Source organism: Schistocerca americana, chromosome 2, assembly GCF_021461395.2.
Source record: "Schistocerca americana isolate TAMUIC-IGC-003095 chromosome 2, iqSchAmer2.1, whole genome shotgun sequence".
Lineage (NCBI taxonomy): Eukaryota > Metazoa > Arthropoda > Insecta > Orthoptera > Acrididae > Schistocerca > Schistocerca americana.
In genome coordinates, this window is record NC_060120.1 from 819815424 (window position 1) to 819887512 (window position 72089).

A 72089-nucleotide genomic window follows, 5' to 3' on the forward strand; every position below is an offset into this window, starting at 1 on the left:
GCCATGCGGATAAGATGCCTGTCACCTCGACTGCTAGTGGCATGAGGCCGTTGCGATCCAGCACGGCGATCCGTATTACCCCCCTGAACCCACAGATTCCATATTCTGCTAACACTCCTTGTATCTCGACCAACACGAGCAGCTATGTCGCGATACAATAAACCGGAATCACGATAGGCTACAATCCGGCCTTTATCAAAGTCGGAAACGTGATGGTACGCATTTCTCCTCTTTACACGAGGCATCACTACAACGTTTTACCAGGCAACGCCGGTCGGTATCATAGTTATTTACACTTGAGCCGGTACTAGCCGGTAATGCCGGCTCTGATAACAATGTTGCTCAACTATCAAGTTCCGGTGCCGTATACAGGGCTAAGCACAACTATGACACTTTTAATGTGGACACCTCAGTTAACCACGTCCCCAAATAAAAGTACCTAATGGAAGGTGTTGCCGGCCGTTGTGACCGAGCGGTTCTAGGCACTTCAGTCCGGAATCGCGCTGCTGCTTCGGTAGCTGGTTCGAATCCTGCCTCGAGCATGGATGTGTGTGCTGTCCTTAGGTTAGTTAGGTTTAAGTAGTTGTAAGTCTAGGGGACTGATGTCCTCAAATGTTAAGTCCCATTGTGCTCAGAGACATGTGAACCATTTTTGGAAGGTGCTGCCCTCTCCCCACAGTCTTCTGGAACAGCCTACAGGTGACGCCTCCGACGAAAGCCAAAAGTCATAGGAATCAATCGGCACACGGTGTACTATAACATTTATTAATATTTTGTTGTCAAACTCTGATTGAGTGTTGATAATAGACATCATAAGGGAATTAGCCTACCCCCATGAACCATGGACCTTGCCGTTGGTGGGGAGGCTTGCGTGTCTCAGCGATACAGATAGCCGTACCGTAGGTGCAACCACAACGGAGGGGTATCTATTGAGAGGCCAGACAAACGTGTGGTTCCTGAAGAGGGGCAGCAGCCTTTTCAGTAGTTGCAGGGGCAACAGTCTGGATGATTGACTGATCTGGCCTTGCAACACTAACCAAAACGGTCTTGCTGGTCTGGTGCTGCGAACGCCTGAAAGCAAGGGGAAACTACAGCCGTATTTTTTCCCGAGGGCATGCAGCTTTACTGTATGGTTAAATGATGATGGCGTCCTCTTGGGTAAAATATTCCGGAGGTAAAATATTCCCCCATTCGGATCTCCGGGCGGGGACTACTCAAGAGAACGTCATTATCGGGAGAAAGAAAACTGGCGTTCTACGGATCGGAGCGTGGAATGTCAGATCCCTTAATCGGGCAGGTAGGTCAGAAAATTTAAAAAGGGAAATGGATAGGTTGAAAAAATGGTTCAAATGGCTCTGAGCACTATGGGACTTAACATCTATGGCCATCAGTCCCCTAGAACTTAGAACTACATAAACCTAACTAACCTAAGGACAGCACACAACACCCAGTCATCAAGAGGCGGATAGGTTGAAGTTAGATATAGTGGGAAATAGTGAAGTTCGGTGGCAGGAGGAACAAGACTTCTGGTCAGGTGAATACAGGGTTATAAATACAAAATCAAATAGGGGTCATGCAGTATTAGGTTTAATAATGAATAAAAAAAATAGGAGTGCGGGTAAGCTACTACTAACAGCATAGTGAACACATTATTGTGGCCAAGATAGACACGAAGCCCACGCCTACTACAGTAGTTCAAGTTTATATGCCAACTAGCTCTGCAGATGATGAAGAAATTGATGAAATGTGTGATGAGATAAAAGAAATTATTCAGGTAGTGAAGGGAGACGAAAATTTAATAGTCATGGGTGACTGGAATTCGAGAATAGGAAAAGAGAGAGAAGGAAACATAGTGGGTGAACATGGATTGGGGGAGAGAAATGAAGGAGGATGCCGTCTGGTAGAATTTTGCACAGAGCATAACTTAATCATAGCTAACACGTGGTTCAAGAATCATAAAAGAAGGTTGTATACATAAAAGAATCCTGGAGATACTAGAAGGTATCAGATAGATTATATAATGGTAAGACAGAGATTTAGGTATCAGGTTTTAAATTGTAAGACATTTCCAGTGGCAGATGTGGACTCTGACCACAATCTATTGGTCATGAACTGTAGATTAAAACAGAAGAAACTGCAAAAAGGTGGGAATTTAAGGAGATGGACCTGGACAAACTGACTAAACCAGAGTTTGTACAGAGTTTCAGGGAGAGCATAAGGGAACAATTGACAGGAATCGGGGAAAGAAATACAGTAGAAGAAGAGTGGGTAGCTCTGAGGGACGAAGTAGTGAAGGCAGCAGAGGATCAAGTAGGTGAAAAGACGAGGGCTAGTAGAAATCCCTCGGTAACACAAGAAATATTGAATTTAATTGATGAAAGAAGTAAATATAAAAACGCAGTAAATGAAGCAGGCAAAAGGGAACACAAACGTCTCACAAATGAAGTCGACAGGAAGTGCAAAATGGCTAAGCGGGGATGGCTAGAGGACAAACGTAAGGACGTAGAGGCTTATCTCACGAGGGGAAAGATAGATACTGCCTACAGGAAAATTAAAGAGACCTTTGGAGAAAAGAGGACCACTTGCATGAATATCATGAGCTCAGAAGGAAACCCAGCTCTAAGCAAAGAAGGGAAAGCAGAAAGGTGAAAGAAGTATATAGAGGGTCTATACAGGGGCGATGTTCTTGAGGACAATATTATGGAAATGGAAGAGGATATAGATGAAGATGAAATGGGAGATACGATACTGCGTGAAGAGTTCGACACAGCACTGAAAGACCTGAGTCGAAACAAGGACCCGGGAGTAGGCAACATTCCATTGGAACTACAGACGGCCTTGGGAGAGCCAGTCCTGACAAAACTCTACCATCTGGTGAGCAAGATGTATGAGGCAGGCGAAATACCCTCAGACTTCAAGAAGAATATAATAATTCCAATCCCAAAGAAAGCAGGTGTTGACAGATGTGAAAATTACCGAACTATCAGTTTAATAAGTCACAGCTACAAAATACTAACGCGGATTCTTTACAGACGAATGGAAAAACTGGTACAAGCCGACCTCGGCGAAGATCAGTTTGGATTCCGCAGAAATGTTGGAACACGTGAGGCAATACTGACCCTACGACTTATATTAGAAAATAGATTAAGGAAAGGCAAACCTACATTTCTAGCATTTGTAGACTTAGAGAAAGCTTTTAACAATGTTGACTGGAATACTCTCTTTCAAATTCTGAAGGTGGCAGGGGTAAAATACAGGGAGTGAAAGGCTATTTACAAATTGTACAGAAAGCAGATGGCAGTTATAAGAGTCGAGGGGCATGAAAGGGAAGCAGCGGTTGGGAAGGGAGTGAGACAGGGTTGTAGTCTGTCCCCGATGTTATTCAATCTGTATATTGAGCAAGCAGTAAAGGAAAGAAAAGAAAAATTCGGAGTAGGTATTAAAGTCCATGGAGAAGAAATAAAAACTGTGAGGTTCGCCGATGACATTGTAATTCTGTCAGAGACAGCAAAGGACTTGGAAGAGCAGTGGAACGGAATGTACAGTGTCTTGAAAGGAGGATATAAGATGAACATCAACAACAGCAAAACGAGGATAATGGAATGTAGTCGAATTAAGGCGGGCGATGCTAAGGGAATTAGATTAGGAAATGAGACCCTTAAAGTAGTAAAGGATTTTTGCTATTTGGGGAGCAAAATAACTGATGATGGTCGAAGTAGAGAGGATATAAAATGTAGACTGGCAATGGCAAGAAAAGCGTTTCTGAAGAAGAGAAATATGTTAACACCGAGTATAGATTTAAGTGTCAGGAAGTCGTTTCTGAAAGTATTTGTATGGAGTGTAGCCATGTATGGAAGTGAAACATGGATGATAAATAGTTTGGACAAGGAGAGAATAGAAGCTTTAGAAATGTGGTGCTACAGAAGAATGCTGAAGATTAGATGGATAGATCACATAACTAATGAGGAGGTATTGAATATATTTGGGGAGAAGAGGAGTTTGTGGCACAACCTGACAAGAAGAAGCGACCTGTTGGTAGGACATGTTCTGAGGCATCAAGGGATCACAAATTTAGTATTGGAGGGCAGCGTGGAGGGTAAAAATCGTAGCATGAGGCCAAGAGATGAATACACTAAACAGATTCAGAAGGATGTAGGTTGCAGTAATTACTGGGAGATGAAGAAGCTTGGCCGTCCGCGGTGGTCTAGCGGTTCTAGGCACTCAGTCTGGAACCGCGGGACAGCTACGGTCGCAGGTTCGAATCCTGCCTCGGGCATTGATGTGTGTGATGTCCATAGGTTAGATAGGTTTAATTAGTTCTAAGTTCTAGGCGACTGATGACCTCAGAAGTTAGGTCGTATAGTGCTCAGAGCCATTTGAACCATTTGAAGAAGCTTGCACAGGATAGAGTAGCATGGAGAGCTGCATAAAAGCAGTCTCAGGACTGAAGACAATAACAACAACAAGGGAATGAGTGTACTGTGTGGCTCTTGTTAGCACGCGGGTACAAAGAGCAGTCGACAAGAGCTTCTAGAATAGACACCACATACACTGACTAGTCACATTAACGTGACCACCTGTCTAAAGCTTGGGTAGTTGCGGTATGCAATGCGGACGCTGCGAAATGTGCAGGCGGAGAGTCAGTGAGGTTGTGGAGGGTACCGGCAGCGATGTGGAGCCATGCGTTGTGGTCACCTGGGCTAGGTTTCTTGGTGGAGGATCCGTGGCATTTAAATTCTTGGAGTTTGGTGGCCAGGGGACTACGGTAAACTTAGCCTGGTGCTCTTCGAACCACTCACGTACACTGCGAGCTATGTGACACGTTCCGTTGTCCTGCTGGTAGATGCCATTGTGCCGAAGAAAAACAAACTACATGCAGGGGTGGACATGCCCCCAAGAATAGATGCATACTTGTGTTGATCCATTGCGCCTCTTAGAATGACGAAGTCACCCAAGATATGCCACGAAAACATTCCCCACACCATAACGGTCCCTAGCCTGCACTCTTACGACGATTGTTGCAGGGCCGTTTACGCCAATGCCCATCTGATAGATGGAGCATAAAATGTGATTCACCTGAGAAGGCCACCTGTCGTCACTTAGTGGACGTCCTGTTGCGTTATTGGCGTGAGAATTGCAGCTTTCGTTGCCATTGAACAGCAGCCAGCATGGGCCGATGCATTAGCCTCCTGCTGAGTAGTCCCATACGCAACAACGTTCGCTGAACGATCGTTGAGGAGACGGTACTGGTAGCCCTTTGTTGATCTGGGCAGTCAGTGGCTAACAATTTCACGCCTGTTCGCTCCTACACATCTCCACGGCCTCTCTTCTATGACCCGTGGTCTACCACAGTTGTCTCGGAACCGGTTTGGCGTAGTGGTACTTCAACACACCATGGTATACTTTAACCACAGTTGTAAATGAACAGTTTACGAATTTAGCCGTTTCGAAACTGTTTCCATTCTTGACCCGAAAGCTAACGATCAAGCTCTTTTGGATGTCAGACATATCTCTCCATTTCCCCATTACGGAAACGACTGCACTGTTTCCCGTATCCCCTCGACACGCTTTATATTCTCTCCACTGCTACTTAGGCTACCTGCTGTTTGTGAGTGGTTATTGCATGTTGACGTCGAACATAGACTATGGTCACATTAATGTTGCTGGACTGTGTGTGATCATTATCACACGCCACTCTGCAATATCTCGACGATGACTTACACCGGAACGGATTTCATAAACCATTAGTTAATGACAGAATGGAGAGTATTTCAACTTCATGACATTTCCAACTACAATATTAAATACTATCCTTAACGGAAAGTTTGCTGTGTTTGGACTAACAATATTTGTAAAACGTGTAAAACGTGACTTCCATTTTAGGTTCTAGTTAAAATAAACACCTTAGAACATTTTATTTATTATTTAAACTTAAGCATTAGTAGTCAGGCTTTCCACAATACTGAAATTCAGGCATTGTGTATCACTTACATCCAGTGACACTCCATTTGCAGAGAACCGGTTCTTTTCAAAGAAAACATTCCATACATTTGAAATGTTGAAGTTAGTTCATAAGGCTTAATTATAACACCTGCATTGTCACCAAAGAGAGCTATTTCTCCTTCTTGGCTATATGAAGGAATATCATTGATATGCAATGGTAACAAGAATAGGCCCGATACTGATCCCTGTGGCACACCTGCAGTAATTATTCTCCGTTGTAAACTTGCTGTTTCACTACGTATACTCCTTGATTATCTTAAAGCAACACACTGTGTCATTTCAGTCAGAATGAAAACCAGTTATCGGCAAGATCTCAGATCGTTTAATATATTAGCATCTCTAGGAGAATACTGCGAACCACACAATCAAATGGCTTTGACAAGCCGCAGAACATACCATTCACGATTTGATAGATAGTTTGTTCTGTGGATAGACCCTTTCGTAACCCAAACTGAGACCGAGAGTAATGATTCTTGCACGCATAATGTTATCGGTAGTTTTGTGAAGGAAATACGTAGTGACATGGATTAACTCAGATGATTTTCTGAAACGTATGTTACGGGGTGGGATCTGTGGGACCCCTATGTTTTAACGAGAATTAAGACGCAAATCATTTGAAATTTTTAAGGTGTGTACCATTTAGTTTTACAATTATTTAAGTGTTGTTTAAATATTTCTTATTGATTTTATTGCACTAAATAAGGCCTGCAGGAATTTACTTTTTATCACGTAGAATCGCATTCTTCTGTGAGGTTTTTTAAATAGCACTCGTAAATGAACTCGTAGATAACAGAATTTTTCATTCTGAAAAATTATAGGTTCAATGTACCAAGTCAATTTTCACATAAAACTAAATATCGGGTTTTAAACTTGTGCATAAAAATTTCCCTTTACGGGTACGAAGGGAAAGTCTGAGAAATTGACTTTCAGTGTTGGGATCTACATTTTTCTTTATCACCACTCAAAACAGATTTGCTTGTAACTAACACTTCAAGTATTTTATTGGAGAAACAGAAATGTCCCACTTACAATATTGCCCTGAAGTTCTTCCTCTGGTTAATCTTACACTAGCAATTGCGATCACTGGCTATCGTAAGATATTCGTCTTTTGAGTCTATTTCTTAATCTGTACCACTGATGTCTTCCTCCCTCTATCGAGGAAAAATTTTATCAAATTTATATCGTTAAAACTCAAACGTTTCTGCGAATATATTGTGTACTATACCGAAGAAAATTGGAACGTAGTTTATGAGTAGGTGTCTGTGAGACACCAACACATTTCAGTAATACGTGACGACAAGAAACAAAGAAGGCGGTAACACAACTGATAGCCAAACATTGTAGAGTTTGATTCTGAAGGAGGGTGGGAAAGATGTTGTGGCATTCCGCTGGAACTGACCTTGGAGAGCAAGTTGAAATTTTCTAGCAGTCAGAGAGACCACAACTCTTGAGTTACGGCTGAAGCTGTATGTCTGAGACTGTACACAAATATTCCACCACGAGAACGGAAAAACCACGAATAAAAGTATTCTTGAACTCCACTGTCAAACCTGTTTCTAACAATTTGGATCAACAGTATAGACAACTATTAGAAACAAATTGCTAATGAACTGCTCTGTCAGACGTATTCTTCCCGTTTCTGTAAATTTCGTGAAATGTGGCGTATAGATTAGATTAGTACTTGTTCCATAGATCAGGAATACGACACTTCGTAATGATGTGGAACGTGTCAGGCTAATAAAAGGTGTCTGTACAAGATATTACATTACACAAAATATTACGGGACACTTAATATATTTGTGTGTGTGTCGGGGGGGGGGGGGGGGGGGCTGAGGAATTATCCACTTACTACACTCAAAAATTTATCTAATGAGTAGGAGTTGTCATTCAGAAAATCTTTTAATTTCCTTTTAAATGCTATATGGCTATCTGTCAGACTTTCGATGCTATTAGGTAAGTGACCAAAGACTTTTGTGGCAGCATAATATAGCCCTTTCTGAGCCACAGTTAGATTTAACCTTGAGTAGTGAAGAGCATTCTCTCTCCTAGTGTTGTAGCCATGTACACTGCTATTACTTTGAATTCGTTCGGATTGTTAATAACCAATATCATAAGTGAATATATATATTGTGAGGCTACAATGAGGACCCGTAGCTCTTTAAATAAGTGTCTGCTGGATGATCTTAGATGAGCTCCAGCAATTATTCTGATTACACGCTTTTGTGCAATGAACACTCTTTTACTCAATGATGTGTTACCCCAGAATATGATGCCATAAGAAAGCAGAGGCGTGGTAAGCTAATTTACTGAGATGTATATCGCCAAAACTTGCAGTGACCTTAATAGCAAGGGTAGCTGAACTCAAACGTTTCAGCATATCTTCAGTGTGTTTTTTCCATTTCAACCCCTCATCAATGTATGCACCCAGAAATTTTGAATATTCTACCTTAGCTACCGATTTCTGATCGAAGTCTATATTTATTAATGGTGTCATTCCATATACTGTGTGTAACTGTGTATACTGTGTTTTGTCAAAGTTTAATGAGAGCCCATTTGCAGAGAACCACTTAATGATTTTCCCAAAAACATCGTTTAAATTTCAGCAGTTAATTCTTGTCTGTTGGGTGTGATAGCTATACTTGTATCATCGGCAAAAAGTACCAGCTCTGCATCTTCGTGAATATAGAAGGGCAAGTCATTAATATATATTAAGAACAGCAGAGGACCCAAGAGCGAACCTTGCAGCACCCCATTCATGATTGTTTCCTAGTTTGAGCAAGCACCAGTTTTTTTTGCATATTATGTGAACTGCTTATTTCAAGTTTCTGAATTCTTCCAGTTAGGTATGGTTTAAACCATTTGAGCGCTGTCCCATTCATACCATAGTACTTGAGCTTATCTAGAAGTAATCCATTATTTACACAATCAAAAGCCTTTGCGAGATCACAAAAAATCCCAACGGGTGATTTCCGGTTACTCAGAGCATTTAATATTTCATTAGTGAAAGTACATATAGCATTTTTCGTTTCAAAATCTTAGTGGAAACCAAATTGACATTTTTTAAAACTTCATTTTTACAAAGGTGTGAAGCTAAAACCAAATTGACATTTTTTTAAAACTTCATTTTCACAAAGGTGTGAAGCTACTGTAGAATACATTACTTTTTCAAGAATTTTGGGTAAGGCAGTCAATCCGCAGCTCGTGGTCGTACGGTAGCGTTCTCGCTTCCCGCGCCCGGGTTCCCGGGTTCGATTCCAAGCGGGGTCAGTGATTTTCTCTGCCTCGTGATGACTGGGTGTTGTGTGATGTCCTTAGGTTAGTTAGGTTTAAGTAATTCTAAGTTCTAGGGTACTGATGACCATAGTTGTTAAGTCCCATAGTGCTCAGTCATTTTTTTTTTTTTTGGTAATGCAGTCAGAAGAGAGATTGGGCGGTAGTTGTTGACATCAGACGTATCGCCTTTTCTATGCAGTGGTTTAACAATGGCATACTTCAGTCTATCTGGGAAAATACCCTGCTTCAGAGAGCTATAACATATGCGGCTAAGAATCACACTTATCTCTTGGGAACAAGCTTTTATCATCCTGCTGGAAATGCCATCAATTCCATGTGAGCTTTTATTCTTGAGAGAGTTTATTATCTTCCTAATTTCAGAAGGAGAGGTGTGTGGAATTTCAGTTATATCAAATAGTGTGGGTAAGGCCTCTTCCATTAACTTCCTTGCTTCTTCTAATGAACATTTAGATCCTATTTTCTCTACAACATTTAAAAAATGATTCATTCATACCTGAATGTTGACACGCATGCATCATATCGTGAACCAAAACGCACAAAATTAACGTAGCTACACTGATGCTGTCGGCGTGTGCAGTGCAACCGGTTGGCGGGTACAGATTTCGCCGTGAGGAGTTCTCCACCTCGTTGAGGGCGCGTGTGCTTTGTCACAGGGCGTCCGAAGGAGGGCCACAGGGAACACGACAGGCAGGTAAAGGGTGATGGGAGGCTGGTGGGTTGGGGGGGTGGGAGGCGGGGGGGGGGGGGGGGGAGGAGGGAGGTGAACGACGGTCCGGCGCCACCAGAAGCGTAGAGAGCCGTCCGCTTGCGGGGGAGCTGGGGCGCTCGCCTGATTGAAGTGCGCCGTGCCGTGCTTCTATAGATAGCCGCCGCTTTGACCGCACCCGGCGTGTGAAGTTCCGTGCCCGTCACACAACAACAACAACACACACACACACACACACACACACACACACACACACACAAACACTTTTACTAACTAATCCGACTAGTACAGTTGGAAGAACAGAGACCAGTGCTCCCGTAGGGAAATCCTGTGTGCTAGTCATTATGTTTGATTTGGAAGGCACCACGCAAAATTATATTCAGCTGCAAAGGTGAATTTAATAATTTGTGTACTTTTCCCTATGTATAGGGAGCTGTGTGAGTAGTGATCCACTGCAGGGTCAGGGCCTCCTCAGCCAAAAATCGGGAGAGCTTCACGTAGAACTCTGTAATGCGGGCAGCCGTATACGTTAAACTTCATAACTTCACGAACTACAAGACAGCTGTAATTGGCGACTTCCTTGTCGTCACAACCGGTTTGGCTGCTTTAAAACAGCTTCCTCAGGTGAACGCAACAAGAATGAAAGGATCCCATGTAACACATATCATGAAAATTACTTTAGAGTTTTTCAAAAATTGTTGAAAAGGTTTTTCTAGAACATCCAACAACACTTTTAAAATATTTTTATAGATCTTATGTAAAACATTTTAACAGATGGAAAAAATCAAAACTGAACCTCACTTACAACAGCGTCACGTTAGCGTACGAAGACGCCCCTAACGTCCGTAGTGAAAAATCAGACTCCTGAAGAACGGCCATCTTTCCGTGTGACCGCCGTCTGCCATGTACCCTTGCAGTTTTCTTTTACTTCAAGTTTTCTGTTACTTCAAGTTACTTAACCATTCGCTATCTTATTATCTAACATTACTGTCATGGTTAGGTGTCTTTTCACTTAATACAGTCTGCCTGACAAAAATTAAATAAAAAAAATTAATTTGTCAGTATGTGTGTCAAATATGTTGCAATTTTCATTTATTTCTCTCTATTACAAGGATCCCACTTGGCTATGTTTATCGGCTTATTGTTCAACCAGCGTTACGGTCTCCTCATTTATTCATAATGGTGTGAGGGTGACTGAAGGTAAGAGGACGTAAGAAAGTGTCGGCCCGATTGTGGGGTATTGACCTCGCAGGAGTCCCCAATTTTGATCTTTGCTTATTTATGTCTTTCGTTTTCACTCATTGTGTTTATGTGTGGTTTCTTTCTCGTGGTGCGCCACCACACTATGTCGATGTCCCGTTTCATTTATTTTGACGACTTTACCTCTTCAGAGGTTTCATTTTTGACAGCGAACGTTGGAGGCGTCTTGATGCGCCAATTTGACGGTAATGTAAAAACGTCTGAATATTGATTTTTTTTCTATTTGTTTTAGTAATTTACATAAAATTCTGAATTTTTTTAAAAATGTAAAAAGATTCTTGCAGTATTTTTTTATCATATGTTTTAAGCGGGATGCTTTCCTTCTTCTGTAGTTCACCTGAGGTTGCTGCTTGAATCCAGCGAGACCGGTTGTGACAGTACAGAAATTGCCGATTACTACTGTCTTGCGGTCCATTTTACTTCCATTCATTATCAGGAGAGCTATTAATGGGGCAAGGAGATTTCCGATATCTATGTATGAAAAGAAATATCCTGACATATCCACCAATTCATCATCGCCAATCCAAAATCGCTGAGCATAGAAATTATGTGATGGTGTTGATCTTACACTACTGGCCATTAAAATTGCTACATCTAGAAGATGACGTGCTACGGACGCGAAACTTAACCGACAGGAAGAAGATGCTGTGATATGCAAATGATCAGCTTTTCATCACACACACACACACAAAACCGTTTCAGAGGCTGCCAACACTCACAACGCGGTGAACGAAAACAAACGAATAGGCATAAACACTGTGGGAGTGACGAATGAAAAACAGTGCAGCGCAGGAAATACTGCAGAATGCCAAAAACTGCCGACTGCAGATGTGAAATAAGGTCTGTCGACACCAAAGACTGCTAGAAAGAAGAGACGGAACAGATTACGTAAAGAAACATGCCAATTAGCTTGCGGGCCAAATTTATAAAGAAAACGCTGTTTTTAACCTAAAAAAATAAAAAATATATGTTCAAACGTGTATATCCAATTTAAAGAATAACCACAGAAGGTGCTTTGTAAATAAAAGCGAAACGCGTCTGGTGTAATTCTTTTTAACTAAATTACAGTTCAGCTCAAGACGGATAACCCATAGTAACAGATGTTAACGGCTGTAGCGGAAGATGGCCACGGAAACAAATGTATTATAAGACTCTCTATAAATTACACAATGAGGTTTTGTTCGAATTTCCATAGCCAAACAAAGAGAGAAAGCAGACAACCAGGGTATCAAAGTGAGCAGTATGAGGTCTAATTTTGCATGAAAATATTTAATCGCTTGAAAAAAATCAAGGTAATTAAGGGAAAATTAATTACTGAGCTGAGGAAAAACTGAAATATGTCACGAAAAGCTGCTGAAAGCTACGTAAATGGTCAAAAAGTTCTGTTCAAGGAGTAGCTATTTTTCACATAAAAAGGTACATTGGTGCGATATTTAAGTGTGAATCAAGTTCTAAAGTTGGAATTTTTTAGAACAGAAGACGTTAGGAAGACAAATGACATGTCAGTAAGAATATAACTGAGAAACATTTCAAGTGCCTTTGAATGACGCTCGAAATCATGAACAGAAAATGAGGTGCCTCAAATGTTTCTCTAATATTTTTTATTTCGTACCATTACATGAAACATTTCACAAAACTTTTGACAATCTTTTCAATAATTTTGTTTTCTTTACTTACACAGCCTATTTAGATTAACTGAAACGCTTGCCCTTAACATGACTGCTGATGAATTGCGTTCGCAACAATCAAATATCAGTAACATTTCATGGTTGTCCATTGTATTCATTAGGAATTTAATGTGTGTGATATACTTGGATAGATACATATACACTTATAGATCAAGTACTTTGGCGAGAACTTAAAAATATACTTAGCTATACAGTTACACTGTATACATGAAACGTAATACACAGGATTGTAGCTGAGTCAGTTAAAACGTAACAAGTAGACGGGCCCGAGAAGACGTCCTTTAACGAACCGCCGTTGGTATGCGAGCACGCTACCGTGGCCTCATTCTTTGTGTACAAGGTATTCAGACACTCTTCCGCATGTATCGGCTATTAAAAGTTCTTGATCATGTAAAAAGACATTCGTCTTTAATTTATTGATGAGATAAATGCTCCTCAGCTCATTCACGTGTATTCGAAGAATTTGTCTGGTGATCTTCGTAGTTGACAGTATAAATTATGGAAGTATCCATGAAGATTTCCACCTTTGTAAATTTCATGTACAGCATTCCTTTTCGTTTTATTTACCTAAGTAAAGCTAATTTTATTGCCTTACTCTCGAGCTTCACTATTCTACAGTTTATAAACGTCGTTTTATTGAAACATCTGGTCGGCTCTAAGTAGCCATCTTGTAGTGGGAGATCAGGACACCCGAGCTTCTCGCCCAACGCCACTGCTTCTTGCTGGATTGTCGCGTATCCTACGTCGCCCGCTCTCGGTCGCTTCTGACGCTTACGTGCGACGCAGCCTAACAGTACGACAGGAGCGAGCAGCCGAGGGGCGATCAAGGTGGACTTCGTTTACTGGACTCGCATTCGGGAGGACGACGATTCAAACCCGCGTTCGGCCGTCCTGAAGTAGGTTTGTCTTGATTTCCCTAAATCACATCGGGAAAATGCCGTGTTGGTTCTTCTGAAAGGCACGGCCGACTTCCTTCCCCAACCCTCACAAACCCGAGCTTATGCTCTGCCTCTAATCACCTAGATGTCGATGGGACTTAAAACGCTGATGATCTCCTCCTCCCCCGTTTACTAGATACTGGGGAAGGGCATAGACTTATTCGCTACGCATGGAAGTACATGGCTTGTCTCAGAATCCATTAGAAGTTGGTAACGTGTTCAAAGGGTATCTCAGGGTGTAGTCTTGATGTTTTAAAGAGAATTTCTTTTATCTCATACCATGCGTAATATATGCTGCTTATCATTCTTGTACAGATTGAAGATTTAATTGATCAATTTCGAGATACCTTCCCTTTTGTAACGAATCGCACCACTCGAGAATCAAGTAGATGTACTTCAGGTCGTAAAAGTGTCTTCAAAGCGTTTTCCTTTCTCTTTTAAGCTAAAAAAGGTTTTTAGCTTCTCATTTTAGTAAGGATTACTGATTTAACTGTATGATTTTTTAAAAATTTCTTTATGTGATGGACCACGTGTGATCTGACCCTTTAATGAGCAATCTAAATAGAATAAATTTTTGTCAAAGCGTCCATTTCTCCTCGCTCAACGGCGTGGGCTGATTTTACTTGCAATTCTAGTACAGATTCTGGGGTTAGTTAATCAATTTCGTGGTGCATCCTTCTCGAGAAAATCCATGTGAGAATCCAGGGTTGATGCCATGCATTACTGGAAATTCCTAGACACAGATACGCCATCTCTGTTTATGTTGAATCAGTAATGATTTTGTGTGTGCAGTATCTACTTTCCTAATCATGTGCTAATGTAACAGGTCCTATCTCCGATTTTTGTACCTCAACTATTCTTGCGCCTTGGGGCGAGGCTCTTACTTTACCACTAGTATGGGTTGTTTCCCTGCTGGTGAAGAACTGTAAGGCACGACTATTTTTGGCTGCGTATATTTTTTTTAACACAATTGCAGCAACTGTTCTCACTTAACAGAGGGTATGGGATGTTAGATACCTGTGCACCGAATGTCATTAAAATTTCCAGTATTTTACTTATGACCTTATTCCTACTTTATCATCTTGACAATAAATTCCGATGACTATATGTATCAAGTTTGCGCTCAAAAGCGCCATATTAGTTAACCACTCTGACCTGTTTGCCTTCGGCTAAGGCAGAATCATATATTTTGTGTAACTCTGATCTCTTCATGATACAGACTGGAGTACTCCAAGACGACAGATTATTACGATAATTCTTTACACTAATCCTGAACAAAATAATGATGGAATGGGAAAAAGATCTGAAAATCCAAGGACACTGGAAATCAACAGGACTAAGACGATCCCGGGACAACATAGAGATCTCAAAACCAGCTTCCACAGACGACCTGGCCTTACTCTCAGATAACGAAGCAGCGCAAACCAAACATATAGAAATTCTAAAAGAATGTTGTTCTGGAAATATCATTCCTGAAGTGCCGGCCGGGGTGGCCAAGCGGTTAAAGGCGCTACAGTCTGGAGCCGCGCTACTGCTACGGTCGCAGGTTCGAATCCTGCCTCGAGCATGGATGTGTGTGATGTCCTTAGGTTAGTTAGGTTTAAGTAGATCTAAGTTCTCGAGGACTGATGACCTTAGAAGTTAAGTCCCATAGTGCTCCGAGCCATTTGAACCATTTTTGAGCCATTCCTGAAGTCTGAATTTTTTTTGCTCAAAATTAAGCACGTAGAATTTAGATACAACATAAGGCAAGATAAACCGAACTGAACACTTAAAATATGTAGGTTAAATTCTCGAACATACAGGAGAATGAAAGGTTAGGAGGACAAAGGTCTCACAGAATACTACAAAAATAGAATGGAGTGTATGCCAGACACAGAACATACGTAATAACAAATGCATGTCCATTCACACAAAGATCAGGCACTACATCACAGTAATCAAGCCGTAACTACCGTATGCGAGTGAGACATTAACACTTCATACGAAAAACGACGTGGAAAGCATACTGGAGGAAGGATGCAAAATCATGTGAAAAATTCTCGGTTCAAAACTGACAGAAGCAGAAAGGAAATTACACTGCATGAAAACGACAGAAGCTTTCAAAGCTAGCGATAAGTGAGTGGACCACTCAACTAACACTGACATACAATAAACACAAATCGATGCAGTAGTAAATGAAGACAGAAGTATATACAGAAACAAAATATACAAGTTTGAAAGGCTTTTTGCTAGGCAACTCCTGCTTTATAGGTGAATATTTTAACAGGGACTATTAGACCAGCTTAAGTAAAAATGTTTGGTAGATTTCAGTTTTGACATCACTTGGTCACGACAGTCAAGAGTAGGTATTCTGTCTATGATGAATTTATTGAAAGTGCATTGCTATGTTCCATTTTGACACTGTATTAATTCTGTAAATACTATAGCAGTTCCAGTTTACTGTACTGCACTCGCATATTTTGTCAATCTCCTGACAAATTATCAGGAAAGCGTGTTTCATATTCAAATGTTCTTTGTTCTCTATGTTACACTTTTTGACATTTTCCACACCAGCGAGAATCACCTAGCCTAGGATTCTCGGTTGAGACCTGTAGCGTGAAGAGTCCACTTGCGGCGTTACTACAGGTTCTCGAGTGGGTTTTAATCCGGAGAGTTAAGTGGCCATGGTGGTACGGTAAACCCATCATGCTGCTCTTCGAACCACCCACGTACACTGGGAGCTGTGTAACATTTTGTATTGTCCTGCTGGCAGATACCATCGTTCCGAGAAAAACGAACTGCATAAATAGGGGTAGGCATGGTCCACAAGGATGTCTGCATCCACTGTGCCTTCCAGAATGACGAGATCACACAGGGAATGCAACGAAAACATTCCCCAGGTGGTAACGCTCCTAAGATATGGTGTCTGCTTTCAGACGTCTCACTATGTACACGCGAACAGCCATCTGTCCGATGGAGTATGTATGTTATTTCGACGATGGCATGCCAGTTATGCATGTCAGATGTTTTACGACATTTCAGCTTGCTCTTGAAAATGTCTACAAAGCTGAAACCATGACTATCTGAAATAAATGAACATTAATTTACAGACAAATAGCAAAAACTTCTTTAGAGGACGCTTGGAGTCAAGGCAGTAAATATAACGCTCGCAGCATCTGAGGTACACTACTCTTTCGGTAGCTGAAATTTAACGCACAAAAATGGAATCAACAATCTGGTTGAACACCCGAAAGGATACCATTCAGGAGTGGGAAATATTATTTCCCGGTAAAGAGACTTAGGTTTCCATGTTCCGTTGAATTCCAAGTCGTCCCAGCTGGATCAGACGCTCGTGTTGGGAAAAGATGCAGAAGGAAACCAGCCATGTCTTTTTGAAAGTAACCATACTGGAATTGCTCTTAGATCACTTAGGAAAAACATGGTAAACATAAATCTGGGAGACCGAATGGATATTTTAATCCCCGGTTTTCCGGATGTAACGTCTAATATCTTAACCAGATGATCACTCAGTGTATTTATTTGTGACATTTAGAAAAAACTGCGTCTCAAAATCGAGTGAATAGCGGAGGAGTTAGGTAACATGTAAAGCAACGGCACGCCTCGTAAGGAAAAAAGTTGTCTTACAGCGATCAATCAATGTTAGTGAATAAACCATCACACTGCTTCGTCGGCCCATTTCCAATATCTTGGAAAACTTCGGGTCCGCAAGGCGATATTCGAGAATGTTCGTTTACTCTTTTGACTCGAAACAAATGAACACCTGATTTCTCTGAAATGACTATGAGTTCACCAAAAATTACGGCTTTAACAAGTGAACGCTTTGTGACAAACGAACCAGAAATTATTGTTAAACGAATGGTGGTGGGATTGTTATTAGTTAAAATTCAAGCTAAGGAATCCACAGTTCCAACACTGGTTGTTAACCATGATGGGGACCTTCAGTGATCAATATTAATCAACAACAACAAAATACCATAAAGTGTGAAGGCGAAGGATCAGATGTTCCCTTAAGAATATCAGCAATTCACTTACAGATTTTCGAACCATCCTCAAACTTTCTCATGCATTTTGTTTCTTACTCATAACAAGATTTATGCATTTAACTGGAAAACTTCCGGAGTTTCTGTCAGCGAGCCACAATACCTTAAGCCCTCAATATTTTCAAAAATTATAAATGAAAATACAAAGACACAGTGAACATCGTCTGGCCAACGAAAAGAAAGCAATAATTGATTATTTATGAGCTATGAACACTATGAGTGATGCAATAATGGAAGTCAGATAAGCAAATCAGTCACATGTGGAAGTCAGTGGGAAAAATTGCGTATGTAGAATGTTGAATTTCATTCGAATGTCTTTTTTCTTTCCTTCTTTCGAGTTTTGATATGGTCGCCAGGAAAATCATAAATATGCATGGACTGGTAGCCATTTACGTTGGAATGTATGGAGCAAGTTAGGTCTCTTCCCCAACTTGCTGTACATACATGCGTTGCAGTATTGACAGGTCCTTGTTTCTCGTGTGCATTCTGCTGCGCATTTTAAGTAGCAGCTTGCTTTGCTGATTCTGGTTGCCGCATTTTCAAACCTAGAAGTAATCTCTGCATTGCGGTCATGACAACGTTCCATCCATTTAATTACTCCCATAAGCAGAATAGTAAAATACTGTAAATATAGCATTTAGTGAAGTGTGTGCATGTTAATTCCTGAGGGGCCGAACTGCTGACGTCATCGGTCGCTATACTTACACTCTACTTAAACTAACTTATGCTAAGAACAACACACATCCATGGCCGAGGGAGGACTCGAACCTCCGGCAGGAGGGCCGCGCAGTCCGTGACAAAGCGCCTCTAACCGCGCGGCCAATCCACACTGCTTTAGTGAAGTATGTATAAGTAATTCTCTATCTACTCTCGAGGCCATTAAAGAAAAACTACATTGCCAGGATAGAAGAATATAGAAGTAAGGAAGATCCTAAAGCTACGTTGAGGTTAGGTTTAAAGCATTGTTGTCTTTTTGGTTTTGGCAATAAAGAAGTGCTTCATTTAATTAGTAAAAGAATGCGATACATAGTTTCGTTTTAAGAATGGACACATTACCAATGGGAATAAGCAACACTGTAAATTTGTGTTTAATAATTTATCACAAGAAGTCCTCAACAAAGAAGTGGATACCTGGTAAGCCACCAGCTGTAGATGTTTTGGAAATATTCTGTCACTCTGTATCAGATTAATTCACTAATTAATAAAGTCGATACCCATTGTGTGTGGCCAGTTTCTCCTTGCATCCTATTGGTGGATGCTAGGAGAAATGTATTTAGTGGAATTATACCGTGAAACTGTCCGATTTTCAAACCCTACTGAATTTCTTTCCTCTTGCCTGCTATTGGTGGATACTGCTCAGTTAGGTAATTTGGTAGGAAGTCACTACGTCAGAGGTAGCTGAAAATTTCAAATTTCAGGTAAATTGCGTCGTATGTCCTTCAACGATTTTAAGGAGGGTCTGGACAGACGTATGTCCTCGCAGTATCACTATTGGAAATAATAAACTGACCAATCCGGTATTTGACGCTGCAGTTGGGTTTTGAAAGCACTTCAGAATTCCTAAATTGGTTCTCTCCACTACATTCAGAAGAGGGAGACGCAAGCGTCTACTGCATGATAGGATAGAGACAACAGTAGATATCAGTGTAAGACATAGTCCGTCCCAATGTATTGAGAAGCACTAAACACAACATTCTTTAACGACAATCCAGTCCCTAGAAATAGATGTCAGGCTAGACATCAGAGATCGTTGAAACACTCTACATCTCACGCACTCATATCTCAATGTCCACAAGTAGCATGCCAATCCCCGCATACACCACGAGCCCCAATGCTATCGGTGCGTTGAAGTCGCGCAATCTCCCATGTCAAATTGATATTGCCCTTATGATCGGACATAGTCATTTTCTTTACACATGATGGAATAACGAGCACAGTAACCTTACACTCCAAGACAAACTTCATAAGCCTACCAGTCACACAGAATCTATCACACATTCGCTACTAAGCATAATACTTCGTCAGTAACTGTATGCTGGTGGCACAAAACAATATTGAGCGAAAATCCGTGATGGATGGAGATGGCTCATCTGTTTTTCTTGCGAGGCTACCAGTGTCTATTGGGAAGAGACCAGATGTTCATAACACGATCTCAACGACCATGTTAATGTCACCTTTGTTCTACAGGCACACTCAAGTATGACAAAATATATCAATGCTAAAAACTATACGTTCTTCATAATTCGATGTATTATATAAGTTCCAAATGATGTAGGCTTCTACACAAATACCGCGACGTTGAATATAGAGAGAGATCACGAGATGTGTATTAACAGACTGAAAGCGCAGGTGCACGTTGCGAGCGGTGTAAGTTTGGGATAAAATCACCCTTATCACCTAATTTAGAAACCGATTCATCCGAGGAACATGGTATTAAGTTGATATATGGAACTCCCTCTTGCCACTGCTAGATATTTCCCACACTAACAAACAATATTTGTAACACATTCTATCTCCTCACCATGTAGACAGTGTAACAGAAGTTCTGTGATACATCCAGAGGGTTATAGGGAAGGGACGATGTTGGTTGATTGAGAATGATGACGTACACTAGATGGTGTGCTGTGTGAGGAATCACTTAAGAAATGCAATGCTAGGTTGACATCGTAAGAAATGTACAAAATCCTGACTTTACAGAGATATAGTGTTACTCTTTCTGGAGGAAACGTGGCCTGTGATTTGGCATCAGTTCTATCCATTTAGCCACATGTTTGGGTTGAAACCTATAGAAGTGCCGGCCGGCCGCGGTGGTCTCGCGGTTAAGGCGCTCAGTCCGGAACCGCGCGACTGCTACGGTCGCAGGTTCGAGTCCTGCCTCGGGCATGGATGGGTGTGATGTCCTTAGGTTAGTTAGGTTTAAGTAGTTCTAAGTTCTGGGGGACTGATGACCACAGTTGTTAAGTCCCATAGTGCTCAGAGCCATTTATAGAGGTGCCTTTTAATAATTTCAGCCACTGGCGAATCGTATTTGTGTCACTTCCATTTCTCGAAACAAGTCACATTTTACGAACATATCTGCTAGGAGCCCACACAGCAAAACTCCAATGTGGTTTTAGACAGTCACTCTGCATCTTGTAACTGTTCCTTAGTCTATTCCCCGCCCTCCTTGAAGCTTTCTCCATGTGCTCGTTCCAATTTACGTCGGAACTAAGTGGAAGTCAGAGACCGCTATATATAAGACTTTGCATCCCATAGAGAAACAGGTTGAGCTGTGTTAATGTGACAGGACCACAGGTTAAGCACTGTGAGTGAATGAGAACATGTTGCCATAGTTCCACCAACCATCTACACTATGTAAGACCAGCACAAATCGAAGCTTCCTCCTGCAACCCGGGATGCTTCAAAAGATCATATAAGCAGTTACTGTGGTGTTTCTTTCCGGAAAATTAGGAAGACTCTGTATTATATGGAAACTGGAAGAAGGATTATTTTGCTACTGCATTGCAGTGCATCTCCTAAATATGTACAGGTACTGCAGCCCAAAGGAGGCCTGCATCCCTCAGGACGCATTCAGGTCATCCAGACATTCTCTCTATCGTAGATATTTGGTACCATCCAACAGAGAAAAACTCTGCACTACAAAAACTCCGCTAATGTTATCCAGTATAGAACTATATAAGATGTATGGCATCCCTTTCTTCCAATATATTGCCAATAAATACTGTCTGCATGCTGACATCGAATATATTTAGCGATCCTGTTAAATGTACAGGTATTGGTCCATTGGAGCAGGTAGCCAGTGGTAAAATATACTATGGGAGGACCATGTACCACAGACTATCACAAGAGATGGTCTCTGTGCCGTTATTTTATAAGCAGTTCCATAAAAAAATTCCCTAGTGTAACACTTCCAAGCAGTGTATTACTATAGATTTGTACACTGCCATACATTTAGTTTATCCGCCATGACTTCGATGGCTGTACCAGGTGCTAAACTAGACTTAACAGCTTTTGATCCAATGGCTCTCACAGAAAGCTGGAAGTACATTTTATACATATTTTTCATCAATTTTCATAATTTTACTGATATTATATCACTTCTTCCCATGTGAACATGACATCATTTCTCGCTATGCATTTTAAAATTGCTTGTAAATGTCGAACAGTTCTCAACTCCTAGTTGTACTCTACTTCATCCAGTCACTTCCAATGACATATTCTACAGTTGCAATGGTTCACTCTGTTTTCTGCATGTCTGTGTCTGTGTCACGAGAAGTGATGACATGATGACATAGGCAGAAGTGGCATAAAATCGATAAAAGTGCGAAAATTGACCAAAACTATGTAGAAACTGAGGGAGAAAACGCCAAGAAGTGGGGAAATTGAGGAGAATGAGGGATACTTGCATGTCTTCTGCTTGGTGCAGGAAAATTCTCGTACATGGGTACGAGCACGCGATATCAAGACGAAATTAACAGAATGTTGTCATGGAACCACCGATAACCAAGGAATCATCCCTTTTTTTTTTTTTTTTTTTTTTTTTTTTTTTTTTTTTTTTTTTTTTTGACAGCGATAAGATAGCTTGAACAGATTAACATGGAAGGTCACCAAATGTAGAGTAATATATATATGTCAGATCACAAGCGCAGGTGTGACTCCAAAGTTATCGGCAACCACTTTTTAGATTAACAGGTGTACTGATGTACTTAGCTAAAGAACTTTGTACTACTAGCTGGGGACTGCAATATACAACTACAGAATGGATCACGTGTTTAATCTGGTGCAAGACTGTTTTAGTGTTTTAAACCTAACAAACAGTATTTACAACATGCTCCTCTGTATTTTCCACCAATCATAACAATGTGGTATCAGCGAACAATACCTTACAGAACAGTTGCTACATGTTTTTAACAACATAATACTATATATTTATTGAGGCAACGGTGATACATACAAGTTGACTGCTGTCTATGATGCTTTCCTGGAAAAGATAACTATCTGCCTCTAAATGCACAGAGATTGCTTTAAGGAATTATAGAAAGTAGATGGAGTGGTCACTTGCGAGGGGTTGTCACAATGCATAATTTAATGGTAAGCTGGTGATGGCTTCTAGAGAGAGGGAGATGTTGTTGCAGGTCATTTATCACACATTTACCCAATCTCTTTCCGTCGTTCTCTCGGTGTGCATCAGTTGCAGACCATGCAATTGATTTGTATACAATTGTGTGTTTTGTGTGTGACTTAGAGGGTTATCTGTCTGCAATCGTTAACAGCAAACGTCTCCATACTACAGTCAGCAGAGGACTTCCAACATATGTGGAATGAATCAAGTCCATCGATGGAAATCTATTTCAACACCCACCACTAGATGAACAAAGATGTATGTATTCCATTCCTCTGCCGCATCTTGGACATAAAACGAGTCATCAGTTTCATAACCATTCCGATTCTAAGTTAGTGCCAGATGTTTTTGAAGTACTGCAAAACCTATGTGTACATTTGCTTCAGAGTTGTCCAGTTTACAGAGTTAGCACAGCATGGCATGTAATTTCACATGTCAAACATCATTGGTAAGCATTTGCCTGTTTCCTTGTAACAGGCATTTTCATTTGCTGATGATCATTTTATAGGTCTGATGTGAGCGTTTTTGAACCATAATGAGATGTGAACATGGGTGCTGTACTCCTCTGTGTAGCTTTTTATGCATACATCACACAGAATCAACATTTTTCTTTGCTGTAGACGGAAGTAATTTCAATATCTTAAAGATCATCTCCTAGTGAGTGACGTAGAAAACTTCCAGGGTGGATGTATGCCAGATGTTGAACATCTATGTCCTGCATTAGGGTGTTGAGAGCGTTGCACTCAATATGACTAATATTGACGCAGTTTTTTTTTTTTTTGTCATCAGTCTACTGACTGGTTTGATGCGGCCCGCCACGAATTCCATTCTTGTGCTAACCTCTTCATCTCAGAGTAGCACTTGCCACCTACGTTCTCAATTATTTGCTTAACGTATTCCAATCTCTGTCTTCCTTTACAGTTTTTGCCCTCTACAGTTCCCTCTAGTACCATGGAAGTTATTCCCTCATGTCTTAGCAGATGTCCTATCATCCTGTCCCTTCTCCTTATCACTGTTTTCCACATATTCCTTTCCTCTCCGATTCTGCGTAGAACCTTCTCATTCCTTACCTCATCAGTCCACCTAACTTTCAAAATTAGTCTATAGCACCACATCTCAAATGCTTCGATTCTCTTCTGTTCCGGTTTTCCCACAGTCCATGTTTCACTACCATACAATGCTGTACTCCACACGTACATCCTCAGAAATTTCTTCCTCAAATTAAGGCCAGTATTTGATATTAGTAGACTTCTCTTGGCCAGAAATGCCTTTTTTGCCATAGCGAGTCTGCTTTTGATGTCCTCCTTGCTCCGTACGTCATTGGTTATTTTACTGCCTAGGTAACAGAATTCCTTAACTTCATTGACTTCGTGAACATCAATCCTGATGTTAAGTTTCTCGCTGTTCTCATTTCTACTGCTTCTCATTACCTTCGTCTTTCTCCGATTTACTCTCAAACCATATTGTGTATTCATTCTGTTCAGCAGATCATTTAATTCTTCTTCACTTTCACTCAGGATGGCAATGTCATCAGCGAATCGTATCATTGGTATCCTTTCACCTTGTATTTTAATTCCACTCCTGAACCTTTCTTTTATTTCCATCATTGCTTCCTCGATGTACAGCTTGAAGAGTAGGGGCGAAAGGCTACAGCCTTGTCTTACACCCTTCTTAATACGAGCACTTCGTTCTTGATCGTCCACTCTTATTATTCCCTCTTGGTTGTTGTACATATTGTATATGACCCGTCTCTCCCTATAGCTTACCCCTACTTGCACCATTTTATATTGTCCAACGCTTTTTCCAGGTCGACAAATCCTATGAAAGTGTCTTGATTTTTCTTTAGCCTTGCTTCCATTATTAGCCGTAACGTCAGAATTGCCTCTCTCGTCCCTTTACTTTTCCTAATGCCAAACTGATCGTCACCTAACGCATTCTCCATTTTCTTTTCCATTCTCCTGTATATTATTCTTGTAAGCAGCTTCGATGCATGAGATGAAGCTGATTCGGCCATAATTCTCGCACTTGTCAGCTCTTGCCGTCTTCGGAATTGTGTGGATGATGCTTTTCCGAAAGCCAGACTCATATATTCTACACACCAACGTGAATAGTCGTTTTGTTGCCACTTCCCCCAACGATTTTAGAAATTCTGATGGAGTGTTATCTATCCCTTCTGCCTTATTTGACCGTAAGTCCTCCAAAGCTCTTTTAAATTCCGATTCTAATACTGGATCCCCTATCTCTTCTAAATCGACTCCTGTTTCTTCTTCTATCACATCAGACAAATCTTCACCCTCATAGAGGCTTTCAATGTATTCTTTCCACCTATCTGCTCTCTCCTCTGGATTTAACAGTGGAATTCCCGTTGCCCTCTTAATGTTACTACCGTTGCTTTTAATGTCACCAAAAGTTGTTTTGACTTTCCTGTATGCTGAGTCTGTCCTTCCGACAGTCATTTTTTTTCGATGTCTTCACATTTTTCCTGCAGCCATTTCGTCTTAGCTTCCCTGCACTTCCTATTTATTTCATTCCTCAGCGACTTGTATTTCTGTATTCCTGATTTTCCCGCAACATGTTTGTACTTCCTCCTTTCATCAATCAACTGAAGTATTTCTTCTGTTACCCATGGTTTCTTCGCAGCTACCTTCTTTGTACCTATGTTTTCCTTCTCAATTTCTGTGATGGCCCTTTTTAGAGATGTCCATTCCTCTTCAACTGTACTGCCTACTGCGCTACTCCTTACTGCTGTATCTATAGCGTTAGAGAACTTCAAACGTATCTCGTCATTCCTTAGTACTTCCTTATCCCACTTCTTTGTGTATTGATTCTTCCTGACTAATGTCTTGAACTTCAGCCTACTCTTCATCACTACTATATTGTGATCTGAGTCTATATCTGCTCCTGGGTACGCCTTAAAATCCAGTATCTGATTTCGGAATTTCTGACTGACCATGATGTAATCTAATTGGAATCTTTCCGTATATCCCGGCCTTTTCGAAGTATACCTCCTCCTCTTGTGATTCTTGAACAGAGTATTCGCTATTACTAGCTGAAACTTGTTACAGAACTCAATTAGTCTTTGTCCTCCTTCATTCCTTGTCCCAAGCCCATATACTCCCGTAACCTTTTCTTCTACTCCTTCCCCTACAACGGCATTCCAGTCGCCCATGACTATTAGATTTTCGTCCCCCTTTACATACTGCATTACCATTTCAATATCCTCATACACTTTCTCTATCTGTTCATCTTCAGCTTGCGACGTCGGCATGAATACCTGAACTATCGTTGTCGGTGTTGGTCTGCTGTCGATTCTGATTAGAACAACCCGGTCACTGAATTGTTCACATTAACACACCCTCTGCCCTACCTTCCTATTCATAACGAATCCTACACCTGTTATACCATTTTCTGCTGCTGTTGATATTACCCGATACTCATCTGACTAGAAATCCTTGTCTTCCTTCCACTTCACTTCACTGACCCCTACTATATCTAGATTGAGCCTTTACAGTTCCGTTTACAGATTTTCTAGTTTCCCTACCACGTTCAAGCTTCTGACATTCCACGCCCCGACACGTAGAACGTTATCCTTTCGTAGATTATTCAATCTTTTTCTCATGGTAACCTCCCCCTTGGCAGTCCCCTCCCGGAGATACGAATGGGGGACTATTCCGGAATCTTTTGCCAATGGAGAGATCATCATGACATTTCTTCAATTACAGGCTACATGTCTTGTGGATACACGTTACGTGTCTTTAATGCAGTGGTTTCCATTGCCTTCTGCATCCTCATGTCGTTGATCATTGCTGATTCTTCCGCCTTGAGGGAAATTTCCCACCCCTAGGACAAGAGAGTGCCCTGAACCTCTATCCGCTCCTCCGCCCTCTTTGACAAGGCCGTTGGCAGAATGAGGCTGACTTCTTATGCCGGAAGTCTTCGGCCGCCAATGACTAATATAATATAGCCTTAACATTACCGTCTGTTAAGAGCAGAGCAGTGTAGCCTTAGGACTGCATGTGTTAATGTTCAATGATCATTTCTCCCTTGTCAATACCTTCTTGATACTGACACAGGCACTAGAACAATACTTTAGAATTGATAGCACAGCTGATTTATGTAAAATGTTTCAAACTACATCCGTCTGGAGCACCATCAGGCATAAACCACGTGCTTTCTGTTATATCATCACAATACTTTCATATCTACTATACACTGATAAGGGGTACTAACCTCACCTGTCACTGTGAAGGGTGAGATTAAATGTAGAGGTAATCACCTTCAGGCAGCTGTGTGGAAACACACCTAAATGCCACAACTCTTCCACTTTCCACATGCTGCGATGTCTTCCACATTTTTGTTAATAAGAAACACCACCTTTGTCTTCTATTTCAACCACCCGGTATGTAGTGGGAGCAACTTAACTTTCACCAGCTTTCTGTGAGAGCTGATTGATCGAAACACGTTAAGACCAGTTTAACACCTGGCACAGACCTTCAAGTCCTGGTGGGAAAACGAAATGTATGGCGGTGTGCAGCTATGTAATAATACACTTCTTGGACGTATTAAACTAGAAAAAACAGTTTATCAAACTGGTTGTGAAATAGCAGTACAGGGACCCTCCCTTGCAAATAACAGTCTGTGGGACATCGTCCTCCTACACTACAGGTGACGAAACTTTACACTGCTCTGTACAAGTGACTTCGATCACTGCAACCTGTCCCAATGGATCAATACCTGTTTATTTAATAGGATAGCTACATACGCTTGATGTCAGTACACACACAATATTTGTTTTCGATGTATTGAAAGAGAGGAATGCCATATATCTTATCTAGTTCTCTACCAGGTGACGTTAGCGAAATTTTTATAGTTCATAATTTTTCTCTGCTGCATGGTACAAAATATCAGCGATAGAGAGAATGTTTGGGTGACATAGATGAATGCACCCTAAAGGACACAGATCTCCTTTGGACTGCAGTATCTGTGTGTAGTTTAGAGATGCACTGCAATCCAGTAGCAAAATCTTCATCCTTCTTCCAGTTCCGATATGGCGTGGAGTCTTTCTAATTTTCCTGATAAAAGACACCACCATAACTGCTCACACTGTCTTTTGTACTACCCGGTACTGTTTCGATTGGCACTGGTCTCACACATTGCATGTAGACGGAGGAACAGTAAGAAGATGCACAGGGACTGTCAACAACCACACTGGAGTTTTGCTGTATGGGCTCCTTAGTAGATAGTTCCGAAAAAGTTGACATGTTTCGAGATATGAAAGTGCCACAAATGTGATTCAGCAGTGACTGTAATCATTAAACGACGTCTCCAAAGGAGGCAACTCAAGTATGTGTTTGAATCGATGTACTTGACTTGAAATCGTAGACAGCACTTCTACCAGAAAACGAAACTTTTTTTTTCTTTGGGTCATCATTCTTCTGACTGGTTTGATACACCCTGTCATGAATTCTTCTCCTGTGTCAAACTCTTCATCTCAGGGTAGAGCTTGCAACCTACATCCATAATTATTCCCTGCAAGTACTCCAATAGCGGTCTCGCTCTATACTTTCTGCACCCTATAGCTCCCCCTAGTACCATGGAAGTCATTCCTTGGTGTCCTGTGATCCTGTCCCTCCTTTTCGTCAGTATTTTCACACGTTCCTTTCCTCTCCAATTCTGCACAGAACCTCTTCATTAGTTACCTTATCAATCCACCAGATTTTTCAACATTCTTCTGCAACACCACATCTCAAATGCTTTGATTCTCTTCAGTTCCGGTTTTCCCACAGCGCATGTTTCACTACCATACAATTCCGTGCTCCAAACATACATTCTCAGAAATTTATTCCTTAAATTAAGGCCTATGTTTGATACTGGTAGACTTCTCTCAGCCAGGAATGCCCTTCTTGTCACTGCTAGTCTGCCTTTGATGACCTCCTTGTTCCATCCATCATTGGTTATTTTGCGCCTAGGTAGCAGAATTCCTGAACTTCAACTGCTTCATGGCCATCAATACTGATGTTAAGTTTCTTGATGTTCTCATTTCTCCTGCTTCTTATTACTTCTTTCTTCGATTTACTCTCAATCTCTATTCTCTTCTGATTAGACCACTATATTCAACAGATCATGTAATTCTTCTTCACTTTCTCTCAGTATAACAGTGTTGTCAGCAAATCTTGTCATTGATATATTTTCACCTTGAATTTTAATGTCACACCATCATTGTTTCTTTGAAGTACAGATTGAACACTAGGGGTGAAAGACTACATCCCTGTGGTACACCCTTTTTATTCTGAGCACTTTGTTGGTCCTCCATTCTTATTATTCTCTCTTGGCTCTTGTACATATTGTATGTTACGCATCTCTCCTTACAGCTTACTCCTATTTTCTCAAGATTTTGATCATCTTGCACCAATTTTATTGTTGAATGCTTTTTACAACAATTTGACAAAGCTTATGAGCGTGTCTTGATTTTTCTTTATTCTTGCTTCCATTAAAAGCCACAACATCAGAATTGCCTCTCTGGTGCCTTTACCATTAGTGAAGTCAAACTGATCATCAATAACACATCCTCAATTTACTTTTCTAATTTTCTGTACATTATTCTTGTCAATAAATTGGATGCATGAGCTGTTAAGCTGATCGTTCGATAATTCTCGCACTTGTCAGCTCTTACAGTCTTCAGAATTGTGTGGATGATATTTTTCCAATAGTTGGATGGTATGTCTGCAGACTCATCCATTCTACACACCAACGAATGGTCGTTTTGTCGCCACTTCCCCCAGTGACATTAGAAGTTATGATGGTAAGTTACGTCCTCCAAAGCTTTTAAATTCTGATTCTAATACTCAGTTCCATAGCTCTTTTAAATCAACTCTTCTTGTTTCATACCAGACAAATCTTTCAATTCATAGGGACCTTCAATGTACTCTTACCACCTATTAGATCTCTCTTCAGCATTTAGTAGTGCAATTCCCGTTGCCATCCTTGCCTTTAATTTCATCAAAGGTCGTTTTGACATTCGTATATGCCGAATCTGTCTTCCAACATTCATTTGTTTTTCGAATTCTTCACACTTTTATGCAGCCATGTCATGCTAGCTTCCCTGCAATTCGTATTTTTTTCATTTTTCAGTGACTTGTATTTCTCTATTTGTGAATTTCCCTGAACGTTTTTGTACTTCCTTTTTTCAGCGATCATCTGAAGTATTTCTTCTGTTACCCAAGTTTTCTTCACAGTTACCTCCTTCGCACTTATGTTTTCCTTTCCAACTTCTATGATTGCCTTTTTAGAGATATGCATTCCTCTTCAACTGTCCTGCCTAATGGACTATTGCTCATTGCTGTATGTACAGCCTTAGAGAATTTCAAGAATCTCCGGCCACTCTTTAGAACTTCTGTATCCGACTTCTTTGCGTATTGGTTCTTAGTGACTAATCTCTTAAACTTCATAATACTCTTCATCACTACTAACTTCTGAGTCCATTACTGCGCCGGCCATTGGGGCCGAGCTGTTCTAGGCGCTTCAGTCTGAAACCACGCGACCGCTACGGTAGCAGGCTCGAATCCTTCCTCGGGCATGGATGTGTGTGATGTCCTTAGGTTAGTTAGGTTTAAGTGGTTCTAAGTTCTAGGGGACTGATGACCTCAGATGTCAAGTCCCATAGTGCTCAGAGCCATTTGAACCATATTTTTCCATAACTGCTCCTGGGTATGCCTTATAATCCATTATCTGATTTTGGATTCTCTGTCCGACAGTGATATAATCTAACTGAAATCTTCCTGTATCACCCAGCCTTTTCCAAGTATACCTCATCTGATTGTATTTCTTAAATTTAGTATTGGCATTTTCTACCTGAAATTTATTACAGAACTCAATTGATCTTTCTCCTCTCTCATTCCTTGTCCCGAGCCCATTTTTCGTCTGCTCTTTCCCCTACGGCATTCCAGTGCCCCATGACTATTAGATTTCAATCTACTTTTACATACTGTGTTACCTTTTCAATATCCTCATATACTTTCTCTATTTCTTCGTCTTCAGCTTGCAACATCGGCATGTATCCCTGTAGTACCGTTTTCGGTCTTGGTTTGCTGTCGATTCTGATCGGCACAACCTTATCACTGAACCATTCACTGTAACACTCTCTCTGCCTTACCTTCCTATTCATAACAAATCCTACTCTGGTTATACAATTTTCTGCTGCTGTGATACTACCCTATCTTCTGGCCAGAAATCCTTGTCTTATTTCTATTTTACTTCACTGACACCTACTATATGTAGATTGAGGCTTTACATTCCCCTTTTCAGACTTTCTACCTTCTCGATGACTTCAAGCTTCTGACATTCCATGCCCAGACTCGTAGAACATTATCCTTCTTCAGATATTCTTGCTTCCCTAGCACGTTCAAGCTTTAGACATTCCACACGCTGAATCATAGAATGTCATCCTTTCGATGATTATTCGGTCTTTTTCTCATGGTCACCTCCCACTTGGCAGCCCCTTCTCAGAGATCTGAATGTGGGACGGGTCCACAATCTTTTTCCAATGTATAAATCATCACGACACTTTTTCAGTTACACGACGTATATCCTGTGACTACATGTTATGTGTATTTAATGTGGTGGTTTCCATTGCCTTCTGCATCCTCACATCGTTGATGGCTGCCGATTCTTCCACCTCAAGGACAAGAGAGTGCCATGAAATTCTGTCTGCTATTCTGCCTTCTTAGCGCAACATTATAGATCTGAAAAGCCAGTGTGCTGGACATACGATTTTTTACACGTCTTACAGCATCAACCTAGCGTTGCATTGTTACGTGATTTTCATATAGCACACCATCCACTATATGTGGTCATTAGCTACCAGCCATCACCCTCACCTCTAACACTGTGGATGTATGACAGAACCTCTGTTCCATTGCCTGTATGGTATCAAGGTAGAATGTGTTACATATTCTGTTTGTTAGCGTGGGAAATATCTAGCAGCAGCAAGAGAGAGTAGCAAATATCGGCTTAGTACCACGTTCCTTAGCGGAATAACTTTCTCAATTCGGTGATAAGGGTGATTTTATTACACCACTCGCGACGTGCACCCGACTTTCGATCTGTTAATACACGCCTTGCAATCATCGTCTATGTTCAATGTTGGGGTATTTGTGTGGAAGACCACTTCACTGGGAAGCTATACCATACCTCGATTTATAAAGCATGTATAGTTTTTAACATAGATGTCGTTGACGATACTTGTGTGTGCCTGTAGAACCAAGACCGCTTTTTATGCAGCGTGACATTAACATGATCGTTGTGATTGTGGTTTTAACATCTGGTCGCCTATAAGACGATTAAGTCTCTAAATTTTTAGACATCATAGTTGTATGGAGATAAACAGAGGTTAATTTACTTATAATCAATTATTCAAAATGACAGTCACAATCGCATTATTTATTTTGCCCCCAATCGGCAGATATAGATTTGTATGACAGTTTAGTATTGATCAAGAGTGTATTGTAGATTAAGGGATTCATCCAGAAAAATCAATGTGCAAAGAAGTGGGATACTTAAATACCAAAGAATGATGACACACACTTGAAGTTCCTACTGTTGTAGATACTGCGATAGTAAATACCATAGTAGGCAGTTCAGTTGAATAGGATTTGAAATCTCTAAAAAGAACGGGACAAGAAGATGGGCAGACAAACATAGGCACAATCAAACAGCGAAGAAACCACTATCCAGGGAAAGACAGCAATACAGTTCAGTTAGGAATGATACACACAGGAAGTGCATGGAAGGAAATGTGAAATCACTGCCACAAAAGTGTGAAGAAATTGGAAAATAAATAATAGGTGTTAAGACTCAGCATATAGTAAAGTCAAAACGACCTTCAGTGAAATTGGAAGCAAGGGTGTCAGCATTAAGAGTGCAGTGGTGATATAAATGGTAGAGCAGAGAAGATAGCAGAGCCGGCCGGTGTGGCCGAGCGGCTCTAGGCGCTTCAGTCTGGAACCACGCGACCGCTACGGTCACAGGTTCGAATCCTGCCTCTGGCATGGATGTGTGTGGTGTCCTTAGGTTAGTTAGGTTTAAGTAGTTCTAAGTTCTAGGGGACTGATGACCTCAGATGTTAAGTCCCATAGTACTCAGAGCCATTTGAACCATTTTTTTGAAGATAGCAGATAGGTGGGAAGAGTACATTGAAGGTGTCTGTGAGGGTAAGAACTGCCTGATAATAATGATAGAGGAAGAAATGGGAGTCAATATGAAAGCCATCGGGTTTGAGTAGTGAGGCAACAGGGGTGCTGGGGCATTTTGTTAGTATGGGTTGCATACATCACAGGCAAGCATGCATACATATAGTTCTGCTCCATATCAGACGTTAACCTGTTGTTTTCTTTTGATTGACAGGTCATTAATCTATTGTTCCTAGCCATTTTTTGTATCAAATTGACATGTAAATTAATTGAATTGTGACAAAAGATTGACTTATGAATTCTCTCCCTCCCATTACCCTATTGTTCTGCTAAGTGGCTTATGTCCCCCTGGAGATAATCCATCCTTCTGAAAATCTCCCACCTGTCCCCCTCCTACACCTCCTCCTCCCACCCCTCTAGAAACCTCTAACTCTCCCCTCCCCCCTCCACATTGCCAATAGATGTGCACTTTCTGGTCTGAATTACTCGAATAGACCCTCCTATTCTATCTAATTGATAGTATTACTAATTAAATCAGTAAATTAATTAACACTTCCCCACCTGGGAAATCTTTCTGCCTATTCCCTCCCACCCCACCACCTGGAAATTGGCTGGTATGTACTGGAGGGGAAGGATTTCACAATAAGAAATTCAGTTACACAGCAAAGGATATAGTCTTTATTTATAAAATCCAAATTGCAGGGGTTGCATCTCTCTTGGAAGATGAAGATCTTATAAAATACATCGAAAAGAAGAAATCAAATTGATCGCTTTTTTGAAATTGATCGCATTTTCGTAACGTAAATCAGTCGTAAAACTGTAAAATTAGAGAAATATCTTTATGCCAGTCTTGTATAATAAAATAAAATTTACAAAATGGAAGAAGGAACAACGTGGATATAGCAATGACAAAGGTGACATTGGAAGAAACTCACGTATTGAAACTACAGAGAAAGTGGAAGAAGTAACATTGTTAACGTGATTCCACTTGGTCAATTATAGGCAATGACCGCGGTAACCTCCACTAATGAAATATATGCTTGTCTCTATAAAGCGTAGCTGGTGCTCTTTTTAACTGTCTCTTAAGTTAGTATGGAGGGCCAGGACACATGCGCGCTCCGAACTTGCCCAGGCACAGTGCACTGCCCCCAAGTTGCGCTATTATCGCACGTAATCGATGCTTTTCCGGCCGACAGAATGGATGACATTCTAAAGAGAAACGTGTTGTCCCAGAGAATAATAGCGACATTGTGCGCGTCTGACTAGAAGTTGCAGCGCAGAAGAAAAGCGGAGAAAAAACGGGAGACGGGTGGGAGAGAAAGAAAAGAACGGAAGCGAAGGGTTAACGGAGGAGAGTCGGGAGGCGGAGGAGGGTGGAAGGACGACGAAGAGTTGAGAGGCAACATGAATAATAAATTGCGGCGATTCAGGCAGGGGAAACAATGTAGAGGAGTGTATTTTGCGACCGGTATATCAGTCATCAGGCAACGCCGCAGTTTGCGTGCCCGAGGACACACACACGTTAGCACAGAACATACGTGGCAGGTAAATAAAGGGCGTTTATTAAAAAGCAGTTTCACCAACATGAAGAGATATTTTTTTTTGGGCAGCGGTCTGATGAGGTAATGTCGGCTGCACGAACGCTGGAGAATGGTGGCATAGTAACAGAAGGCGAAGTCACACACTTGTTGTTATTATTTTCAGCAGTGAAAAGACTTGCTTAAAACCGTTGCTCACGGTGACGGGGTGGTTGTGCTGCTAGGACACACCGAGTCAGTCTGCGGACGCAAGTTGGTCTGTTAGCGGGCAGACGAAGTGGAATGCGGATTGCAGTGCGGAAGTCCACTACGTCATCGTATTTTCCACAGGTTGCAGTTGCAGCCGCCGTGCGGTGCAGCGGCGCTCCGTACGTCCCCCTTTAAAAGGGACCCGCGGCAAAAACATGGACTCCAGATAGCGTAGTACACGCGGCGCATAAACTGTTTGTGTTTATTTTGCGGTATGTAAATGGCGAAACCGCAGGGCGAGTGTTAACAAAGGCCGGGGCATCGCAGCACAGCGTGCGTTTGCGTCGGACAATGGAAGCGCGGAACTCGTCAAATAAATGTTTTCCGGTCGAGAACCGCGTGTCCCATTCCGGCGGCGACTATGGAGCCCAGAATACGAACCGTTTGCAAACAGCATTACAACGATTTGTCATGCACCCAGTCAAATATGCGATAGTGCGTCGATATCAGCCCAGAATAAACCATACGGAGAAGAGGTACCGTCTGCGTAGCTTTGACAAGGTTATAATTCCTAAACCGTTTTTTTTTCTGTGAGTCGATATGATACAATGTGCACGAAACCATTATTTTAGGGACGCTGAAGGTACTTTGAGATAAGAAAGCAAGAGAGGAAAATTATATTTCAGGCCGTTAGAGCTTTTCCACAAGCACTGAGCGTGATCCAGGTGTTGTACACTGCTTATTTTTGTAATTAAAATTGACAATTGCCTAGCATGGGTAGGGGGGATATCTGTCTTATAACAAGCAACTGTCTTAACTTTTTCCATGCTGTATGGAATTTGTTGAGGTATAGAACTGTATTATACAATTTGTAAAATACTTTTTATGGTTAAATCACTTTTATTTAGCAATATATACAGATATGACCGTTTCGGCAGCATGTAGCATATGCGTTACATTTCCATGTTCATTGTTGTTGTTGTTGTTGTTGTGGTCTTCAGTCCTGAGACTGGTTTAATGCAACTCTCCGTGATACTCTATCATGTGCAAGCCTCTTCATCTGCGAATAACTATTGCAGCCTACATCCTTCTGAATCTGCTTAGTGTATTCATCTTTTAGTCTCTCTCTACGATTTTTGTCCTCCACGCTTCCCTCCAATATTAAATTGGTGGTCCCTTGATGCTTCACAACGTGTCCTACAAACAGATCCCTTCTTCGAGTCAACTTGTGCCACAAATTCCTCTTCTCCCCAATTCTATTCAATACTCTCTCATTAGTTATATGATCTCCCCATCTCATGTTCAGCATTCTTCTGTAGCACAACATTTCGAAAGCCTCTATTCTCTTTTTCTGTAAACTATTTGTCGTCCACACATGGCCACACTCCATACAGATACTCGCTGACACTAAAGTCTATACTTGGTGTTAACAAATTTCTCTTCTTCAGTAACGCTTTCCTTGCCATGGCCAGTCTACATTTTATATCCTTTCTACTTCGGTCATCGTCAGTTATTTTGCTTCACACATAGCAAAACTTATCTACTACTTTAAGTGTCTCATTTCGTAATCTAATTACCTCAGCATCACTTGATTTAAATCGACTACATTCTATTATTTTCGTTTTGCTTTTGTTGATGTTCATATTATATCCTCCTTTCAAGACAGTGTCTATTCCGTTCAGCCATGTTCATTAATTTTCAGTCATAGATTTCTCTGGAGGGCTGGGTGTATCGGTGAAGCTATATACCGAAATGTCCCTCTTCAGAAAGAGCGTTTTATTTTATTGTGCACCACTAAATTTACTGCATGTTTAAATAATCTCAGTGGTGTCTTTACTTACAATTTTCTTGAATGTACCCTTAGAACAGAACGGTTACCATCACCTCACACTTTGACACGCAGTTGTTCACATTCCAAAATTTCTTAACTGCTAAGATAAAACTTACTTCGGTTGTTAAGATAGTACATACACAGAAAATACAGACTTTGTTTTCAGTTAGATTTATATCATGGTGTATGTTATACAGTGTGGTTACTTAATATTTAGTAGCTATATGTAAATGGTTTGCAGCGTCATTTCCTTAACATTATTGTAAACTAGCCTTTTTAATATAACAGAAATTATCAATCCATACTGGAGAAATATGTAGTACTAGTTTCTTAGTTTCTGGCAAGCCCTTTAACCGTTAGTATTTTCATGCACTGTGCCACGAATGAAAATGTTTGGTTCTTCATACAAGGTCAATTGACGTTCCTTCTCCACTGTATGTGACATTTGATAATCACGATATACTGGAATGAGTTTGTAGTGTATTTTACTTGGATCCCTATTTCTGATTTATAATAATTATTCATATGCTAAGAATTCTGCGTTCACTGTAATTCTTTTTAGTTATCTCTCTCAGTTTGGTCCATAAGGAGAGCTTCACATGCGCTGCACACTAGTTTGAAAACACTCAGTGTGTTCAATAATCTGTCTGCGTATCTACTAGTATGTTGTGGATGAGTGTATTGCACCTGCAAACCCTGAAAAAGACGTCATCACACTTCAAAGCAGTATATAATTAAAATTAATGTATATATAACTGTAAAGCAGATAGCTGCCTAAACAAGTCGTGACAATAAATACTGGTAAATAATACTGACAGATTCAGAAAAATTATTTTGTAAGCAAAAATTATTTTATACACAACGTTCTTCTGCATCGACACTGGTAGCGCTGTCTTCAAAAACAATACGCAATGTTTGAGATGGGTGCACGGTGCGATTTAGCGCTGTTTGCAGATGTCTAATTGTAGTAGCGAAAGCATTACATAGGTTTTTTCCTTTTCCGTTTTCAGTCTTTTGAATGTTTCCTGCGGCCCACCACAAATTTCTCTCCTGCGCCAAACACCTCATTTCAGAGTAGCAACTGCAACCTTCCAACCTACATCCTCAATTATATACTGGAAGTATTCCAATATCTCTCTTCCCCTGTAGTTTTTACCGTCTACTGTTCTCTCTAGTACCATGGACATTATTCTTAATGCCATAACACACGTCCTTTAATCTTGTCTCTTCTTCCTGTCGGTGTTTTCCAATTTTGCTTTCTTCACCGATTCTGCAGAGAACCTCTTCATTCTTTATTATCTTATCAGTCCACCTAGTTTTCTACAACTCAAACGCTTCGATTCTCTTCTGTTCTGGTTTTCCCACCGTTCATGTTTCACTACCATACAATGCTGTGCTCGAACCGTGCATTATCAGAAATTTCTTCCTCTAGTGAAGGTAGTAGTAGACTTCTCTTGGCCAGAAATGGCCTCTTCACCTGTGCTAGTCTGCTGCTTTTGTCCTCATCGCTTCATCCGTCATGGGTTATTTTGCTTGCAAGTAAGCAGGATTCCTTATCTTCATCTGCTCTGTGACAGCCAATTCTGATGCTATGTTTCTCGCTATCTTCATTTCTGCTGCTCCTCATTACTTTTTTCGTTTTACTACTCTCAACTCATATCGAGCAGTCATTAGACTGTTCATTATACTCAACAGATCCTGTATTACTTCTTCAGATTGCAAAGTCATCAGTGAATTTGAACATTGATATCCTTTCACCCTGAATTTTATTCCCACTCTTGAAGCTTTGTTTTATTTCCGCCATTGCTTCTTCGATGTAGTCCTATACAACTTGTATCTGAAATGAATGTAGAGAACGAAAGGGCTAACAGAGTGGGTCAATTCATGTCAGCATCCTTTAGCGTGCGGCACTCGGCGTCGTTTGAACAGCATCGCGCGCCGCAAAGAGAGTAGACTCACGACATGCCATCAGAGCCGCCATAGTAGCAAGTCTTCAGAGCAATGATTTCAAGGTAAATCTTAAGGTAAAAGAGACGTTGGGTTGAAGTTTTATGACCTTTATTTGTAAACGGAGTAGTCGACATAGTTGGGGATATTCCAGGCACGACAACACTACGGGTTTTCCGCCTGTTACTCGGACGTGAACGCGTTGCTTTTGGATGAGCAATTACTTGTTTGACAGGTGTCGCATAGGGGGCAGAACCTGTGCACACTGTGGAATCTGGTTCGCCTGCGTCAGTTTGTCGTCAACGGAGACACTCTTGTGCTTGCTACTGTGCGGAGCGGACGAGAAACTGAGCTCTATTCTTGGGAGGAAGGGGCAGACATGCTCTGTGCTTACGGGACGGCTGATGGAAACGCTTACGCAGAGCAACGTTAGTGTACGTTCGGCGGTTTCCGAACCGTGGAATGCCAGATCCAGGCACGTTTACTGTCATCCACAGGTCCCTACCAGAAACAGGCCACTGGCACGTTCTCGTAATGGGATATGTGCATTTAAGGCCTACTTCGAAACCCGGCGTATTCATTTCGTGTTACAGGTGCGAAACGGTCTAAGGCGTCTTCTTATGGTCCGCACGGCTCCCGCCCCTCCCCCCCCCCCTTCGGAGTCCTCCCAAGCAGTTTGGTCCCATAAAATCTTACCACATTTTTTTCTACAGGTGTGAAGGTCTGACGCACGCGGTGATCAACGCACAGTGTGTAGACCAGGGCTTGATGAGGAAGAGTCAGTACTGACGGAAAACACACTCTCAACAAGCTTGAGGCGTGTTGCAAGCCGTTCCACAGTTTGTTGTGTGTGGCATGAAAATGGTTTTCAACCATAACGCCTTGAGAAGGTACACGCACTTAAAGGGCTCCGGAACGCCCTATACTTGCAATGTTAAAATAACGCTTATAAATTGCATCTTTCCTCACAAAGTATTTGAGGTAGGAAGTTGAACTTTTTACAGATTATTTATTGGAATATGGGCTACAACTTAACACAGGGATTTTATAAAATTTTAGTTCAGTTATTAAAGATGATTTTTTTTTCAATTGTAATGAAAATTCACAAAATTTTTTTGCAATTTTTTATTTATATATTCAAAAATATAAGTTTTTTGGTAAAAGACTGTGTTGAATTATGCAGAAGGTACTGTGTAACATTTACTGAAAGTTTGAAACAAATATGTTTGGAAGATCCTTAGAAAACATGTAATAAGTATGAGAAAATAAAAGTTTTGGGAATCGAGCGACAAAGATTGGATTAACTTTTTAGTGCATTCCAGGTCCATAGGATGGATTATCTTCATCCTCTGCAAACTCCTCCTCCAGCTTCCTCTTGTTCCTCCTCATGTTTACTCTTGCTTGTATTTCTAGACTCTTTACAGCCCTGTCTGCAGCCCTAAGGCGTTCCTTGTCTAAAGCAAGCATCGCTCGTTGTTGTGTTCGTAGATTTTGATACCATTTTCTTCAGTTGCAGTTACTGCAACACTGTTCCAAAAGGTGGTCATGTATGAACACTTATCACATTTCAGTTGTATTTCACTAGCAAGTCCTACGTGCTTTATTATGGAGAGTTCCAGACCAACTTCACTACAATGAATACGTCTTACACAGTTTGAAAAAATTCCTTTGAGAACCGACATATCAAATATTTCATTCACATCCGATTCGCCCATAAAACATTCATAGTTTTCACTCATTGAACCAAGCTTCTTCTGTGAAGTATTTTCTTTCCCACTTTGACTGCTATGAGCAGGTGTTCTTGAGAGGTTACGTTCACTCACTTGGTTATCGTCTTTATTGTTTACAGTAATAACACATACCTTTGGCTTTCCAACATTTCTCCTTTTCTTAAAAGCCTTCAGAGGATTTCTAATAACTTTACTTTTACTCATTATTAAACTTCAACAAAACAGAGACTCGAGAAACAGAATTAATTACGAATATTTTCGAGATAACGACAGAGTAAATAAACATGAAACAATCGACAATCACACCAGCGATATATATTGAACCATCACAGGTTAGCCACAACACATACTTTATCTCACATCACTAAAATGTACCTGATGAACACGGACGTTAATAATAACACCACTTGACAGCAGTTTAACAGCGCCACAGTGGGTCACGCCCATGTAGAACACATTTCAAAAAAATTTTAAAAATAGTTGTAGTCTTCGGAATTGAATAAATTATATATCTATAAAAGGTAATAGTCTGCAGATTCAGAAAACGCAAAAAAGTAAAAATTGAACTTTTCATGATTTTGAGCCTTTCCGGAGCCCCTTAACCCAGAAGATTTTCCACGTCGAACTGAATTCTGCCAGTGGTTCCTGCAAAGGTGTCCCATTCAGCTGGACTTCAAATGTTCATATGTGTGTGAAATCTTATGGCACTTAAGTGCTAAGGTCATCAGTCCCTAAGCTTACACACTACTTAACCTAAATTATCCTAAGGACAAACACACACACCCATGCCCGAGGGAGGACTCGAACCTCCGCCAGGACTCTCGGTTAATCCTGCGCGGCAGCCGGACTTCCCGAATCGTGTACTTTTTATCTGCGGGCACGGGAAAATGCGCACGTCGCCTTTGTTCGTGGTCACCAAGATGTCTTAGGTGTTGATATTCGGGCCGGCTTGGTAGGACATAATCTGATCGATTCATACTTATTTCCCCGGCGACTGAATGCAAACAGATAGTTAATTTTTTTACGAGAAACTCTGGCAGAGTTTATTAAAAGACATCATAGTCGCCGTTGACTGTGTGAAATATTTATTATTACGATTGCAATTTCGGCCTTCGGGACATTTTCAAGCAACACTGCAAAAGTTACATTCTGTCAGAATAAAAGACTATCTGACATGAGTACATGTCGTCGCCAAAATGTAGCCTTTTGACAACGAGAGTCCCACAATATCCGATGAGTATGGCACTTACTACATCGTAAAATGTTGTTAAATATGTGCTGTATTGTCAATGTCACCACCGTTCTAATAATCTATCACAAATAAAAGATACACGAGGTAAAACAAGTAAGTATGAGACACTAGGTTCGAGTCCCAGTCCGAAAATGAAAATTAAAAAAAGGAAAAGAAAAGAAAGGAACTCGGTACAGCACTTGCACGTGAAAGGCAAAGGTCCCAAGTTCGAGTCTCGGTCCAGGACACAGTTTTAAAATCTGCCAGGAAGTTTCTTTACGCAAGGTTTTTGGACTTAGTATTTAACAGAACAATGCACATACCCACAAAAATTCTTTTGTCGGCGAGCAGGTGGGTAGTAGCAACAACGCTTACCAGCTCACGCCGGCAGTCGCAACGTTCCTACCGTGTTACTGTGCTGAAACTAAAGGTGGCCTAGTTTGGCAGAGACCGATAATATGAGATAAATTTTAAAAAAGCTGATGTAAACTGTTATGTTCACATAAAACACGATCATTGTCACATCTGTAAAATGAAAAGAGCAGACGTCTGAATTTTTTAACACTAATCCTGTTCTTCATAACCACACATTTAAGGGAATTAGCTACTGGAAAAGTCCAATGATGCGATTATAGTAACCGTAGGAAAATAATTTGCTGACCTTCCAGAATCCCACTTCAGTAATATAAGGTTATTAAGGGCCAATAAGTAGCACCAAGAGCACTAATATTAAAGGCGACCATGCAAAACTACATAAGTGCATTTTTTGCCACAGAAAATTTTTCGCTTCCAGGCCAAGAACTTTTCATTTGAATCTCTTAAACTGCATAGCAAAAAAGATTATATGCAGACTGTTCATCAAAGAAACCATTCGACAAGGATGTATGTAGCGTAAAATTGCGATTTTTTTATCCACTTTGTCTTCCATATTCGCACTGACGCTGCAAATGACCCGCTCTAATTGAGGTACTACTTACGACGTGTTGCGTTAATGTTCGGGTAGTGGCTGTAGAGTTAAAAAAACTGGAAAATATAAACTATTTATAACACGAACGTCTCCCAAAGAAAGGAGTTAGCTGTGGTATGATCACCTAAGACAAGTGGAAAAAGAGAGAGTGTAACCATGGGTGAAAAAATTTCGTAGTGGGGAAGAAAAGTGTAGAACAGTACGTTGTTTCAGCAAAAGCAGAATTTCATCAGTGCAACGCACGTACCTTAGGGTGTCAATAAGACATGGTGATAACAGGTAAGATTATTTTGAAAGAGGGAGCAAAATGTAACCCAAACACGGAAGCTGCTCGACTTTTCTGGCGGAGAACAATCATAAGATACGCTGAGTGAAAAATCGTGAAGTCGTAAGATAAGTAATGCCTTAACTGGTAATCACGTTCCAGCTGTTCCCATTTGTCGTCGTCCCCCCCTCCCTTCACACACACACACACACACACACACACACACACACACACACAACCGCACAACCCCATTCACCTTAACCACAGGAGCACCAGGTCTGGAACTTGGTTTAAAAACAAATTCAGACTCTATAAGGGGCTGGATATCAAACAGACTGTTCTGTCCCATGGAGTACAAAATGAGAGGTAAAAAGTTCATAGCACCCATCGCATACAACATAATTTTACGCGCACACGCACACGCGCGCACACACACACACATACATACACACACACACACACACACACACACACACACACACACACACACACACATACACGCACGCACATACATACTATTTCCAATATCACAACTGTGAGGTTCTTTTGTTTGCATGGCAAATGATAGAACCGGTAATCTCCTCCCATTTGTTCCCAACTGGGACGGTATACTTCATTAACAACTCACTTGACGATTATCTAAAACTGAACATCACTCTGTGATGGGCCACATCTTAAACAGCCTGCTCTAACTATGGAAGTAGAGAATGAAAAGAAAAAAATTAATAAGTCACATGAAACTGCTCAATGACGTAAATGAAGCCCTTTACTAAGCTACACACATGAGTGGAGACTTGAAACTACGCTAGGTGTTCATATTAATATATTAAAAAGATTCAAACAAAACTCCTCTCCCTCCGTCCCCCCCCCCCCCCCCCCAATTCCTCACCTCTATAGCGTCCAAGGTTTCTCTTCATCGTAAGGCAAATACAGGAACTAGAAACTATCTCTCAATTATTTCCAGTCGATATTACCTCTGCCCCAATACCAGTTCACCCGCTTTTTGCGTGGAAGTAATTGGGATGTGCGACGGGTCAGGTCTTGAAAATATCGCTCTACCATTCGTGGTAGGGATTGAAAGGGGAGAAAAAAATAATGATACGTATTCCAAATTTAAACCCCGAATTGCAGTTCACTAGAACTTGGCTCGGGAGATCTGAGCTTTAAAATTATGCGGGATTTAAAATACTTTATTAACAATCAAAGTTGGGCCTCGTACATTTTCCACCATGTTGGTTACCATATTTCAACGTTTTTCCTCGTCCAAAGTTTTATTCATTGGCTGTCCATGAACGTTGTGGCTTTAACTAAGATGGTTGAGTCTTCCATATTCTTTATCATGCTGTTTACCGCGTTTTCATTAATGCTTTTATTCACCTGATGGCGTGGCTATAGCCCACAAAACCAGTAGTGGTTAATAAAACTGGTTCAGAATATTGCTGTTTGCGGAGTTCCTGCTACAAAAATTACTGCCACAGCTGCGGATATCCCGACCGCAGAGTCATTTGTTAAACAGCTTGCCCTACGGAATGAATTGTGCGAAAACGTAAAATTAATGAATTATTATGACGTTCTCCAAACTCAAGGAAACTGTCTCCGATTGTTTTTGTTTGCTATGGACACTAGCAACAAATTGTATCTAATATTAACTTTAAAACATCTGAAGGAGTATTAATAAAGTGAACGCACACAACTGGACTTTGGCAATCAGGTTGGTAGTTCAGCAGGTGTAGGCTTAAAGAATAGTTGCATGACAAAACTGTACTAATATGTAAATTCGTATTCATTGTTCAAATCTCCAAGACGCCTACGGGCACTGAGGTTGCTGCCAAGTATGCATCGATTGGTTATGAGTTCGTTCCTTTTACGTTTAACCGTTTCAAACCTGAATTCTTTTTCTGGAGGAAGAAAAATACACTCCTGGAAATGGAAAAAAGAACACATTGACACCGGTGTGTCAGACCCACCATACTTGCTCCGGACACTGCGAGAGGGCTGTACAAGCAATGATCACACGCACGGCACAGCGGACACACCAGGAACCGTGGTGTTGGCCGTCGAATGGCGTTAGCTGCGCAGCATTTGTGCACCGCCGCCGTCAGTGTCAGCCAGTTTGCCGTGGCATACGGAGCTCCATCGCAGTCTTTAACACTGGTAGCATGCCGCGACAGCGTGGACGTGAACCGTATGTGCAGTTGACGGACTTTGAGCGAGGGCGTATAGTGGGCATGCGGGAGGCCGGGTGGACGTACCGCCGAATTGCTCAACACGTGGGGCGTGAGGTCTCCACAGTACATCGATGTTGTCGCCAGTGGTCGGCGGAAGGTGCACGTGCCCGTCGACCTGGGACCGGACCGCAGCGACGCACGGATGCACGCCAAGACCGTAGGATCCTACGCAGTGCCGTAGGGGACCGCACCGCCACTTCCCAGCAAATTAGGGACACTGTTGCTCCTGGGGTATCGGCGAGGACCATTCGCAACCGTCTCCATGAAGCTGGGCTACGGTCCCGCACACCGTTAGGCCGTCTTCCGCTCACGCCCCAACATCGTGCAGCCCGCCTCCAGTGGTGTCGCGACAGGCGTGAATGGAGGGACGAATGGAGACGTGTCGTCTTCAGCGATGAGAGTCGCTTCTGCCTTGGTGCCAATGATGGTCGTATGCGTGTTTGGCGCCGTGCAGGTGAGCGCCACAATCAGGACTGCATACGACTGAGGCACACAGGGCCAACACCCGGTATCATGGTGTGGGGAGCGATCTCCTACACTGGCCGTACACCACTGGTGATCGTCGAGGGGACACTGAATAGTGCACGGTACATCCAAACCGTCATCGAACCCATCGTTCTACCATTCCTAGACCGGCAAGGGAACTTGCTGTTCCAACAGGACAGTGCACGTCCGCATGTATCCCGTGCCACCCAACGTGCTCTAGAAGGTGTAAGTCAACTACCCTGGCCTGCAAGATCTCCGGATCTGTCCCCCATTGAGCATGTTTGGGACTGGATGAAGCGTCGTCTCACGCGGTCTGCACGTCCAGCACGAACGCTGGTCCAACTGAGGCGCCAGGTGGAAATGGCATGGCAAGCCGTTCCACAGGACTACATCCAGCATCTCTACGATCGTCTCCATGGGAGAATAGCAGCCTGCATTGCTGCGAAAGGTGGATATACACTGTACTAGTGCCGACATTGTGCATGCTCTGTTGCCTGTGTCTATGGAGGAGGAGGATATTGGTGTTTTACGTCCCGTCGACAACGAGGTCATTAGAGACGGAGCACAAGCTCGGATTAGGGAAGGATAGGGAAGGAAGTCGGCCGTGCCCTTTGAAAGGAACCATCCCGGCATTTGCCTGTAGTGATCTAGGGCCTGTGTCTATGTGCCTGTGGTTCTGTCAGTGTGATCATGTGATGCATCTGACCCCAGGAATGTGTCAATAAAGTTTCCCCTTCCTGGGACAATGAATTCAAGCTGTTCTTATTTCAATTTCCAGGAGTGTATTTCTTTGAGTGGTAATGCTCGTAACTGATTTTTTTTTTATGATTTTAGATGCAATACTTATACAAAAATAAGTGCCCGTTTACAAAACATAAGTTGTACACTTGCTTCATTTAATGGACTAAAATAACTAATTACGAAATATTCTCTATTGTAATAAATAACAAAATTATCATTCAATAATTACCATACGAAATAACAACAACATATTTAGTTACGCAGTGGAATAGAGCGAAACAATCATACTCTAATATTCTGGTGGCGACGAGCTGCTGCGCCTTGGTACATTGACTTGCTGATATTTTCATATTGATGCCCAAAATTTGGCAGCATTTACGCATGACGAAAAGGGTAAAAATGCACAGATGTGTACCTCAGATTTCCATTGAAGAAGAAAGTACTTCTGTTGCAGCTAAGACCCTCTGAAAGGGTTAAACGTTTCTGAGACCCAACCAAGTGTTTCACATAGTGACCGCTGCAGACCCTATTTTTAAATATAAGTACAACTAAAAATTAAAAGAATTACAGCCCTCGGTCGCGAAAATTAAGACTTTTTGACCTAAGTTTTGGTCACTTCTAAGAGTGCCTTCATCATAAATAAAACATTCAAAACTGGCATGTTACGTATAAAATAAATATGAAGCTATAACGCCTCTGAGTTTGAGTCAGATGCTACCGCAGCCCGACATATGGTGCAACCCTTAGTGGCCTGCATCTATGTTTTCTACTTTAATATTTTGTGACTAAAGCGTTATCGCGTCGAATTTATTTTATACGTGACATGTCAGTTTTAAATGTTTTATTTCTGATGAAGGCACTCTTAGAAGTGGCCGAAACTTAGGTCAAAAAGACGTCATTTTAGCAACCGTTGGCTGTAATTGTTTTAATTTTACCTTGTAACGGTCGCTGACAACGCAGCCACGTTCAAAGCTTTAATAAGTAAAACTGTTTAATTAAGCTTTCGCAGTTAATTGTCGTTGATTTGAGCCATTTAGTACATGCTAACGAGAGGAGGAAAGTATTTGACGGACCTTACCGTAGTCAGGCCACTTATATTTTCTATACTTAGTTTCAAATGTTATATTGATGCATACAGTGCAGTATTTTCTCGATCAGTAGCTCGCGGAGCAACAGATTTATTGCAGGCGGCTGTTCCAACGGTTGCAGGTAGATTATCTAGTACTGACGACCAACACACAATGCCCAGTTGTTTCAAATGGCTCTGAGCACTATGGGACTTAACAGCTGTGGTCATCAGTCCCCTAGAACTTAGAACTACTTAAACGTAACTAACCTAAGGACATCACACACATCCACGCCCGAGGCAGGATTCGAACCTGCGACCGTAGCAGTCGCGCGGTGCCCAGTTGTTTAATTGCTCGTTAGTCCAAAAATGGAACGCAATATACCAATGATTCTAGGCGGCGTGTGTTCAACAATTCGTTCCGTAGGTACTTGAAACCAGACGTAATGCAGTCCCCGCAGTTACGAACCGGTGGTTCTTGGATGCGGATATGTCACCCGATAGCGTCCCAAATGTATTCCACAGGGGTCAGATCCTGCATAAACATCGTACGTTCCAACAGGTGTTTATCAGCCAGACTTGGGATGATGCGATTCTGTAACATATCGGCGTACCTCTCATCCGTCACGGTAGCAGTTACAAAACCAGAATCACGCATTTCCTCGAGGAAAAAAGGCCCGATAACGGTAGATGTGGTAAATCTAACCCATACCGTGACTTTTTCGTCGCGCGATGGAGTTTCCACGACAGTGCTAGGATTTTCGGTAGCCAAAATTCTGCAGTTGCGGGCGTTGACAGACCCTCGGAGAGTGAAATGAGCTTCGTCGGTCCACAACACGCTACTCAACCAATCGTCATCTTCCGCCATCTTTTGAAACGCCCACACCGGCTTGCCTTGTTGTTTTCCGCATTCGCGGGGCGGGTGACAGTTGACGTTTTGCTCGGGCGACCTGCTGAGACGCCTCGAGGTACGAGGTGGGAAGCAACCATGTATATGTGGAGTTGGTTGTACGCGGTCTGCCGGTTCAGGATGGAGGATATGTGTTGGCTGCCTGTCTGTCTGCTCTCCTGATTGTGCTCGCCATGCCTTGCGACCGCTTAGCTTGGGTTGCTGCCTGGTGTATCCTACACGAGCCATACCGGACGTCCAGCAGAAGTTAAGCAGCCTTGTGTTTCTTTTAAAGAAAAGGAGCAAATGTATAAGGCTTTTTGTAACTAATTTTGGTAGCCTCGTAAGTGTGGCCTTAGCGTTTACACTGCCTTTGGGGAGAGCTAATTCTTTTAAATTTAAATAGTTGGGGTTCCCTGTACTTTATAATCTTTTGGGGGTTTTATCTGAATTTTCTCTTTGGGGTCCCTTCCTTGTGCTTGGTTAAATGTTTACTTGTTTAGCGGGAAGTGGCTCCTGGTTAAAACTCGAAGAAGGTGTTTGATGTTACTGCCGCCCCCGGCATTCGTCTTTTGAATTAACTGTTGTCATCCCTTAGAGAGACCTGGTGTAACCCCTCGTTAATTAATACTCGTTTATGTGTACTTAATTTTGAATTGGCTATTTGAAGTAATATTTTGGAGCGCAGTATAGCACTAAGACAAACTCATTCTATACCACGTTGTGCCCCGGTCTAGTACCTTAATTTTCAGTCGCACGAGTTAGCTCTACTACCGGTTTTACTGATGTGCTCCCGTTAAAATCTTGTATAAGTTTGCCCCATGTATGTCTGGGAACACAGAGATGAGCTTTAGTGAGACTTCAGTGCTAGTCAGTTAATGGAATCTTCATTTTGGCTTGGCTTCCACTGAAGAGTTCGAGTGGAGCGTAGTGTGTTTGATTTGTTATTCATTTCAAAAAATGGTTCAAATGGCTCTGAGCACTGTGGGACTTAACATCTATGATCATCAGTCCCCTAGAACTTAGAACTACTTAATCCTAACTAACCTAAGGACAGCACACAACACCCAGCCATCACGAGGCAGAGAAAATCCCTGACCCCGCCGGGAATCGAATCCGGGAACCCGGGTGTGGGAAGCGAGAACGCTACCGCACGACCACGAGATGCGGGTTGTTATTCATTTAATTAATGTAAGTTTGTTTATTTAATGGGGAGGAAGACATTTACAGACTATTCATACTAACTCCCCTAGTTGCTGGGTGTTGCTAATTCGTTCCAAATGGCCTACTTATTCAATGGCAAGGCTGCTGATTAGTTGGTTACTGTGAGTACAAATTCACGCTATTTATTTGTTGCCGAAATTGTTAAAGTGTCTGTGTCGTGATTCAATCACTAGGTACGTGTTTGAGCTGAATTGATATAAACCTTACATTGCCTCCTTAAAATTTGTTGCCAGCAAAAACCCTTAAGAGAACTAAGTTTTGTCACTGCTTATGTTAACCTTTACTGGGAGCAATATGTCATGTAGTTAAATTTTGTCTTAAAACATGTATTTCTCTGATGTAATAAACAAGTGATAAAAGAAAAAAGGAAGGGTCCTGGTCCTTCCTATTGTGTCCGGTTTGTAACATGTATCACACCTTACAATAGTTCCTCCATAAAACCAAACGAAATATGTCCTGTCGCCGTTACACTGTGCATACTACGCAGTGCTAGGTTTAATGAGCTGATTTGAGAAGGACTAGAATAGTAGTATGCATAATAACCGAATACTCATATTTTATATTAAATAGTGAGCCTTCAATATTTACTGTTAGACCGCTGCAGGCAAGCTGCTTGTTCTGAAATAAACGAAACGGAAGTTTTGATTTAGTCATAACACAGCGTGCGGTATACTTGCGGAAAAATATGACCTGTGCTGTGCCAGTCACTAGCAGCATTTCATCTTTCACCAGCCCACAGGAATTCCGTTTAGCCGAAGACGTTAGCACTCTCACTGGCAGGTTCTTGGTTGTCTGGACACCACTACCGTATCACCGTTACATACTCTTGTCGGCGAAGCACCGCCTCGGCAAAAAGTTTGCCTTGTGGCGCACGAGGAGGGAGTGTGTCGCCAGAGGGCGGCGTGGGTGTGTTGGAGGACCGCCGGGTGATCAAAGTGGTCTGCCTTGATGACAGCACGACGCCGCCTTATCTGCAGCACAGTCGACTCGACTCGAGTACAGTCGATACGGCTCTCGACTGCGTCTCGAGGGCCCGCCTGATCGCGCATTAACATCTCTGGAGCGGCGCCGCTATCTGCGCGCCAATCGCCTCTTGCCACCTCGGTGTGGCCGGCCGCTAGGGCGAGGAGACGCGGGAAAAAATGGCTAACAACGCACTAACTGCCACCCCAGTGCTACCGAGAGTGGTTGCTCGACAGAAATGAAGCGAAGCGCCGGTAATGCGACATTTCCTCAAATGGAATGAACACTCTGGAGCGACTCCTCCGTGCTGTGCACTGGGAATGGTGAATAGCACAAGCACTTCAATCGAATTTCGGCTATCGACGCAGCGTCGATTTTCTCTGCGTCTACAGAATATTCTAAGGTCCCTCCGTCACTGGCTCCCCCTTTTACTTTCAGTATCGTGTCTAGTCGTCCCGAAGTTTTTAATCCACCGAAAGTAGTCTGATAACAACATTCATTTCTCTTATTGTTGGTTATTGTTAACAATACGAGGTTAGCGATTGGTTTCTGTACGTTTTGTTTGCAATTTCTAGTTAACAGCATGTATAATTTATATCCTGTAAACATTTAATGAAATTTGAAGCTACTGTTTTGTTTACCAATAATTAATCTCGTTTTCATTTATGCTGAACAGTAAGGGAGTACTTAAAAAACACTTAATAGGCATTGGTAAAAGTTTGTCTTCGTTGATCAAAATTTTAAAAATGTGTTTCTTATTCTACAATAAACTACCAGAGTACATTGGATGTAACTGGAACATTATATGTCCAAGATGTGTGACGGAAAATACTAAATTTCTTTCATCTTCCTGAGCTCAAAGCCTCCTTCAGTAAGAAAGTGTGCTGAGACAAATTGGAACACACGAAGAATGTTTCATTCTTCACTTTAAGGACTGACCCATTATACACTGGTGTCCGTGATGAATTTAGTTTCAGTTTTAGGTAAGGGACTGGTCCAGAAAGGACCAAGTCGAGAGCCCTAAGCAAAAATCGTACTGACACCTCTGACAGCGAGCTCGCTCACTGGTAGTGTTGTTACTGAAATTGTAGGGTAGTCAATTTGCAGAAGTGGTAATGTGAACCAAAACAAGAGAAAAGGTTGTAGAAGGCGTCGTTTCCAAATGCGTATCTTCAGAGCAATGGGCAGTTTTTCGTCTTCGCTGCTGTGAAACAACAGTCATAATCCTTACAGCAATTATTTTTTTTAAAATTAGTTAATGACCGAGAATGAAGATCACCATTTTAATGTGGATTTGACCCAAAAAGATAGCCACGAACACTTTCATATCTTTGGTTCCTCTTAATTTCCAAAATCTTTTGAATCTTTGATGTAGAAATCGCATTAATTTTACGAACTGTAACCAGTACATAAACATCAAATATTATACACTACTTCTACTTAACAAGTACCTACTCCAGAAATGTGGAAAGCAACGAGACTACAGTAGAGGTTTGTTTCACAGCAGAGAAGATAAACAAGTGCTCATAGCGCTTAAGGTACGCACATCAGATGCAATATCTACTAAACCTTTTTTCTTGTTTTGATCCATACTACCGCTTCTGAAAGTTCCCTATCCTGCAATCTTAGCAACAAGAGTACAGGCACATGTATTTCACTGTCAGAGGTATCTGAGTATCTGAACAATTTTCGGTTATAAGTTTCGGTTCGATCGTTTCCGAACCAGTGTCCCTCAAATTGCTACATTTACAATTCTCCATTACCCCTGAAAGTTTGTATCACCATCATCGAATCACCCTGTATGGTCGCGGTTATTAATTTTGGAATTAAGTAACTTTGTTTAGCAATTAGGCCTATATGCTTACAGACTCAACTTAGATATCGTGCGTGCGTGCGTTTGTCCGTGCGCTCGCTAATGTGTGTGTGTCTGTGTGTGTGTGTGTGTGTGTGTGTGTGTGTGTGTGTGTGTGTGTGTGTGTGTGTTCACTTTTAATTGCGCTGTGCTGTTGTATCAAACTGAGGCCTATTGTCGTTTTGTGGAAGGACAAACAACTACTGTCGATACTCTTGTTCTAAATACATAGGAAATAACATCTGACATATTGTTAAACTGCCCGGAGTCTGACCCCAGCCACATTATTCTCAGTTTACGGATCACAATGTGGTTCCTGTGTTTAATAAACTACCATCTACCGACTACAAAACACAAATAACAAAATTGCTTAACGTAGTGTGATAACGCTTGAGACTAATTATAAAGTGATGTACTCTTAGCAGACACCAGTGTTTAAAGGGAAATGCTTTAAAAAAGAAAATCTGAAACTCACCAGCACAGCACAGTTTCAGGGCTGTTGAACTTCCCTTATAAGTACGAGTAAGTGTCAGACATCTGCAGATGGCTCTGTAATGCGGTGTACTGATCGATAATGTACAACGCCTTATCCCCAAAATGTAAAAGAACTGTTGTAGGGAAAAAATGAGACTCTTACATTCAAGTGATTTGCAACGTTTCGAGGCTGCAGTCCTGACAAACATAATTTGTATGTTCGAAAAGAAGTACTTACAAGAAACATATCGAATCTAAAATCCACGCCTGAATCTGCATCTGCATCTGCATCCATACTCCGCAAGCCACCTGGCAGTGTGTGGCGGAGGGTACCTTGAGTACCTCTATCGGTTCTCCCTTCTATTCCAGTCTCGTATTGTTCGTGGAAAGAAGGATTGTCGGTATGCCTCTGTGTGGGCTCTAATCTCTCTGATTTTATCGTCTCTTCGCGAGATATACGTAGGAGGGAGCAATATACTGCTTGACTCCTCGGTAAAGGTATGTTCTCGAAACTTCAACAAAAGTCCCTACGTAACACGTAGTGCCAAGAAATTCGCAATAAGTGAGTGACTTTCACCAAGGGAAAGTTAAGCACGTTCTGCAAACCGTTGAAATCGGCAGTTAGAAAAATAATGATGAAATTATTAAATTACTTACGTCGCGCTCGAGGACTGATAACTAATCGTCTGTATTTCATTAATGGCTGGAACGGTAGCAACTTTTCCACAGGTTTGGAGTAATAGTAATTACCCTCCGCCATCGCCTTGACAATGGTTTGCGGAGTGTTCGTTCAGGTATGTCTTTCAAAGAATACCTGCAGTTTTAAATCGGAATTTTATTGTGAGTAAACCGTAATGTGTCATTTTCGTTCTTGGAGTTGTCGTTAGATGAAATTGGTAGTACTGTTCTTAAGAGCGAGAGCTCTTTCAGATAGCACTTTGTAGTCTTCATTTCCAGCCATTTATTGCTTATTTCATGTGCAGCCGCGTTGGTAAAATACTGCGAGGCATAAAAAGCAGATTTACAGCGTTCCGCAGTGGCCATAACTTGGATGTGTATTACTGAAGACTTCTGTGTGCCGGGCCCATTCCTGCTTTTACAATGCGCAGATAGCGTGTAGCCAAGTATTCAGCAGACATAAAGCGGAATTCGGAACATTCAGATACATCTATCGAATTTCATATCTTCAGCATTTCATCTTCCAAGATAGGCTAGAAGCAATGCAGATGTTTCTTTAAATTTGGCTGGGCATTCGGTTCTTCTGGTCTTCAAGGCGCACATTATAGAATCAGATGAAGACAACATTGACGGTTTCTGTTAGCGACTTTATTATGCGCAACATGATTCACTCCAGCCTACATCTTTTGCATTTACTGATGATTTTATTGGATGGCCACTATATGTAACATATGTGCTTCTGATATCTCTAATCTCCAGGGGAAAGGGGGGTCGTAAGTAATTAGACGGTTTTTTCCTCAACTCTGAAGTGGCTCTTGTGCAACAACTAGACAGTAACTTATTTTCAAGTTCCACGAGTCATTCGCGTTATCTCAGTGTGATGAGACACAACTTATTTTCCCAATGAAACTGTGACTACATACTGTGCGTAATTAATTGTACTTTATCTTAGAGCTACTTAGTTAACTGCAATACACCTATATGTATCAAATCACACACACACACACACACACATTCTTCTGCAGACTATTTCAGTTTTGACCTCGTGTTTACTGTCCACTTTAGTTCAGTGGGGAGACTGTCAAATATTTTTACGGTTGTATAATTTGTCTCTTTTTATTGTTGACTGTTGGGGAAATTTGTTCCCTTAAAAATTTTACTTACTGTACGTGGGTCACAATAGGAAAGTGATAGAAAACTAGTTGTTTATAAAAAGCAGGTGCCCTAGCAACAAGCGTATCAGGTAATTTCTCTGGTCGCGACTTCTGCTCATCGCTCGCATATCGCCCTCTACAACTGTGAACATCGGACGGCGCCTACAGCCAATAACGTAGGTACGGTGTTTACTTGAAGTTGTGTGACAGCCAATCAAACAACTTATTCTAATCTACAGCGTATTGAAACGTTGACATGGGACATCGTATTAAGTAAAAAAAATCAATCTAATGTCTGTTTCTTGTCGGATAACATAGCACGAATCCATACTAGTGGCATGGTGAATCTACGACAGGCGTCTTATAAATAATGCAACACGTTTTTTTTCTTTCTAGAGGGTGGTTGTTTTTATTCAGGATCTAATACACCATATTATTCTCCACTGTTTTTGCTACAAAACCCTAATTTTCAACAAATTTCCTTTCAATGCGACGGCTTCAATACACCTTACTGGAATTCCATGTATGTCCGCATGTCATTACTCTATTGGTCGACGTCGGAGCAATGTCTTGCTGCATCAGTAACTTCAGTATAGTACACGTACAGCTTCCCACGAAGTGCATCCTTAAAATCTTGGTACAAGACAGGCCAGCCAAGGATCCGTACATTCCTCAGACCATTTTTGGCATGCACTGCAATGTATGGTCTTATATTAACCTGCTGCAGTTTACTGTTTGACACCCTGGTGATGAACTATATGACACAGATTTCAATAAAATCCTTCTGGATACGTGACCAGGAATAAAACTCTAATGAAAACTATGTGCAACAGTACCTGAAAGGGCGGTAGTTTTATTGCTTATGACGCCGTCACATACCCAGAAGAATTTTGTTTCAAGGCACTGGGGCCGCGAAAGTCTACGCCGCATATGCCACTCAATCACATTAATGTGGCTACCTGACAAACGCCTGAATAACCACATTTTGCATCGCAGACCGCTACGAGGCGTGTAGGAAGATAGTCAGTGAGGTTCTGGAAGTTACCGAGAAGAATGTGGAGCCCAGTCGACTCCAGAGCCGTGGCCATCTAGGCTAGGCTCCTCGGCTGAGGGTGCACTGCGTGAACCGCCCGATCACCAGACGGTCAAAATAGCATTTCTGGCGTGGTTCGGGCATGAGCCATTCATATTCACACAGTTTCCAGATAGCGTTTGGCTCAGTGGAAACAGTACACAATGATAGTCGGAGGGTCCTGGTATCGAGTACCTACAGGGACATTTATTTTCAGTATTTACGTTATTTACATTGCAAATGAATGGAAATAATACTTAGTATATTGTATTTGTTAATATTACCTAGAAGGAATGAAAAGGAAAGACAAAGGAAAATTTGTTCAAAATGTTTCAAATGGCTCTGAGCACTATGGGACTTAACTTCTGAGGTCATCAGTCCCCTAGAACTTAGAGCTACTTAAACCTAACTAACCTAAGGACATCACACAACACCCAGTCATCACGAGGCAGAGAAAATCCCTGACCCCGCCGGGAATCGAACCCGGGAACCCGGGTGCGGGAAGCGAGAAAGCTACCGCACGACCACGAGCTGCGGACAGGAATATTTGTAATAGCTAGTAAATTTCCAAGGAGGGATTCTACTTACAGCATTCATGAGATCTCTGCAAATTACTTTCCAAGAAGGGATTGATATTAAAGTGTGAAGGACATGGTATTCCGTTAGTTTAATTTTGACCTTCGAGCGCGGTTATGCTCGATTGCTGCTAACGGTGCGCTGAGAGAGAACCTTTCATGAATCTAATCCAAGTCTAATTTTCTACAGAAACCATAAAACAACCATGTAATTGTAAAAATTCAGCGTTTATAACATTTACAAAATATCGAGAAGAGTACTGCTTCCCCTGTTGTACAATGAGACCCAGGACGATAGATAGTAAAGCGATATAGATATATATAAGAAGCTGACTTGTGCGTCTTAGAATCGTTCCTTGGTAATTTACTTCCAAGTCTTTGAGGATCCTACAAGTGTAATTCTTTCTCAAAACTTATTTTCTAGCCCAATATTCCTTATCCTTTCCTTCTCGTGCCTTTTAAGAAAATGTTAATAACACAGAGCATTATATAGGTTATTTTGCAGTGCAAGTAAACGGAAAAATTGAAAAACAAAAAAAAAAAAAAAAAAAAAAATTGACCATGTAGGGACCTAACCCCACTACCATGAAACATGTATAAGTTTACTGATCCCGAAATTCAACATTATTGAACATTTGAAGCAATTTGATCAGGCTGAGCATACGTGTAGCTTTTATCAGTCAATACTTGACTACAGATAACTACACGATCTGGTTACTATGTCTACAGTCTGTCAGGATATTAATACACAAAGTGTACAGCAGGTGTACAGCACACGTCCCTGGGGCACACCCACAATTACTTCTACGTCTGTCGACAGCTCTCCAACGAAGATAACATGCCACGTTCTCCATACCAAGAAATTCTGAACCCAGCCACGCATTTTATTTGACACCCCATATGGCCGTACTTTTGTTGAAGAGCGGTGATGTGGCACTGAGTCAAATGCTTTTCGGACGTCTAGAAAAATTGCATCTACTTCACAGCCTTCATATTTCGCTTGCAGTTTATCATATGATAAAAGAATGAGTGGAATATCGTGTGGCCGGCGTTTTCAAACTCCATGCCGCTTGTCCAGCAGGAAATAATCTTGTTCGAGACACCTGACTCCTTTTCAGCCCAGAGTCTATATAAATAGAAACTTAAATGTTCGTTTGTTCAGGATAGTGTATCTTTGAGCGTTCTTGACCAATTGCTTTCAAATTTTGACACAACGATGAATTCTAATAATAGCGTCCTTTCAGGTGCCTAATTGTTTAATATATGCAAATTTCAAAACGTTGTTACCAAATATCTCAGAATATACCATTCCGATTTGCTTCAGGTTTCCACAAGTTACTGTAGTAAACTGTTATATACATAGACAACATACTTTTTAATATATAAATATGTATATAAAGGACATACTAGCGAAAATTTGTTAGCAAACAGGAAAGGTGTATTTATGGCTCAATGGTTTATAATTAGAATACTACTATAGAACCTGTATTTGCAATAAGAATCAACAACACTCAAGAGACGGGGAAAAAGGAGATGGATAGAGGCATGGGAGAAAATGGACATAGGAAACGCGAAGGAGAAGATGGGCAAAGAGAGGGGACAGGCGGAGATGTAGAGTGAGAGGGTAGAAGTTGGACAGAGAAATGGGGAGGAGGCAGTGGGCAGAGAAATGGGGAGAGGGGACGGGAGAAAATAGAGAGTAGAGAAAAGAAGATGGACAGGGGGGGCGGGGAGGAAGTAGCTAACACAGAGAGAGGGAAGGAGGAGGAAATGTACAAAGAAAGGGGTAGGGGTGAGATGGTCAGAAATAGAAGAGAGAAGGAGATTATGATGCCTATCTAACTTCAATACATGTTAGAAACGTTACGTTTGTGTTTTCTCTCTTTTCAATTTAAGCAGAATGAGCAACAGCTAGTATGTCGCACGATTGTTCTATGGATCGCTTTTGCTTCGGTAATAATTGAAGCTAAAGAAATAAATTAATATATGAGAAAAAGTACCACCACAGCTGTATATTGAGAATGTCTTTATTCCATCACACGACTAGTTTCGGTGGCACATTACCGCCATCCTCAGGCCCCACCACTGCCAAATGAGTATTTGATTTCCTTCATTTACTGTGGGATCCTTGCTACTAGCATAAGTGGGCTATCTTTCATGTTGCCTCCAATGCATTGTCGGTAATGTGCCGTCGAAACTAGTTGTGTGATGCGATAAACAAATTCTCAAGACGCAGCTGTGGAGGTACTTTTTCTCATATGTATCATCAGCTGAAGTCCCTCGTCCGTGCAATAAGATGGACATGCATAAAGAAATTAATGTTTGTCCCACAGCCGGGACTTGAACCTGGGTCGTCTCCTTCCAAGGTAGATGTGCTGTTCATAGCACCTCCGCAACAGTTGTAAGGTGCCTCTTACGTGAGGAAGATATTTTTACCAGTTTTAATAAATTATTGTCTCTTATTGACGTATTTACGACAGTTAGGAAGTGCTGTAGTCCGTTGCCGGCCATGAGTCGGAGAGCATTTCCCACTCTGGCTGGTTAGGTGACGAAGCGACGATATGTCGCGCGTAGTGGGGTGGGGCTCGGCGCTGGACCGTAGCAACAAGCGTCAGCCTGGGAAATATACATGGAGGGAAGTACCACCATCTTGGCGCCAAAGTCACCGATTTTGTTTATTGATATTTAATAATGAAAGCCATTTATGACAACATGAATACTAGGAGGAGCCTCTGGATATTTAAAACTATTTATCATAATTTTGCCTCCTTAAAATTCACACCCGTTCATTAACAAACGCATATCTTAGTAAGTACGAACTTGATCGGAAATCCACGAACTGTGACGAAACTAGTAAGAGATACGGAATGCGCGCCAAAGTCGGCAGTCGACGTTAAAAGTTCTTCCTGTCTTGTTCGATGGTAGCCATGCTCTCGGTTACGAGTAGTTTGTGACAAAAGTGTTTCATTATTGATCTAATAGGAATAAAAGTGATATTACGGCATTCTGAATGTTAATTTCGAGTAAATAGATACCCCAAAGTTGGTCGACAGCAATTTGAGATAATTAGATTCCGCCGACAAAAAAAAAAAAAAAAAAAAAAAAAAAGATGTTAGTCCATTTGGCGAATATCTTCTCGTACCAAGAGCTACTCAAAATGGTTCGAATGGCTCTGAGCACTGTGGGACTATACTGCTGAGGTCATAAGTCCCCTAGAACTTAGAACTACTTCAACCTAACTAACCTAAGGACATCTCACACATCCATGCCCGAGGCAGGATTCGTACCTGCGACCGTAGCGGACACGCGGATCCAGACTGTAGCGCCTAGAACCGCATGGCCACACCGGCTGGCTTTCTGCTTTCCCTTCTTTGCTTAGAACTGGGTTTCCATCTGAGCTCTTGATATTCATACAAGTGGCTCTCTCTTCTCCAAAGGTCTCTTTACTTTTCCTGTAGGCAGTATCCATCTTACCCCTAGTGATATGCGCCTCTACATCCTTACATTTGTCCTCTAGACATCCCTGCTTAGCCATTTTGCCGGCTTCCACCGACAGAAACATCCAATGCGCCAATGATGAATCTGCACGGGACGACATTTACGAGAGCTGCACCGCACACAGGCAGGAGGAAATCCGACTATACGACCCACCAAGGCGGATCAAGGAAGGTCCGACTTACACTCGCTAATTCCGGGTGGAGATGCTCACCAGTTATACTGTACGTCACATATACCACCCTCTACGGACTCGTGGCTAAGCTGAGTAATAACAGAATCAGTTTAGAAGCGAGGGGATCTTGCACAATATGGCTAATACAAATGCACGGACTACCCCGGTGACACAAGTTTGATATCGTTTCTTTATCTTCCATCATTATCGAAGATAATGTTGAGACACATATGTCTAAAGGAAAATATTATTCCATCAGATTTACTCATCACTTTTGCTTCGGTTCGGGTAACCGGGTGTGGCTTGAATTCTCATCCAACTGCAGGGCACCGTTTCTTGTTCGAGTGTTCCTTCAGAGTTTCAGTAACCACAGTGGAGTGGTGATTTTTGTAGAAGGTTCGCAGTGCCTCGCAGGCTGCCGTGCGGCTTGTGGGTGCAGGAGCAGATGGTAATGGAAGGACGGACACCTTCAGCTAACGACTGCCGTCGAGCAGGTGGTCTCTCGGGCGGAGCGGCGCGATAACAGTGTTATGCGGGTAGTCGCGGGCGGCGCGGCAGGCGCGAAATTCGGCGCCGGCGCCGGGGCAGGGAGCGGCGGAGGCGCTCGCCTGCCGTTTCCGGCTGCGGGCTCATCTCCGGCCCAGCGCGCCCCGCCGCCCCGCCTTCCCAGGGCGCAGCTGCCGAGGCTTCCACCGGCACTCGGCGCTCGGCGCCGCACTGCTGCTGTTGCTGCCTAGATCTCCTCCCTGTTACGTCTGGAGCTCGGACGATTACAGTCTTCGCACACAGGAGAGAAGATTCTATTAAAGTACAGTTCATGTCTCAATATTTACGTACCAATGTGCGCTGGTTCCTACGATTCTTTATGCCACTACATGCTCTGGACAGTCACTGAAGGCGTAGAAGTAACTTCAGGTGAACTTAGCGAAATACAAGGTGTTACAAAAATGTACGGCCAAACTTTCAGGAAACATTCCTCACACACAAATAAAGAAAAGATGTTATGTGGACATGTGACCGGAAACGCTTAATTTCCATGTTAGAGCTCATTTTAGTTACGTCAGTATGTACTGTACTTCCTCGATTCACCGCCAGTTGGCCTAATTGAAGGGAGGTAATGTTGACTTCGGTGCTTGTGTTGACATGCCACTCATTGCTCTACAGTACTAGCAGCATGCACATCAGTACGTAGCATCAACAGGTTAGTGTTCATCACGAACGTGGTTTTGCAGTCAGTGCAATGTTTACAAATGCGCAGTTGGCAGATGCCCGTTTGATGTATGGATTAGCACGGGGCAATAGCCGTGGCGCGGTACGTTTGTATCGAGACAGATTTCCAGAACGAAGGTGTCCCGACAGGAAGACGTTCGAAGCAATTGATCGGCGTCTTAGGGAGCACGGAACATTCCAGCCTATGACTCGCGACTGGGGAAGACCTAGAACGACGAGAACACCTGCAGTGGACGAGGCAATTCTTCGTGCAGTTGACGATAACCCTAATGTCAGCGTCAGAGAAGTTGCTGCTGTACAAGGTAACGTTGACCACGTCACTGTATGGAGAGTGCTACGGGAGAACCAGTTGTTTCCGTGCCATGTACAGCGTGTGTAGGCACTATCAGCAGCTGATTGGCCTCCACGGGTACACTTCTGCGAATGGTTCATCCAACAATGTGTCAATCCCCATTTCAGTGCAAATGTTCTCTTTACGGATGAGGCTTCATTCCAACGTGATCAAATTGTAAATTTTCACAATCAACATGTGTTGGCTGACGAGAATCGCACGCAATTGTGCAATTACGTCATCAACATAGATTTTCTGTGAACGTTTGGTCAGGAATTGTTGGTGATGTCTGGATTGGGCCCCATGTTCTTCCATCCACGCTCAATGGAGCATGTTATCATGATTTCATACCGGATACTCTACCTGTGCTGCTAGAACATGTGCCTTTACATGTACGACACGATATGTGGTTCGTGCATGATGGAGCTCCTGCACATTTCAGTCGGAGTGTTCGTACGCTTCTCAACAACAGATTCGGTGACCGATGGATTGGTAGAGGTGGACCAATTCCATGGCCTCCACGCTCTCCTGACCTCAACCCTCTTGACTTTCATTTATGGGGGCATTTGAAAGCTCTTGTCTACGCAACCCCGGTACCAAATGTAGAGACTCTTCGTGCTCGTATTGTGGACGGCTGTGAAACAATACGCCATTCTCCAGGGCTGGATCAGCGCATCAGGGATTCCATGCGACGGAGGGTGGATGCATATATCCTCGCTAACGGAGGATATTTTGAACATTTCCTGTAACAAAGTGTTTGAAGTCACGGTGGTATGTTCTGTTGCTGTGTGTTTCCATTCCATGATTAATGTGTTTTGAAGAGAAGTTATAAAATGAGCTCTAACATGGAAAGTAAGCGTTTCCGGACACATGTCCACATAACATATTTTCTTTCTTTGTGTGTGAGGAATGTTTCCTGAAAGTTTGGCCGTACGTTTTTGTCACACCCTGTATATTGGGACACTTGCTCTTCATGGCATACATGAATAAAATTGTAGACAATATTACGAGTGGCGTTCAATACGTAATGCTACATTTCTTTCTCTCGGCCAATTTCTACCTTGAGCAGTTAAACAGAGAACCGACTCGTGGCGATAACATATTTGACCTTCTGGTGACAAACAGGCCCGAACTATTTGAAACACTTCAAGCAGAACAGAGAATCAGCGATCGTAAAGCGGTTACTGCATCGATGATTTCAGCCGTAAATAGAAATATTAAAAAAGGTAGGAAGATTTTTCTGTTTAGCAAAATTGACAAAAAGCAGATTTCAGAGTACTTGATGGCTCAACACAAAAGCTTTATCTCAAGTACAGATGGTGTTGAGGATCAGTGGACAAAGTTCAAAACCATCGTACAATATGCATTAGATGAGTATGTGCCAAGCAAGATCGTAAGAGATGGAAAAGACCCACCGTGGCACAACAACCGAGTTAGAGAACTGCTGTGGAAACAAAGGGAACTTCACAGCAAACATAAACATAGCCAAAGCCTTGCAGTCAAACAAAAATTACGCGAAGCGAAATGTAACGTGAGGAGGGCTAAGCCAGAGGCGTTCAATGAATTCGACAGTAAAGTTATATGTACTGACTTGGCAGAAAACCCTAAGAAATTTTGGTCTTATGTCAAAGCGGTAGGTGGATCAAAACCAAATTTCCAAACACTCTGTGACCAAAATGGTACTGAGACATAGGATGACAGACTAAAGGCCGAAATACTAAATGTCTTTTTCCATAGTTGTTTCACAGAGGAAGACTGCACTGTAGTTCCTTCTCTAGATTGTCACACAGATGACAAAATGGTAGATATCGAAATAGACGACAGAGAGATCGAGGAACAATTAAAATCGCTCAGAAGAGGACCTGATGGGATACCAGTTCGATTTTACACAGAGTACGTGAAGGAACTTGCCCCCCTTCTTGCAGCGGTGTACCGTAGGTCTCTAGAAGAGCGTAGCGTTCCAAAGGATTCGGAAAAGGGCACAGGTCGTCCCCGTTTTCAAGAAGGGACGTCGAACAGATGTGCAGAACTATAGACCTATATCTCTAACGTCGATCAGTTGTAGTATTTTGGAACACGTATTATGTTCGAGTATAATGACTTTTCTGAAGACTAGAAATTTACTCTGTAGGAATCAGCATGGGTTTAGAAACAGACGATCGTGTCAAACCCAGCTCGCGCTATTCGTCCATACAGGGCCACAGGGCCATAGACACGGGTTCCCAGGTAGATGCTGTGTTTCTTGACGTTCGATACAGTTCCCCACAGTCCATTAATGAACAAAGTAAGAGCGTATGGGCTATCAGACCAATTGTGTGATTGGATTGGAGAGTTCCTAGATAACAGAACGCAGCATGTCATTCTCAATGGAGAGAAGTCTTCCGAAATAAGAGTGATTTCAGGTGTGCCACAAGGGATTGTCGTAGGACCGTAGTGAATAACTATCTCGCCAATCTGGTCGATATCCCTTGTGGATAACGTCGGAAGGTCACTGAGGCTTTTTGCGGGTGATGCTGTGGTATATCGAGAGGTTGTAACAATGGAAAATTGTTGTACTGAAATGCAGGAGGATCTGCAACGAATTGACGCATGGTGCAGGGAATGGTAGACAAGTGTAATGTGCTGCGAATACATAGAAAGAAAGATCATTTATCATTTAGCTACAATATAGCAGTCAGCAACTGGAAGCAGTTAATTCCATAAATTATCTGGGAGTAGGCATTAGGAGTGATGTAAAATGGAATGATCATATAAAGTTGAGCGTCGGTAAAGCAGATGCCAGACTGAGATTCATTGGAAGAATCCTAAGGAAATGCAATCCGAAAACAAAGGAAGTAGGTTACAGTACACTTGTTCGCCCACTGCTTGAATACTGCTCACCAGTCTGGGATCCGTACCACATAGGGTTGATAGAAGAGATAGAGAATATCCAACGGAGAGCAGCGCGATTCGTTATAGGATCATTTATTAATCGCGAAAGCGTTACTGAGATGATAGATAAACTCCAGTGGAAGACTCTGCAGGGGAGACGCTCAGTAGCTCGGTACGACCTTTTGTTGAAGTTTCGAGAACATACCTTCACCGAGGAGTCAAGCAGTATATTGCTCCCTCCTATGTATATCTCGCGAAGAGACGATGGGTATAAAATCAGAGAGATTACAGTCCACACAGAGGCATATCGGCAATCTTTCTTTCCACGAAGAATACGAGACTGGAATAGAAGGGAGAACCGATAGAGGCACTCAAGGTACCCTCCGCCACACACCGTCAGGTGGCTTGCGGAGTATGGATGTAGATGTAGATTTCCGTTGAAAAATTTCGGAATTTTTTGTGGGGCATCGTGGAGTATCCCTACTTCGGCCTTTACAGTTTAACGACGTCCGATAGGTGGCAGAGCTATGCGTAGCCTTCAAATTAGCGTCTGTAACGAAGATGCGTTCCAAGTAGAGAGTTGTGGTTGAGTTTCTTTTGGCGCAAAACCAGAGCATCGCAGATATTCATAGCTTTTAGAATGACTACTGTGACCTGGCAGTGAACGAAAGCGCAATCAGTTGTTGGGCGAGGCGCCTGTCGTCATAGCAACAAGATCTCGCCAATCTGGTCGATATCCCACGTGCCGGCTGGCGGCACACAACTGTGACTCCTGCATTGTTGGAACATGCAGACACCCTCATTCCAGGTGATCGACGGATCACAATCAAAGACCTCGCTTCTCAACTGGACGTCTCTGTTCTGTAGCGCTGACACACGCATCCTTCAGTTAGGGTACTCAAAGGTGTGTGCCCGGTGGGTTCCTCACCGCCTAGCAAAAAAAAAAAAAAAAAAAAATTGTTCAAATGGCTCTGAGCACTACGGGACTTAACTTCTGAGGTCATCAGTCCCCTAGACTTAGAACTACTTAAACCTAACTAACCTAAGGACTTCACACACATCCATGCCCGAGGCAGGATTCGAAACTGCGACCGTAGCAGCAGCGCGGTTCCGGACTCAAGGGCCGAGAACAGCTTGGCCACAGCGGCCGGCCCGCCTAACAAAAGACCATAAAGAGCAACGTGTATCTGTGCAGAAAGGCTTGCGTGTTACGAGGCTGGTCGTAACAATTTTTGGTCGACCATCGTGACAGGCGATGAAACAAGTATTCATCATTTCAAACCGTAAATAAAACAGCAATCCATAGAGTGACGCCACACGATGTCTCCTCAATGTCGCACCCTCAGTCGGTAAAGTCAAGGCGACGGTCTTCTGGGATTCCGAAGGGGTTATTCTGTCTGATGTTCACCCTCATGGTACAGCAATCAATTCGGAGGTGTATTGTGCTATCCTCATCACACGGCTTCAGAATGTTCGTCGCCACAAAAATGCAAAAGCACTTCTCCTTCTCCATGACAAAGCTAGACCTCACGGAAGTCTGCGCAACCGAGCTCATAAAATTTCATTGTACTGTTCTCCTACAGCCTGGACTTCGCGCCTTCCGATTTCAAAATGGTTCAAATGGCTCTGAGCACTATGGGACTTAACTTCTGAGGTCATCAGTCCCCTAGAACTTAGAACTAATTAAATCTAACTAACCTAAGGACATCACACACATCCATGCCCGAGGCAGGATTCGAACCAGCGAACCTAGCGGTCGCGCGGTTCCAGACTGTAGCACATAGAACCGCTCGGCCACCTCGGCCGGCCCTTCCGATTTCCGTCTGTGTGGTGTCGTGGACGGTGCACTCCACGGGAAGTAGTATGCAGACGGTGGGTAGGTTGTTGATGCAGCAAATCATTGGCTCAGATGTCGACCAGCAGAGTGGTACCACTTGGGCATATAGGCGCTCCCAATAACGTGGCGTAAGCCAGTCCATTGAACGGAGGTAATGTAGAACAATGAAGTTTTGTAGCAAAAAAAGAGCGGATTGACGTAGTATTATTGTAATCCTGAATAAAACAAATGAGACCTGATGGTCAAGAGAAGGCACGATTCGGTTACCATTGTGGACGGGGCCGTAATGAGTTGCCATTGGTTGCCTTTTACAGTTACACACAAAAAATTACAGCTACAATAAATTTAAAAAAATACCACACGTTATTGATGAAGGAATAAACAAGTGTAAATAGTAGTGTTTTCAGTGAGTTACAATTTAGCAAATCACTAAATTAGTATAAAATACAGACACAGCAAATAATGTATTGAAAACAAGCAATTAGAATTTTAAGGCAAGTAACCACAGTCACGACTGAAAGCCTTTAACGCCAACAATGGCAATTATAAAAAATGTAACAAACATACTGTAAAACAGCAATACAATAGCAAAGGTTAATTTAAAAAGAGAGGCAACTGATCACCAAGCGGGTGAGACAAAATGATGTTAAACTTGGTAGCACAACCATTTAAACCTGCTGCAACGTCAAGAATCGCAATTATATTAAAAATTTTAGAAACATGCAATAAATAATACAATAATAAAACACACAAGGCCAGTCACAGACGGTGCTCCAGGAATCGACCTCTGAGTAGGTCCGGCAAAAAACACCTTCGTGAGCGATGAGATAGGCAGTCAAGAGCTTCATTCACTTCACAAAATGGTAACTCAGACTAGTGGAAGTCTAACGAATGACTAATGATAATCTTGCTGAGGCTACCTAACGTCCAATAAACCAGCTGCAAAGATGTAAAAATACGTCAAAACTGGAACCGGTGGTCTGGACTCCGCTAGCAGAATACTATGCTTAGAGCGCCTGGAAAGAGAAAGGAAACACTACCACCAGAGTAGAAGAATCGCCAACCAACCTACAATCAACTAGGCTGTCAAAACTACAAGCCTCACCGGACAGCAGCGGCAAGGCGATGAAACGTACAATGCCGTTACATTCACTAACCCCCAGGGCAGGTAACTGGGGCGTTAGCGGCCACGAAGCAGGAAAAATTTCACTGGTTGCACTTAACAAACAGTAACAAACTGAACGCAATAAATAGTAATTAGGAGTTCAGGAAAGCTAATCAGAATCGCCTTCCCAAAGCACTCCACTCGCTGCTCTTCAAATCGGCTACACTACGAGCAGCAACATGAACCCAAGTCACTGGAGAATCACAAGATCCCACAATGGTGGTTTCTCTACTTGAATCCAAAACCACTCAATTAAAAGCTTGCAGGATCCGTTGTACGATTAGGTTTTGCACCCTCTTGACCACAGGCCTTCGGTCTGGCAGTCCAAACGCGCCACCAATGGTCCTGGCGTGCTCCCGCACTACAAGGACCTGGCTCCTCCTGAGTCCCCAATCGAACTGCCCACTCACGGCCCGGAAGAACAACGACGTCGCCCCAAAGATATAGCTATAGTTACTACATATCGATAACCGCCACTGCTGCCACTAGCGGACAGGCAACGCTTGAGAAACCAAGTGGCGCCAGTCAGCGAGAGACGAAGGCAAACAGCCGCAACCATGTCAACTAAACGATACGGTCTGGCATCCAAAGGAGGACGGAAACCTAAAAATAGCACCAACACGGGTCGTAGCAAGGCTCAACTAACGAATTTTCAGAAAAAAATACTTTACCTTTTGCCCCCCCCCCCCCCTCCCCAACCGTATTAGTAACCTAAGCCTAAGCAGGGAAGGGAACTCTGGAAAGTGCGAGGGATACGCAGAGGATCTCTTTAGGAAAAACAAAACTTGAGGATTATATTGCAGGAAGGAAAGAGAAAGTAATGATGAGATAGGAAGTACTGCAAGAAGAATTTGACAGAGCACTGAAAGATCTAAGTGGAAACAAGGCCGCTGTTGTAGACGGCATTCCCTCAGAATTACTGAGATCCTTTGTAGAGCTAGTCATAAAAAAAACTATGTTACCTGGTGTGATAGATATGGGAACCAGGGAAACGAGGCTTTAAGGAGAATTCCAGTTCCAACGAGGGAATGTGCTAAAAGGTGTGAATATTACGGAACTATGTTTAACACTCATAGTTGGAAAAATTGACACGAATCGTTTGGAGAAGAATGGAGAAACTGATGAAACCCAACTCTCGGAAGATCACTTTTGCTTCCTGAGAGATATAGGAACACGTTAGTGAATACTGGCCCTAGCTTCCATCTTACAATACAGGATGAAGGAAATCAAACCTATATTTATAGTACTTGCAGAGTTTGAGAAATATTTTGCCAGTGTGGCTGCACTAAACTATTCGAAATTTTGAAGGTAGCAGGGATAAAATATAGGAAGTGAGAGTTTATTTGTAGCTTGTACAAAATCAGACTGCAGTTATAAGAATCGAAGGACATGAAAGGAAAGCAGTAGTTGGGAGTAAGACAAGTTTGTATCCTATCCCCCACGTTATTCAATCTATACAATGAGCAAGATGCAAAGAAAATCAAGGATATATCTGAAAATTAAGTTAAAGTACAGGAAGAAGAAATAAAAACTTCATGTTTAGCCGATGAAATAGTAATTCTTCTCGGAGAAGGTAAAGGATTTTAAAGGGCAGCCTGGCGGAATGGTTAGTGCCTTGAAAAGACATAACAGAAGTAAGACTACGGTAATGGAGCTTAATCAAATTTCATCAGACCATTTTAGACCGGAGTCCAACTGCCAAATCTTACAGAGGAAACAAAGTTCAGAGTGCAACGTTGAACAGAAAAGGTCATCATAAACTTGTTATGAAGTGTCTGTTGACGGATATTCTGTCATTTTTTGGAGAAGCGACGCACTGTCAACAGTCTGTGCAAGCTAGGAATTACTTAGAAGCCATTACTGCAGTGGAAATGTCTGAGATGGCAGAGGAAAGGCGTCCTTATTCTTTGTGGCAACGCTCGACCTCATTACAACAAAACTAAAACAAAGTGGCTTAGAAGCTCCTAATCATTCTCCTTACAACCTGACCTTTGCACTTCCGATTTGTACCTGTTTGGTCCGATGAAGGAGGCTCTGCGTGTCATCAAGTTTAATGGCAACGAGGAGGTAAAGAAGAAAGTACAAAAGCTTTGAGATCGAGATAAGGAATTCTTGGCTGACCTCTCGTAAACAGGTGGCGCAAGTGCATAGAAGATGGTGCGGAACAAGTGAAAAATAAGACAAAAAGTGTATTAATTTGATGAACCATTTTTACTTTATAGTTATTTGTCTCTCTGATAACTGAATGACCCTCATCTTAATGATTTTCAGACTATGTAGTGATAATAACAGTAGTAGGTGTTTTCAGCCATGCATCAACATCGGGTATGTGATAGTATTAGAGTTTAAGAACAAAAACATAACCACAGGCATTTACATAATTATAGGCCCATTTCGACAAGGGTGCAACACATACTTAGCTGTGGCTTTATAAAAGGAAGTAATTTTTTTTCCTATTTTTTCTTATTACGTTTGGCTGTGTCACATTGCCCACTTTCGTATGTTGTACAGCTGCCGTTGATGTTGATTTAGAACCGTGACCGGTAGCTGAAAAAATAACATTATCACAGACAGCACAGTGTTACGGATTGTGCAACAAAAACAATCTACGTTCTGTTGACCATCACCTAAGCAAGATTTTTTTTTCTATTTATACCTAAGACACACTTTGAGGCCTGAACAGTCGGCGCGTCTGACTGACACACGGAGGACCCGTTACTACCAGGGATTTTTTCTCGAAAGGGATTCATTCACCTTCGTGAGCCGAGTTGAGGTATTGATTTCTAGGTTTGCAAAGATGACAACGAGTGGAGAGAAGTGTGCTGACGATACGCCCTTCCGCACCGCATCCAAATGAGTCACTGGCAAAGAATACCACGACTACCTGTCAGCCCCTTGCTTTCTACAGCGCCTGATCGTGGCGCTGCTTTTACTGTATCTGCGAAGTAACGGTTTCCTGGTTTCTATGGCGTTTTCGACTGCGGTCCTGATTAGTGCAAAGTTAACTGTACGTAAATAATCATTCGAGTAAGGACTATATTGGTGAGTGACACAGGGCTACAACCTATATTCCTGTACGTCCAAGACCCATGAAATAAGTCAAAGAAAATTTCACACCATGGTTCGTTCTGTGCGCGTACTCGTCGTGGACACTTTGTAAAAATGGAAGTACCCCATCGCGTCCAGACGCCCGAAAACGTTGACGGTGGGCGTCATTCTGTTGTAAGCCACTTGTTGTCAAGTTTGGAGTCATTCCGTTGTAGGATAATTTCCATCCAAATGCTGTCGAGGTTGTTTCGAGTACACTGCAGAAGTTTCGCTGGGAAGCCCTCACAAATCCTCCATGTAGACGGGATCTTTCCCCATGCAATTTGCATATTTTTTGAGCCCTTACGTGGCCGTTGATTTGCTTCGGACGGAGAGGTGCACGGCTGGATACAATCATGTTTTTGTAGGCAACTGTAAACTTTCTTCCATGCAAACATTGCCCGTCTTGACTCGCAGTAGGGTAAATGCATTAACCTCTTGACCGGGCTGTTCCTTGCACCGCTGTCTGCTCCTACACGTGCAATTGTTCCCTTGCCTTGTGGAACTTTCTTGCAGCGCAGAGTCATCTGACAAGTTTCGGTGCCTTTCTCTCAAATCAGGTGATGGTTGCGATTGTAAGTTGGCAACAATTCGAAGGCTTTGGCAGTAGGAATGTGCTGACAGTTCAAAATGGTTCCATTGGCTCTAAGCACTATCGGACTTAACATCTAAGCTCATCAGTCCCCTAAAGTTAGAACTACTTAAGCCTAACTAGCCTAAGGACGTCACACACGTCCATACCCGAGGCAGGATTCGAAACTGCGACCGTAGCAGCAGTGCGGTTCCGGACTGAAGCGCCTAGAACCGCTCGGCTACAGCGGCCGGCGTGCTGACAGTCTGACGAAGGTTTTTACTGGAGGAGCCGACGAACACACAGTACTTTTCGGAAAACAGATTTTATTTCCTTGAGTAATACATTTCCAGGTCGGGTTCTGAACTATGCCTTGTTGGGATAACATTGCCGGTGGTGCCTCCATAATGGTATGGGCTGTATTTACATAGAATAGACTGGGTCCTCTGGTCCAACAGAACCGATCGTTGACTGGAAATGCTTATGTTCTGCTACCTGGAGACCATTTGCAGCCATTCATGGACTTCATGTTCTCAAACATGTCACCGGGTCACAATTGTTACCGACCAGTTTGAAGAACGTTCTCGACAATTGGAGCGAACGATTTGGCCACCCGGAATGTCCGACATGAATCCCATCGAATATTTATGGGAATAGAAACCCCAGTTGTTTGTTGGTACTTACCTGGGAACATGCGATCGTTGTTTCAGTGTACCCACATGTGAATTTGCAAATTGTTCAGCATATTTTTTCTTCTCTTTAATTATCATTGTTAACAACCTATCGTCAAAACATAATGTGAGATTACCAAGTGGACCCTTGCGGCTGATGTAAAACTCTTGATGTACTTTGTAGAGCATCCTGAATGTTGCTTCCGAGCGCTGTTCGTGGAGCACGCAACGCAGCACCGCCAGGCAGGCTGAACACAGTTCAGTAGAGGGGTGAGTATTTATGGTGGCTACTTTTGAAATAATAAACAATTTACT